This window comes from Strix uralensis, chromosome 4 (genome assembly GCF_047716275.1).
Source record: "Strix uralensis isolate ZFMK-TIS-50842 chromosome 4, bStrUra1, whole genome shotgun sequence".
Taxonomy (NCBI): Eukaryota; Metazoa; Chordata; class Aves; order Strigiformes; family Strigidae; genus Strix; species Strix uralensis.
The window spans coordinates 47691188-47754096 of record NC_133975.1 but is presented as its reverse complement, the minus strand read 5'-3'; the positions used below and the strand labels follow the sequence as shown (position 1 = coordinate 47754096).

The 62909-nt window shown below is 38.4% G+C and overlaps 1 protein-coding gene across 3 annotated transcripts; it reads left to right on the top strand.

Moving 5' to 3' along the window:
* The first annotated feature begins 2283 nt into the window (after positions 1 to 2283).
* On the top strand, positions 2284 to 55530 carry GLRB (glycine receptor beta). 3 transcript variants are annotated; one of them, XM_074866607.1, is made up of 10 exons: positions 2284 to 2347; positions 3756 to 3890; positions 14780 to 14886; positions 17414 to 17481; positions 24525 to 24754; positions 27685 to 27767; positions 30454 to 30594; positions 33983 to 34135; positions 40585 to 40877; positions 52570 to 55530. In XM_074866607.1, exons 1-10 carry the CDS (start codon positions 2316 to 2318, stop codon positions 52864 to 52866), a joined length of 1539 nt encoding a protein of 512 aa, XP_074722708.1. In that variant the 5' UTR covers positions 2284 to 2315; the 3' UTR covers positions 52867 to 55530. The 3 variants fall into 3 exon arrangements, with proteins under 3 accessions (XP_074722708.1, XP_074722707.1, XP_074722709.1); XM_074866606.1 differs by lacking the exon at positions 2284 to 2347 and adding an exon at positions 2355 to 2438; XM_074866608.1 differs by lacking the exons at positions 2284 to 2347; positions 33983 to 34135 and adding an exon at positions 2355 to 2438.
* The last annotated feature ends 7379 nt before the right edge of the window (positions 55531 to 62909 follow it).

The window sequence follows — 62909 nt, the reverse complement described above, 5'->3', positions numbered from 1 at the left end:
TTTCTTGTAATACTTGATATTATTTGTGAAGTGTAAGACACCTAAAGTTACTACACAGATATCTTACTGAAGAAGCTCCCTTTTCTTGTCTTTGTCACGCTTTTATTAGCTATAGAAAGATATTAGCTGTGTGCTCTTATTTAATGTGAACCTGAGGGGTGGATGGTATTAATTTCTATTTTATGCATTGTCCTATTGAGTTACCACAAATACTCATCTATCGTTAGGTGTTTACCTCCATAGCTGCATCAGGAAGCACTTTCAAAGGGCAGTGGATCTGCAGACAGCCGGAAGGAGGCAATTAGGTGGTTTGCGTACAAGAGGAGGTAATGAGCAGCCGGGCTCAGCAGCTGCAGGGAGCAGCATGCAGAAAGCGGGGCCTGCTGTGGCTGCGGGTGCTGACAGTCATTTGTTCCTCTGCTGCCGCTGCTACGCTGCACTGTAGATGTGTGTTCTGCTCTACTGTGTTAAGGCTTTCTCAACACAAACAGGGGACACATCTGTCCTCGTGTTTTAAGCATGTTGCTGTCTTATTTTTCATGCCCCTATCCCTCAGTATCACAACAAAAATGTAGAAAAATGGAAATGGCAATCAGTGGGTACCTGCTCTCAAACACATTTATGCCAGTCTTTCTAGAACAACTACAGCATGTTGGTTTCCGTTCCTGAGATAAAGTTTAGAAGGGTTTTCAAAAAATAAGCTTACCTTTTTTTCTTCATGGAGAGAGTGTCATGGGAAGCCTCTGGGCTTTCTTTTCAGGAAAAAGCTTCACTTTGTTTAATTTGCAAGTTCCTGTGTTTGAGCTGGAAAACTGTGTCTTGAGATACCTGTGGCCTTAAAATGACCCATAGCAGTAGATTTTTGCATCTGTATGCATGTATCTATACAGACATGCATATGTATATATGTATATGGCAGTATATGTATACCATATGGCAGCAAATTCTGAAGGGCATGGAATTATTCTCAGACTGCATCTAGAATTCAGTTAGGACAGAAATGTTGCTCAGAAGGTGGAGCTGAGAGTACTCGGCATGTGGGTGTTACAGAATCTACATGCTGCTTGTTGCCTGCCATGGATTATGCACCAGGTCATGTGCCCACTTATTTCTCATTTGTCAAAGAGGTGACTTTCTTCACTTTTTATCTGCCATTATATTATAGTCCAAACCCCAATAGAGCTTCACAAAGAAGCATGATGAGGATTACAGGACACGGCAAAAAGTGTCTATTGATGTATCAGACTTAACCATTGGATCCATTCTGAAGAATAAAAAGTATTCTTCAGGTGATGCTGCTCTTTTGTAGAATGAATCATAGAATCATAGAGCGGATTGGGTTGGAAGGGACCTTAAAGATCATCTAGTTCCAACCCCCTGGCCATGGGCAGGGACCCCTTCCACTAGACCAGGTGGATCATCATACTGCAGACTGAAGCTCTGGCAGTGTATGCTAGGAGTGATAAGAAATAAGGCTGGAAGATAAAAAAGACATGAAAACTGTCATGATTTTCAGTGACTGGGTCCCTATAAAGAATGTGAGACATATGGGAGATGATGCCTTTGAACTCTAATGGGAGGGTGGGCATTTGCTAACCTAAGACTGCTCGGCTGTATAATGATGTCTGTTCATTTCCAAAATTGAGGTCAAACAGACAAGCAAGAAGTTCAGCATGTACCTGTATTTTTATAAGCATGAGATACACGGAGCTCCAGAAAGAATTTCAGGTATGAAATTTCCATTCCATTAGGTCTCTATTTATAACTTGCAACTGGAAAACCAGCACTCTTTGTAACAAGGCCACGAGCCTATCCCCAAAACAAGCCTTCTTGCTTTTTCACAGGGAAAGTTCGACTTTTTAAATGAAGCGACAGTAACTATTGACTAAATATGTGCATATGTATATATATATATATAATCTATGCAGCACTGCACCCCGTCTTCTTCCCATCCAACTCAGCCCCTCTCCGCTAATATTCCCTTGTTCCTGCCAACTCTGTTAAGACATTTTTCGACACCGCCAGAGACCGGATGATGCTCCCCCCGCCTGCCCGCCCCCCCCCCCCCCCCCCCCCCCCGCCGCCACTTATCCGCACATCCCGCCGCCCCGTCGCTGCCCCGTCTCCAGTGGCGGGAGGGCCGAGGGGGGGGAAGCGAGGGGGGCCGCTGCCCGGTCGGAGCCTCCCGCTCCCCCCCCCCCGCCCCCCCCGGCCCTCCCGCCGCCGGCGACGCCGCTCGCCCAGTGCCCATGTGCGGGCGGGCGGCCGGGACATGCTCACTGGGCGAGCGCCGCACCGCGCCGCGGCTACCGCACATGCTCAGTGGCCGCGGAGGGCACCGTCGGAGGTAGGGGCTCGCTCCGCCATCGCGACATGGCCCGCCGCCTGGTCGCCACCGAGCCTTATCGCGATAGGGGGTGGGGGCGGAGCGTCTGGCGGTGAGCGGCGGTGCGGGCCGTGGCGGTGGCGGGGCTGCGTGTGGGTGAGGGGCCTGTGTCCCCCCTCTCGGTGGGGCGGGAAGGGGCCGCGGAGGAGCCGGGGCCCGGCCGCAGAGGCCCGTTCCCGCCGGGAGGCCCCGTCAGCACCTCGGCCAGCGCCGGTGGCGGCGGGACGCGGGGCCTGAGGGGAGCCCCACGCGGGCCCGCCTCCCGCTCTCCCCACGGTGCGCCGGCAGCGCTCGGCAGCACGGAGGCCGCTCCCTCCCCGCTGCTGGGGCCGGTGGGAGGCCTCGGGTCGGGCCGGCGAGGCGAGGAGGACCGGCGAGGGGTAGGGGGCGGCGGGGCAGCTCGGTGACCGTTCCCGCCCGGGGAGGGCTGCGGCTCCCGAAGGGGGAGGGCTGAAGCATCCCGGTGCCTCCCGGAGTTGGGGGGAGGCAGAGACAGGCAGCCACTGCTCCTTAAAAAGAATTTAAAAAATTGAATAAAATAAAAGTAGAAAATGCAGCTGGTGCTGAGGCATGTGCGAGGTTCCCGCTGGCCCAAGGAAATGCCTGGGAATTATCTGAGGGATGGGGAACAACTGGAAACTGCCTGGGGTGTCGTGCGGTGGCGACCCGGGGCAGGTGGGGCCGTCTCTGGCTGAACACAGGCTCAGCTCCTGGCCTTTGGGGTACGCGCTTCCGCCCGCAAGAAGAAGTTAAAATATTAAACAGAACACGATGTAATAAAGCTCAGTATTGAGGGCTGTGTTCAGTCATCTTTGCAAGGCCCTTTCAGTGCTGGCTCCACAGTGAGAATACTTCATGCGAGATAGTAATTTGTGTTTAAATTCTGTACATAAAATGAAATTTGCAACCCTTTCTCATAACTAGCATCTAAATGATTGCTGTCTGATCTGTGCAGGGTCATAGAGGACTTGCAATTCTTGCTAGATGACCGGTTGGTCTCATTTAACCGTATTTAATGCAGTTGATACATGACATTTTTGGTGAGGAATTCTGTTTCCAGTTTTCTGAGGATTTTGAGTTAGGCAGCCTTTTATTTCTTCATCACACAGGAGCAAATTTGCCCTTAAATCTGTTCCTAACTGTCAGTCCCTTAACTTTGGGAAGCTACTTGACTCTCAGAAAATTGTCAAAGTTGGTTCCATATCAGAGGTACACCTCAACAGATGCTGTCTCCCAAGGCAACTAAAATCAAACTTTTTTAAAAAAAAACCCCAAACATTTGTTTACTCTTTGTAGGTATGTGTTCCCATTTGCCATATCTAGCCCTACTAACGTAAACCTCTTTCTTTTCTTTTGCCTGTGATTGAAGGTTTCTCGTCAAGATGAAGTTCTTACTAGCGGTTTTCTTATTCGCCTCATTCTCCTTATGGGTTGAAGAGGTCTATTCCAAAGAGAAGTCTTCAAAGAAAGGAAAGGGGAAAAAGAAGCAGTATCTGTGTCCATCGTATGTTCCTTCTTTTATGCTTTTGTATGACGGCAATGCTGCCGTATTTTTAACAGTGGAAATTACATGTCAATTGAAGTAGAAGGTGAAGCTTCTGCTGAAACAATGTGGTTTGGGGTGGGAATGGGAGGAAGAGGATTTGACCAGCATCATAGCTAAGTTCTGTCAGTGAGTGTGTTTCTTCTGTATCAGGTCCTCTGTTTTAATGACAAGAAAAATCTAAGCCATAGTAAATTGTTTCTTTCTTTGTGGCAGATTCCAACCCAGTGCCTTGCTATTTATGGGGACACAGTAATGTAGTCCCCTAGTGCTATGCTGTCTAGCATCGTGGTGCAGGTGTACTGAGAAAAGCAAGGCGGATGCAGAACTGTTGTACTGAAATTCAGTTTCTGGTCAGCTTAGTTCTGTAAGAGACGGCTTGTCCAACACATATTCTTACTGCATGTTGAATAGAACTTAGGTCTTCAGCATCTTCCATCAATGATTTACAGTACTATGACTTTTATGGAGGTGGATTGACTGTTGCTATAAAGCATGCCCTTACGGAGTAATCTCTCTGTGAAAATACAGAAATTAAAATATGAGATTGCCCAGCTGAATAGAGAACGTATTCAGGAGACCTATGATTACTTGATGTTAAAAATACTTCCTCTTTCTAATACCTACGACATTTTAGACTGGGATCCATAGGACAATGCAAAGTTTTATTTGTGAGTGCCTTTTTTGTCATTTTCTTGGCCAGCCTTGCTCATCTTTTTAGTGTTATGGTGTAAATACCTGAGGAAAAGATTGATGGAATACAATACATTGCCAATAAGCATAGAAAAGCACTATGCCTGAAATGATAAAATTGTTTAGACAAATTTAAAACACATTTATTCTTTGACCATAAAACAAGAAGACTGGAAGATGAGACTGGCTGTTTAACATTAATAGACTTTTTCCACAGGAAAAAAAGAAGTAGAATAACCAGACAGAAGCAATGTTTGAATAACACTTTTAAAAGTTCCCACTCTTTTTAAATATTGTCACTGATGTTTTTTTGCAACCCAAAATTTGTAGAAAGTCCCTAGATACGGTGAGTGTTTTTATTCTTTTTTTTTATATCAAACCTAGAAAACGAGATGTATTTTTGGATTTGAATACATTAAGATACAAGTCTCAAATGTGATCATAACTTATCTGAATTGACCCCTACCCATTTTATCCCCTTTGAATCCTTAAGCTGAACTCTGAATGGAGCTTTTGGTCTGAGCTACCATGAGGATTTGTAGCAAGGAGAGAAATGTGATAGTTCCCAAGACAGGCGTCAGCACGGAAGTCCTCAGAAAGTGAGTTACACAGCTGGGAGCGGAATCCAGATATTCCATGGCCTTGTCAAAGCAGACAGCATTTCCCCCTGTTCTTGACTTGGTCGTAATTAGAATTCCAAACATTGATGTCATTTTATCTTGATAAGTGGCTCTATTTTTTTTGTTGTTTTTCTCTTAAGAACCTGGTACCCTGTTCTTTTTCGTACCAGTTGACATTACAACCATTAAATATGATCTCATTCATCACCAACATACTTGAAAAGCATTGAATAAATGCTGTAATTTTCAAAGTGATACTTTTATGTTCCAGCCAGTTGAAGCTTTCTGTGAAAATGCTAGCCAAATCCAGTATTTGTCTGATGTATCACATGTGCAGTGTTGCTAGCTAGAATTAACTGCCGTAGCAATATGCCCTGTTGGATTTTCTGAATGATGAACAAGTTGTCTATATCTTACTTGGCTGAAGTTCACAGCTTGAGAGATAACCACTCATAATAGCGAGGTTGCAGGACTGCTGTTTTTGTGGCTGACATCTAGGAGACCTCTTATGTGAATGAGCAATGAAAGTCACTTCTGTCTTGCAGAGAAATTATCTAATGCTCTCCTAACTCAGGCTAGTGATGGCAAACTTTCAATCATTGGCATTTTTTTAATAATCTTTACAAAACTTCTTGACTTGGTGACACCGCATTATAAAAAAGGCTGCCTACTCTTAACATTTTTTTTCCAGTGAAAGAAACCTAAGGAATCTTTCCTCAGAAACAAACCAAAAAACAATGCAGTGGAGTGGGAATTAAGTGACACCATAAGGGCTGACCAAAAATAGTCTCAAAGGAAGTGGCTGAATGAAAAATTTTCTAGTAAAGCACAAAAGAAATCTTTTAGAAGACTGCATTGTATCTTTTTTAAAGAAAATAAATAGGATCTTGAAACATGTATAAAATTGAATGGTAGAGATTCCCAATGAAAACATACATTTATAAGTTAAAATCTTAATCTACCTTTAATTTGCAGAAGTTACTGGTGCAATAAAATTTAAAGCTTAATTGCAAAAAATTATTGCCTTTTGTTTCCTTACAACAGGTGAAAAGCTAAATTTTGCCTCCCTGAGAACAAAAAAACCATACTAGTAATTACATAAGGAACAGTCTTCTCTGTACAAACTTTATAATGAAATTCAAATGTATGCAAAGAATTTTCCAGGAAAGATTTATGCTGAATCTGATGTTACTGCTTGAGTTCCTTAGTCTGATGTTAAGAAATGGATGTTTATAAGACTGATTTGGGACTTTAGCATGAATTTGCTCATATGGAAACCAAGCATACTTGAGCTTTTCCTTTTATGGCTCTCCAGAATACAAGCCTTTTGCCAAATGTGCCCCTCTGGCATGAAATTAACTACTATTAGAATAAGCTGAAAACAAGCTGATTAGAAACCCCATAAAAAGTTCATTATTGTCTCATAAACAGATACTTGCTTCCTTTAATTAGGAAAATTCTATTTTGTATCTTAGAGCAAAACCTCTCACTTGTGATTATTCATAAAGCTGTACTTCTCAGTGCATTGTGCGATAGTGGCTTGACTGGCCATCTTATTTTCATTTATTTCTGAAACTATTTTTCCAAGCTTTTTTATCGAGCGGTTTCATGAAGCTGATGCTTAATCACTTGGTTCTTGTTTTGATTTAATGCTTGCTCAGAACAGATGTAAGAGTTCACGTTTTACATTTAGATCATTTTCCTTCTTACCTCAGGCTTTCCAAATGAAACATAGAGTAATTATACTTGTGTCTGATTCCTGAATGTTTGTTGATTAACAAAGAAATTGGTGTATTAGGCTTAAAATCCTATAATAAGGAGTATTGCAGCATAAATCTCAGAATCTGGCTTCCACGGATGCATAGTGCCATAAAATACTGTTGCCTTTTGTCTCCATGGAAAATACTACAAAAAACCCAAACCAGGTCCACCTCTTCAAGAAATAGATTAAGAATTTTGTGGATTATAGTTTTCTGTTTACAAAGCATATTTTGAAATTCACTACACTGAATACAGATGATTTTGATATAGCTACAGATGTATTTAGTCGCTTAATCTCCTTGTTGATCATAGACTACCCATCAGCAGTATTACTTACTTCTTATTAACTTCTTCATAATTCCTCATAATACCGGTTTCTGGTAAACATGCTGGACACCTAGCTGTGACTTTTTCTAAGAGCACTGCTGAAAAATGTTTTTCCTTTTGTTACATCATAATAAATACTTCAGTTATTTTATGATGTGTGAGCTGGTGCTGTTATCCCCACAATCCTTAGTAGCCCAGAGGGTCTCTACTCAAAACTACTTGCAATATCTCTAAACAAATGAACTTATAAGGAGAGGGAAGTTTGCTTATGACAGTGTTACAGAAGGCATAGAGATGTAAGAGTGTCAAATAGCACCGATGGGAGGGGTGATACAGTTTGTGGGAGAAGATGGAAGGAAGTTGAAAGAAAAGCCTGAATTTGGTTGTGGAGGCAGTTACATCTCACAGTCATTCTGAAGATAAGTACCTTGCAGAGCCCAGGACTGGTTCCTATAAAAATTCTTTTGCCCCATAATAACAGCAGTTGGCCAATGGTTTAATTATTCTGTAGCATGTAAGTCTCATGGAAAGCCGTGATCCTGGACAGATAGGGCCACATTCCAGGAGGTTTGGGAATTTGTTTTCAGAGTGAATAAACATGCTGGGGAGTAACAGATAAAGCTATATAAGCAAAACCTAAGTTCTCTTGTAAAACAGTAATTAAGCATGGTAGGCTGGTTCTCATTCAGTAATTCTCCCTCTCAGTGGGCAGCGTTTACTCCATTCTGAACACTGTAGTGATGAGACACTACAACCATGTGTTAAAGTTACAGACTTTGTATTTCGTATGCAACCTCCAGACAGAAAATACGTGGATCTGCAGGTTAAATTACACTCCCTAAACCTAAGTACAAGGAAAACTAAATTCTGTTCTCAGCTCCACCAGACAGATCTTTGAAAGACAAATTATATAGAATGTATCTCCACTTATACTTTTCATTTATACCACCATACAAGATAGTTAGATTTTTCTAAGATCCATATATTGTCTCAGTACTTCTGCATTTGGAAAAAAGACTGGGACAAGGAACTGATGTGGATAAATTAATTTTGAAATGTCTGTAGTTCTGCTTACACATCTGGATGCTGAACATGTGTCATGTCAGCAGGCAATATCAGGACATGACAGGACAGCTGTTATGCATGAAGGTCACTTAGGTGGTGACTTAGGTAGGATGCAGAGATGCCCAAGCTAGGAGCAAACAAGCTAATTTTAAGAAATGGAAGCATTGCTGTGAGCTTGCTGTGAGCAGTACTAGTCAGGCTGGATGAAGTACCATACTAACCTGGTTCTACTGGTTTGGGATCTGTCTCTGTGGTGGGCAGATGAATCACCTTGCTTTTTTCAAGCTTTGGGAATAACAAGGCACTTCATAATACCATATAAAAGCTCCTTGAGGTGTCCAACCCTGGCAATGTTGAACGTGAAACCAAAGCTGAACTTAGAGGTTTCTGATAGACAAGAACTGAAGAAATGACACTAACTGAGCTATTCACACCACCCAACTTCAGGAAGGTTGTTTACATGACCACATTAGGAGACTTATGTTCTTTGGTCGACCTACAACAGGAGATGAAAGATGAATTATTTCACCCGCACAATTCAGGGCTCACAGTTCGAGGTGCCCAATCTGGGTTTCTGTTTAAAATTCTGCTATGAAGGAAACTTTCTCTTTGTTTACCACACTGGATTACCTCCAAACTTAGGTACTGAAGTTACATACCTAATTTTAGGTGTTTAGCTATCAACTGCAATTGTGAGGGCACATAAACAGTTATTCAGAGTTCTGTAGATATAATGTAATTTGAGTGATATTACTTTGCATTGGAGGCATCGTAATTATCCTCTCTTGTAATAGAGATGTCACCAGGTACAGTTTGAAAATGTAGCTATTAAGCATACTGGAGATCATAGACATCACTCAGAAGAATTATATAGAATCTCTTTAATTTCTATTTACCTGTTTTTATGCTTTGAGTTATTGCACTCAGAAAATCAAATGCCTGCAAATCAGAACACTGTTTATATCAGGAAAATAGTACTTGCAATGTATGGCGAGATACTGTTTCCCAAAACTTATTTTTATCATTCTCAGGTATATACTGCCATGTTATATGATTGTCAGTTTCCATCACATAGACTAGATAAACTGTACTAAAATCTGTTGTTTCAGCATTGTATAGGAAATTTGGTTGGAGATAACCTGAGCAGTGTGAGTTAGGATATATAATTTTATCTGTTAGACAGCAATCTAGAACTATGCAAAGGCAAATCTTGATGCTACATTATCCAAGCTATGAGCTCTAAGCAAGCACCAGCACTAGAATAAGCATGCTGCATGACTGTCTGGACTTGCAGCATAAGATGGTGTGTGAATACTTCCCTGTGACATGCTTTTTTTTTTCCTGATTGTCATGCCCTAAGTTAAAAGTATATTCATGTTCTCTTCCAAAGTGAGAAATACTTCAGCATAATGGAATCTGAAGAACTGGGATCAGGGCATAGATGAATTAAAATAACAACAAAATTTCCCCTTCCCACTTGTGTAGATTACTGTTTAAATTCCTTTCTCCAATTATACTCATGTATCACTTCCTGTGATAAAGACTCCTTGTACCTTCGGTGATCACTGAGAGACTAAATTTCATGATAACCCAAAGAGAGATATAATGTCTTGTGACACATTTGCTTAACAGAAATGTAAGGAATCTATATAAATTTTAAACAAAGTGTAATATATGCTTCTTTTTACCATGCTTATCTATACCTCTTGATTTTGGTTAATGAATTATGAAAATAATTATCTGTTGACATCAATTTAAAATGTTAACTATGTTCTTCAAAGGCAGTGATAAAATGTGTACAGCTGCAGTGGAAGAGGAGATGGACACCTTACTGCATATCCTGTGAAATACAGTATTTAGAGTCACGCTTTTATTCATCAATGATACCAGAAGTACCAGAAGACCAGAGAGTGGTCAGTCATATGCCACAGAGATGTCGGGCTGAAAAACTAACTGTACTTTGTTTTCTTTCTCGCTTTTAAGAGCACTTTGGAGAACACTTTTGAGAATACTGTTTGTTTTCTCTTTTTTTTCAGAAAGAGAGAAAACATACTTTGGTTTTGGGGTTTTTATGGGCTTTTTTGAAAATTGTTATTTAGACAAAATTCTTGTTAAGGCAATTTCTAGCTTAACTATTACTTGGTTTTAAATTCCCTTTTTAGCAACTGTGCGACTGCTGTTGCCTTACCCATTAGTATTCACCGTATCTTACTTAGAACTCATCAATTACTGTGAAGAATGCTGCTGCATTTCCATTTTCTAATGCTTTCCAGCAGCTCTGCATGCATTCAGTGCAAGTTGAAATAAATGTATTAAAATTACAACGTATGCAGCAACTGGTGGAAATCTAAGGGAAATCTTAGACTAGTTATCAGCTTTTCACAAATGTGAAAATTGTAGGCAGAATAAGAAGAAGTGGTAAGTAACTTCTCAACTGGTGTGAGTATTATATGGGAATCAGACAGCTTCTTTTAGGAAGGGAGATCTCAGCTCAAATTCTTTTTCTCTTATGTAGTCTGCACATTTGCCTATCATTAATTCATTCCAGAATGGCCAATTAATCAGGGGTGGGTGGTAGTGGCTTTAGGTAAATATCTTAGTAGCGTGAATAGTCCCAGCCTGTTTCTCCAAGCACTTAACCCTTCCCATTCACTGTTTTGTTAAGTCATTCTGCTCATCTATCACTCTGAAAGTGGCATAACCTCTTAACTCACCAAAAGCTACACATATGGTTTATTGATTTGCAGGGGAAATTTAGGCATTTTGATCAGCAAGGGTCTCTGAAGGAAATTCAGTCCTTGTGGTGAAGTTTAGTTGCATGAGTGCTATTCAATGATGGCAATTCAATGACAGCATGCTGTAAAAGACCGCAGTGAAAATATAACTGATACTCAGCAGAACTTTTTTTCCAGTAGCTATTACAACCACTTCATTCAAATTAAAAAATAGCAATTACTGACTCTCTGTGCTTCTTTTGCCAACTCAAAACAGACAGTGCTGTTGTATTTTACTTGGTTCTTATATAAATGAGGATAAATGTGTGTGCATCACACTTGTATAAGTTCAAAACACTACCCAACAACTCGTGGAAGATGTGATATCCTTTACCAGAAAGCAGTGCTGCCACCCATTCTTCATCCCATTACTGTCTTCTCAGTGGAGTAAATCTTCTTTGCCTAGTTCATGGATGACCTTTGAACAAGCCTCAACAGATACTTGTATTAACATACTTTAGTGCAACTCAGATCTCAGAAACTACCTCATTATTCCTCTCACTTGACGAGACAAATAAACCTGTCAGCTCTATTAGGCTTTCTTTTGCTGTTTGATGCTCACTCATTTGGTTTCTCAGACTTCTTTCCTCTTTTTTTTCATTGCATTTTATGAGCATCTGTATTTAATTTATGTGTCCATGTTATCCCGTGTGGCTCAGATTACTGTCATCACTATTTAATGAACTTCTTTGTATAATCCAGAAAATAAAAAAAAAAATAGGATTTAAGTTTGTTCATTAGTTGCTGTTTGGTTTGGTTTTGATATTTCATTAATACTGGGCATATATGATTTAGAAAGAAATCCTATTGCTTGCATTAAGAAGACCCTCCTTTTATAAATACAATTGCTGTAGGCATCTAATGTAGATGTTTTAGATGTTAAGATGAGCAACTTGTAAGGAAACAATGCCATGAACATTTTTGTTTCAGATACAATACAGTGTACAGTTTGCCTGCCTTTTTAATAGTTAAATGAACATTCTTTTCTGTCTTGTTCCTGCTACAAAATGGAAAATAATCTTAACATTGTGTTTTCCTATTGTCCAATTAGTAGTAACTGCAAGAAAACCCATACAAAGCTGATTTCTGCAACAACCTGTTCATTGGTAAAGGTAATCACTGAAAACTGAACACAAATGTCAAAATTACAGGAATAGAATAGAATAGAATAGAATAGAATAGAATAGAATAGAATAGAATAGAATAGAATAGAATAGAATATGTTATGATACGATACAATACAATAGTTCAGTTGGACCTTCAGTGATCATCTAGTCCAACTGCCTGACCAATTCAGGAAATAAATGAGTTCTTTTGAATAATGATCCAATCAAAGTCAACTATAAAAACCTATAAACACAACCCTGGGAGAATTGTTTGAAGGTGATTTTATCAATTATTCAAAGGGATTATGGGTTTTTTTTTAGTTATTTATACCTATTGCTATTTAATCACTCTAATATTAAATTAGCAGAGGTTTATTGTACACAGAATAAGGACATGCTAATGGAAGTTAACATATCTTACTAAAACTAAAAAATTCCTTGTTTTTTTAGTGGACCATTTATCTCTGGATAAGTTCTCGTAGAACAAGTAGTTCACCTATGTGGTCATTAAAAGTCACAGAGGTTTTAGTGCATTTGCAAGAGATGGGTGGTGAATTATATACTGAAGCCACTTAATGCTGCTCCACAGGTTATTTTTGTCCTGTATGTTATAGTTTAAGCTATACTCATGGATACACACTTTTTGGTACCTACATCTTTGGGTAGCCTTCAGAATTCCTACTAATCTTGCTAATGACTGGCAAATTGTCTGAAATTTCAAGGAGTTGAGTGGTTATTTGCTGTCATAGCTGAGTTTAGACATACTTTTCTCCCTCATGTATAATGTCAAGCAAATAGTTAAACAGATATGCAGCTTTAGGTTTCAGAAATATCCTAAATACAACAGGGAAAACAGAAATCTGATTATTTTGCTTCTGAAGTATAAAATGCTCAAAGGGTATCAAGGAGACTATGATAGAATAAAATGCAGTTATGTTATCATAAATGGTTGACATGTTTTTTAATCATTGGGAACTCCTTCATAGTTTTATTTATAAACCTTTTAGCTGTAAAATGTTAACTGAGGAGATTAAATCTCATTGTGAAGGCATAGTAAATGCTGCCAAGTCAGCAGATCTTGTTCAGTTGATCCTGTTGTTTCCCTTAGGGTTTGAGTTAAAAGAGTTGATTTTAAAGGTGGGGTTATTCATAAAACTCTGCAAGGGCTAGGGTCTGGTCTCATCTCCAGTTTTCAATCAAACAGTGATATCATGCAATGGTGACATTAATTAATTAGTTTTCCAGTAGTCAATAAGGAATATGCTGAACAGGAGATACTATGACTGGACATCTTAAAATCAGGAGGTCTGATACATTCATACAACCCTTTTTGTTAAAACTGGCCAAGTCTTTTGGAGAGTTAATATTTTCCTCAGTAAATGTTTGAATAATGCAGAAGTCCCAGAGGACATGAAGGAAACTGAAGGATGAGAAGAAAACTAGCAGTGAACTGAGATGTTATAAAGAATAACCCATAGATCTGTCAAGCTGACATTGATATGGGAAAGAATAATGAAAAATAGAAATTAAACTGGGTAAAGGAGGCAACAGCAGCTGATACTGATTATGGAAAACATTTAGAGGTAATAGTGTTGATGCATATGACTTGTGCCTATGTAGGGTGTTTGTCTTATTTTTACATGGCATCTTGGTTACTAAATTATAATGACAGAAAGTCAGCAGTCATCATAAAATGGATGGAAAAGTGATTACAAGACAGGATTCAAAATTGGAAAACATCACTGAGCAGGTCCTACAGACAATATACAAATTCATTTACATGACATTATCAGCCTTCTAGGTGCTTAATGTACATGAGGTGAGGACTGATGCACACTTATTGCTTTTTATTACACTCAATTTCATGTTACTCTTGTAGCTACATTTACCTTTCACAGGTTCTTTTTTAGCGATGGTTTTAATTTAACACTCAGCACAATAACAGCAAGGTAAATGGAGATGTTTAAATTCCTCCTACAAAACCAGAGGAGAGTCCAAGGCCTCGTTTTCTGTGACAAAGCTTTTATTAGCACTTGACAATGAGATTATGCAATGGCTCCAGCTCTCGGTGGAATAGCTGGTGCTGGCATGCAAGAGCAGGAGACTGCCAAAAGCCTCTGCATGGTTTGGCACCTGCCAAGTGGCTGTCAGTTTACTTATGTTCCAAATCTGACAGTCACTAAAAATAGTTCAGGTGGCTGCTTTCTACTGATGAAGAAATCATTTCCCTCTGGATATTTATGTTAGGATGGAAGGGAACAATTAGTGAATTGCAGTTTACTCCCAGGATTACAGTTAAGAGTATATAGGAGAGCTTTCGCGTTTGTTATGGGTTCTTGAAAAATACTGAAACATCACAAGGAAAGGAAGAGTGTGGAATCTGAAAATACTGAACATATTTTGCTCGTGAAATGTCATTTATGGAATGACTTTAAAATTGCTTAAGTTTAAGCACACAGTTTTTTCTGCCTTAATGATAACTAATGCACTTTTTTTTTTTACAGCCAGCAATCAGCTGAAGACCTTGCAAGAGTGCCTGTTAATTCTACCAGCAATATCTTGAATAGGTTATTGCTCAGTTATGATCCCAGGATAAGGCCTAATTTCAAAGGTTTGTCAGATATTTCAGCCTTTCTTTTAATCTTTGAAATTTAACTTCTGCTCTTTTCACACATAGAAATGTATATAGAGATAATATTCACAACCTAAATTTATTTTGGTGTTTTTTAAATGGAAATTTCCCTAGATAGTGTGAAACTGCGGAAGATATTTACCCTTTGAGCTGAAAAGAAATATGGTAGGATTTCATTATCTTAATAGTATGTGATACTTTATTATTATTATTATTATTTTATAAAATATTTTTAAAAGTAGAATTAGATTTTATAGAATTTTAAAAATGTCTTTTTATCCCTACTTTTTAGTTAGACTTCAGTAGTATCTCCGCTTTACAGTATTTTAAAGCATCAAAATTCTCTATAGACATCCTTTAAGATGACTTTATAAAATTTGGGATCAGCAGTATCACTATTTGGAAACCATGCAGTTGTTAAATCCTTTAAAGATATGTTAGTAATACAGTTTACACACCAGGATTTCAAATAGGTAATGAATTTAAACACCTTCTCTGACTTTAAAATGTCTCTCTGGTAGTCAGATGCTGTAGGAATCTTCCATGTAGGCAAATGTGATTTCCTTACATATGCAGAAAACCTCTAGTAACTTATACAGCTGTAAAAGACACTTACCAAGATTATTTCCCTGCTGGAAAAAGACATAGACAATGTTATTACATTACAGACACTGGTGCAGTTTACATAAATCTGTTCTTTCATTTTAAAACTTACATTTAATTATATCTACATTAAGGGATATTTTAATATGCATATCAATAGTATGAGAAATTTAGAAATTATATTTATTGTGCTTTTGAAGAGACCATTTTCAGATGTTCTGTTTTACTAAGTTTTATAAATGTACTAAGATCAGTTCTCAGCAAGTGTCCTGCTTCTTTCTTATTCTCTGTAGAATCACAGTTATATGTTTTCAGCACTGAGCTTTGTCACAAAGAATAAACATCCAGCCTCTGCTGTACCTCTTCTTCAGCGTAATCAGCTTGTAATCACTAAGCTTGTTGCAGATTTCTTTATATTTTTGATAACCCTGCTAGCAGTCTGGTAAGAATCAAGATGGAAGAAAAAGGGAGGACATGTAATGTTAGCTCACAGGGAGGCGAAAGAAAAAGAACATATTCTGACAAGTGGTTTGCTCGTGTTAAAATGTTCCTCACACATGAGTGATTTTCTTGGATGGCACTTCCTATTCAAATCTGGAAGAGATCTGGGTACTAGTAGTGTGGTGGGTGCTCTATCACATGCATCAGACATTAAATAGAGTATTATGCTTATTGCATAACCAGAACCATCACACTTAACTGGTCTAATTTAAAATAAAAATAAAACCCTACAAACTGGTTTAACTAAAAAAGTGAAATTTTATCTTAGTGATTTTCTGGTGAACCAAGAGAATGAGTTTGAATTTATGTCTTAAATGTACACTGAAATATTTTTTGCAGACAAGCAAACTATTAGATGAGGCATTTGCTTACTCTGTCAAAATAGTCTTCATATATTCTTACATCTCCTTTGTTGCTGAAAATAGAAAGAAACCCACTGAGTTAAGTAGTTGTAACAGTGTAAATGAGATCAGATACATGCATCTAGTGTACATACTGACACTCTCAACACAGAGGTGCTAAATAAAACTCGTGGACCATAATTAGTTCTCACAACTGTCAGGCCACTTCTCCATGCTTCGTGATAACTCTCTGTAAACACCAGATTAAATGACTGCCAATCAGTTCCCGCAGGGTGACAGAGGGCAGATGTAGCAGCTGTCATACCATCCCTCTTCAACTACAGGAATCCTGGCTGTGGAAAAGAGCAAAAATTCCAGGCCATCTTAATATCTTCACAGCTGTTGGCTTCTAGAAATTTTTCTTGGCAAATTGGTAACCACTGTGAAATGGAGCAGCTTTCCAACTCTCCTGCACCAAGGCTAGATAACTGAAAGCTGCACGTAACAATTTTTATCTGCCTGTATTCATATTTTACAGTTATGTACTTGACCTGCACAAAGAAGTATCCTCCTACAGTAAAGTAAATGTCTCCTCGTAAATCATAGTCAGGTAATTTGGGATGATAGATCATCATTATAACCTTGACAGTTAAAAGTGTCCACTGCTGGAAGTGTGAATTGCCTCTATCCATTACACTGTGTGCAAAAGTAATACTGTATTGTGCATTCTGTGATAACAGAAAATCATGGAATTTGGAAATTATTCAGATTTATGATCTGTGAAATGCTTGAAGCTTAGCACTCTGGACTAAGGATTTTTTTTTTCTGTTTTCTTATCACTAGGTTGAAAAAAGTTTTTGTGATTTCTATTGGCTTTCAGTGGAAATAAATTAAACCACAGCTTTTGAGAACTTTGTATATACTAACTGGAAAAGATAAAGTCGTATGACCCTATAAAAAAAAAATCACATTTTGATACCAATATAAGGATCTTTAAATGAAGGATAACGTACCTTTACTGGATTGTGCAGTTCACTGGAAATCTTTTTTTTTTTTTAAAGGAATTCCAGTTGATGTTGCAGTCAACATCTTCATTAACAGCTTTGGGTCAATTCAAGAGACAACTATGGTAAGACTGAGATGGAATTAATATATAGCACACATGGAGATTTTCTTATTCAATTTCAGACTGAGGATTACGAACTATAAAGTAGACATTATTGTTATGATTGTAGACACTGAGAATTGAGTTAATGGGGTTAGTGATAGACTGACTGTGCTTTATGCCATAAACCTATTAACCTATTTCACTCTATATTTGTCCATAGATTGTTATAGCTTTCAGAATCTGATGTACATGAGAGGAAATCCATGGTTTCTAAGATGTAAGAAATACAATTATTTCCATAAGTTATTAAGTTCAGGGGAAGAACACATTTGATAGTATGAATTAAGTAATCTTCCTGTGAGCTAATATGTAGGTTTCTTGGTGGATTACTAAAGAAAATACTAGGGCTGTATATGAGAGAAAAAAACCATACATGCATAAGGCTGAGGCATACAGGTTCTCTATTTTATGTAGATCTGAGGATAGCAGTAAATCGTGGAGGAGAAGTAAAGGAGTAGACCATCAATGACCATATTCTCAGTCATGTTTATTTACTGTGTGAGAGAGATAAACTGAGGAGTGAAGTTTTTAAAATGTGTTTCCAGTTAAATCAGAAAATTTCAACATGTCAATAACAGCACCAAATAATCCTCATTACAATTTTGACTTTTTTTGTTTCCTTAGCAAATAAAATCTATTTCAAAATAAGAAGTCATTTCAGCAAATCCCTTTCCACTATTTTGGGACTTGAAGATATTTTTTGCAATGGTATTTCCAATAAATACAGTCAAAAATATTGCCAAAAATTTCATTTTATTGTTGAAGATGTTCTGACCAATCTGGTTTTTCTTTTGTGTAAAAAGGATGGGTGTACACCAAGTCTTGCCAGTATAGGGAAAGCCACAGCAAGGATATGCACTCAGAGAGGGAGTTCTGAGCATCCCATTTAGAAATAATTGGTGATCTGCTACATGGAAAACATTGAGGCAGTTCTCAAAGTCAGGCTGCTTTTTTTAATGCTGTGTCTAAGGCAGCATTATTGCTCATAATGAAGAATAAACCATAATATGGCTAATAAATAATAAACCACCTTCTGTTGTCGGTGGAAGTACCCACCTAAAATTCAGAACCAGCTTACACAATACCCTAATGACATTTCAGTAGGATTGCAGAGCCGCTTAAAGTTAAACATGTGTGATGACTGAAATGGCTTTTGAACAGCTCGGCCAGAAATTTCTGTGTCTTTAACTAGGAGTGAATAAAGATTTAGATTTGATGGCAAATGATAGTAAGCCAACTAATGGCATTAGTGGGAAGTGATATTAAAACAAAGAATGTAAATATGCTGAAGATACGCTGAGATTTATTTCTGAAAACAAAAAGGGGACTGAAATTTAAAAAGGGGCAGGGAGGAAGAGCAGGAAAGAGGGAGTGAGATAAGTGTCCAAGATGGCAGGTATATTAGACCAGATGGCCCTTTCAAGTTTCTGATATTTATTGCATGCTTTAAAATGTGACTTTTACAGAGGTTTTTTTACAGTTCACCCAGATCCAAATAGTAACAAAACATGAATGTAAGGGGTGTGCTTCCTTCCCCCAAATTAAGTATGCTCTCTACAACAATGTGTGTATGCCTGTCTGTGAATTCCTGATATGGTCACTATCAAAGTTACTAGGATGTTCTGTAAGATAAGTCATTCTCTTCTCTGTATTTCAGAAATTCAGATACCATTCTTACTTTATTTTATGCTTTTATTTAGATTTCTACATCTAGTCAATCACCATGATAGCTAAGCATGTTTATGTGAAGTTTGAATTACTTCGTGTTTGCCTTAATGTATCACAGGAAGCACTGACAAAAGAAATGATCAATGTGTTCTTCCATATATCACTCGGGAAACTCTTCCTGCTGTAGTGAACACTGGGACCTGAGGACATCCAGAAACCACTGCTCTCTTGGGGACAGGCTGGTACTTGCCTTCAGATGGTCTGGGTAGTGAACCAAATGGTAGAAGCAAGTCCCTTAGACTAGGAAAAAGTTTGTACACCCAGAATCACAAGGAGAGTGTTTCCTGGAGCTGAGACACCAAGTTTGTGAAGATTCGGAGGGCCCTCTTGCATTCAGAAGGGAGAGACATTTTCAGGCAGTAAGAGAACTGCTGAAAAGGGTTCTTCAGTGTTGGAGAAGAGAGTGGCTGTCTGCATCTCTACTGTCTCAGGCATTGGTGTGAATATTGATTTCTTGGTTGTCTAAAGATACCAGAAGCTACTAAACTGATTGGATTGATATCATTACTGATACCAAAATCTTTGAAATAATATATTTCTAAGTGTTTCAGTTGATGCAGTGTCATGATGATTCTTGGCTCTGTAGCCACTTCTGGCTGTAATAGCTGAATTCGTAGGTTTTTGCAAAATTTATGTGGATGTAAAGCGTCCTGTTTTAGGCATGCTAAAGGGACGATTCCTTCTTTTGAGTGATGGAAGGGTGGGGAAAAATAACCATGGGTACCAGGTGATTGGAACTGAGGTGGTGATAGAAGCCCCAACAAACAAATGTGTAGAGCGCCAGTGAGAAAAGGGCATTTGGCATGCTGATCTCCTTTTGTTCAGCAGGATGTTAAAAGAGATGCAGAAGAAAATATCTTCAACAAGATGCACCCTCTGAAATAGCCAACTCTGGGCTTAATGTCTGGAACTTTTAACAGGCTCCCACAGTGTCCCTTGCCTTGACATGAGGGAGATGAGGGGAGACCTCATCGCCTTCTACAACTACCTGAAAGGAGGTTGCAGAAAGCTGGGGATGAGCCTCTTTAATCAAGTAATAAGTGACAGGACAAGAGGTAACGGCCTCAAGTTGCGCCAGGGAAGGTTTAGACTAGATATTAGGAAGCATTTCTTTACAGAACGAGTAGTTAGGCATTGGAATGGGCTGCCCAGGGAGGTGGTGGAGTCCCCATCCCTGGTGGTGTTCAAGAGGCGGGTTGACATAGCACCTGGGGATATGGTGTAGTAGGGATCTGTCAGTGCTAGGTTAACGGTTGGACTAGATGATCTTCAAGGTCCCTTCCAACCTAGATGATTCTGTGATTCTGTGACATTATGGTGTCTGGTTCTGATGGTTCCTCACATATTTCAGGAATCCCACAAAATTATTTTCAATTATTTTTCGCTTGCTGTCCTTCTGGTCCTATGATGACTGCATTCTTAGCTATGCAGGTGGCTCATCCTCAACAAAAAACCAGGTGAAGTCTACCCATTGAGGTAGACATCACTTGGTTTAAGAGGGAAGGGAATTTTGTTATAGGAAAGCATCAACAGATTTGAAGTAATATTGGTTTGAAGCAAGATAGGACCCATAGTGTGGATCCTATGCCCAGAAACCTTTATTGCTTTAATCAAGCCCTTGTGAAGAAACTGAAGGGCAAATGTCCGCTCTGTGTCTAGAAAGGATAGTGTTCATCTTGTGTTGTTGAATGCTCAAGAGAATTGTGACATTTTCACATACATATCAAACAAGTTACCTGGAAAAACTAAACAAAAAATGAGTTAACTACTGAGAGAATAATAATTTGAACATAGAGAAGAGCTTATCCAGAGCTGCTACCTTCCAGGAAGTTCCATTTATCTTTAATCCTGTAACTTGTTTCCTTCTAGCTCATTAGACTACTTGTCTAGGATCCCCATGTGAACTCTGCTTCTGATTTTGCAGATACTTTTTTAGACTGCAGATTTGTGGGATAGCATGGTGATTATTTTACATTTAGAAACTGTTACAGTCTGGATGACCAGTTAAGGATCACTAGGGATTGATTCTTTCTGGTATAAATACCCATAGGGCTATAATATTTTAGCTGTGCTGTTGATCTGACTCACTGTCTACAGAATCTATATTCAAGATTTGTAGTGGCAGCGTAACCTTTCTTCACTGACTCCTATGGTAAAACACCACTTCCTTCTACTTTAAAACCTTGAAAAAAAGGTCTTTTTAATACATATATAAAGGAAAACTAATTTTCCTTAATCTTAATAATTCCATTTTCTGCTTTATTAAAAGACAGTGCTATTATGCTTCTTTTCTTTCCATGAGTGCAGTTCCTGCAGAAAAAGCCTTTCATGGTCTTCTATGTGCTCCAGTTTTCAGAGTGAGATGTATTGGCTATGCCTGGTTTCTGGCCTGAGTTTTTCTGGCCACATGCCCACTGTTTAGTGGTTTGCATTTGAAATATGTCCTAGAATACCTCCTCTTTTAAACTCCCTGAAAACAACTTGCCTTCTGTTGGAGTTTCATGGGGAAACAAAGCCCTGTAGAATACTTCCGTGGTTCTTTTTACTTGCAAGGTCCTCCTAGCTTCAAAGCTGATGAACCACCCTCTGCCCCTTTTAATTTCTTTTTAGTTTCTTTTTAATTGCTATTTGACTCACCTTCTGCAATATTCAAAGAACATCTGTAAAATTCTCCAGCCCCTGTTGAACCTAATTGAAGTGCACATACTGAATCTTAAAATTCATTGCCCAAACTTGACTGGTTGTAGACTTCTTTCAAAATAGATTTATACCAGATCATAGTCTATACTGCTGCCAGGTGCTCTAATAGTTCATATTCTTCTAAGGAGCCCTTCTGCACATCATTATCTGGCTAGCCACCATTTTGTATCCTGACATCTCTTTGCTTCCTTCTACGTTTTCTGTATTGCCTCAAGTACGTGGTGGCCTTCCTCTTCAAGTACCCCCTGACAAAAGTTTCTAGATATTTGGGTAGGTCTGAACCTACCTATTTTAGATTAATGAGCTTTTTCTTCCATTGACTTAAATAGGAACACATTTAAAATGTCACAACATACCACTGTTTGGTATATTTAAACTAATTTGTAATAGAGCAAGGAAGGAAATAAAATAACATCCACCTGATCTTACTTCCAATTCTTATTTTGCCAGTGCATTCTGCTTTTCAGTGATGTAAACATCTTCTTCTGACTGGGTAAGCTGAAGGCAAGTGTTGGACACTTATCATTTGCCTATGGCTTGGAGAAGGCATCGTATTTTTGTTAAAATTTGGGTAATGCACTAGTTTATGGGGAAATTAATTTTGGTGTAATGAGTAGTGTAATGCTTGTGGGCGTGAACGATATACAGTATTTATCTCATATGGTTTAAAGTAATTGTTTTTACGAGACAAGAAGTGCATATGGAATGGGAACTTCAGCAAGAAGCAAGTAAAGTAAAAATTCAATTATATACATATAATTGAAAAGATGCTTTCTGACTGTTGTGGCACACAAACCCAGCACACTGAGATAATGAGCTGAATTTCTTCCTGCTCTAAAGCTTCTCTATGAGAATCTTCCAGAACAAAGCCACTTCATATTAGCTATTAATTTATACTTTGACAAGATAATATAGGTCTTTGTATAAATAAGAGTCAGACTACATATATTTTTTCAAAACCAGACTGCCAACAAGTAACATATCTCTCAGAACTATGCATATTAATAAATACTGCCTCAGTTCTTTCTACTTAGTTTTGAGGCTTTGCTTTTCCTTACAATGCTGTAATGGTCTGACAGGTGGACTGGACATGGGAAAGTGGGCACCTTATTCTAATTAACAGGGTAATTCAACAGGGTAAATTATTCTGCATGAGTTCTTAGCCAGGTGAACTCCTTCCTGTTGGAGTTAGCATGACTGTCTTAACATGGCACTTGCTTTGGACTGTAATTGTGTACACTGTAGTAAGTACAACAGAAGAGAACTCAAATTGTGTCAACACAACAAAACACAACAAAATGTGTAAGAGAGCATTAACATGTAAGATAAAAAACTTTATAAAATTATTTTGTTGTGCAGAATACATTGACAAACCAAAAATACCTTGAGAACCTTCACTCACAGATTTCTAGCATTTTGTTATAATTGTAAAGAAGTAGCAATGTTTTCACTGCTTCAAAAGACACAGCCCTTATCTCAAGATGCTTTGTACCTAATAGACAATTACGGAAAACAACACACCATAGAAGACAACTAGGAAGACTGGAGATAGAAGTTATTTTACATATGGAATTTTGGTTTATTTGTGGTTTTAAAAATTTATTTCAACAATACCTTTATTCTTTTTCTGTATGTGATCTGCCTAGCTTACATATACATAAAAAAGAGGCACTGGCTTAAATGTAGTTGTAAAAAGCAAAAAGACTTAGAGGTAAGACTGAAAAATTATAACTGACATACTGGGTCAGATTTTTCCTTTGGATGCACACAGCTTTCACTAAGGACAGAATGCCTGTGGGTATCATTTTGCCCTGAGACACATGCTCCAGTTCCTGAAGGCAAAATGAGGTTCTCATTGAGCATGGCTCTACTACTGTCCATCCTTGAGCAAGAGTCCTGCTGAATCCAGAAGGAAGTTTCCTCTGTGTAAAGCCTTGATTTTGTCTGTTTGAGACCTGTTCTGTTTCTGCTTTCATACATGCTACCACAATACTTGTGTTACAAGCTGGTATCAGTTGTCCTCAGTTACCAAAATAGTCCCAAATCACTGTTACAAGGTCTGAGGCTGTGTTCTGGTTGTGTGATGTAAAATCTATTATCTACCTGGTCTGTTTTCTGCATTTATAGTGTGATATTTTGCCATCAGTGTGCCACTTAACCAAATGGAGAATAAGCTGGATATCCTGATAGAAGTGATATCGTGCCTGCTGCCTGCAGCAATTTAGTGTAGTCAAGCTATGGCCTCCCTCTGCCCTGCTGTATGCTCTTCTCTATCCCTAGGTAACAGGGGGCTACTATTGAGGGGATGAAAAAATTATACTGGGGGGGCAATTTGGTCCTTTTTTCAAAGAAGTTAACTATATTCAAAACATGAGTGAGACATAATCTAGCTATTTGTAGTAAAGTCTATTAAACTTAACACTTATTAACATTTGAATAGTGATTACTATCTTTGTGATTGAAAAATCAGGGCATAAATTGTTTCTCTCCTCAGAGTCTGATAGAATGGTTTTCCTTCTCCATGGGTTTTTGACTAGACTTTTGCTAGTCTGATATGTATGTATTCTTCCCATCAGGATTATAGAGTCAACATCTTTCTAAGACAGAAGTGGAATGACCCCAGACTCAAACTGCCCAATGATTGGAGAGGTTCAGATACGCTGACAGTGGACCCAACTATGTTTAAATGTCTTTGGAAGCCGGACTTATTCTTTGCAAATGAAAAAAATGCTAACTTCCATGATGTCACACAAGAAAATATTCTTCTTTTTATATTTCGGGATGGAGATGTCCTAGTCAGCATGAGGTATTGTATCGATATATTTTTACTCTTTCTTTTAATGACCTGATATGAGATGCGTATGTTGTGTTAGTAAGATAATACAGTTTATGATTAAGATTCAAATTTATATGACAGTTTGTAAACAATACTATAATAAACTAAATGTATGTAAAGAAATCAAATTAAGGTGTTTTAAAGCATGTCACTTGATAGCACAGCAGGTACTAGAAATGTGAAGTGTATGTATGTTTGCATGTCATGTTAAGTTAACACATCAAGTAAACCAGTATTATTTGGAACAAAATTTAAACCCTTTTGATAATTGCATAGATTCCTGGAAGCGTAATGAAATGGATAAGATATTTGACTTAAAGCCTTCAGAAAAACAATATAATTTGCACACCACTTGAATTTCTACATCAACTAAAGAAAATTATGATTACTTACTAATGATATAGGGAAAGGCAGAAATTACAAAATTTGTCAATATAAATGTTTTGTAAAAGTACTGGGACATAGTCCTGATGAAGTTCTGTGCCTTACTAGATACAATTTTTTCAGAAGACCCAAAAATATTGTTTCATTTCATTGCAAGTAACACATACTTTTTTGTGGTTTGACTTGGTTTATCAAAGTTATACATCATGTCATAAAAATAATCATCCACAGAAAATAGCAAATTGGTTGATCAAAAAGGATCTCATAGTGAATTACAGATCTGAAGAGTTTATAGACACAATGATTTGTAGAGATTAGACTCAATTGCCTAACAGTGAGTGAATTTTCTTTTGGTGTGAACTGGAACATATTGCCCTGACGATAGAGGAAAAAAAGGTTACCCAAATATACTGCAACTTTACCAAGAGGTAACCACTTCTGAAATTATGGTCACATAAACTATTTCTTCCTGGAGTAGAAGTGGCTAGAAAAAAGAAAGAAAATGGGAGAATCTGGATTCTTTTTTGCCCATTCCAAATCAGGATGAGAAAACTCAATCTCAAGAAGTTTGCTGACAATGATCAGAAAAGAAAATATATTGGGCAATCAAAACATTTCATTTGGCTCACTCTAAAGGTTCTGGTTCTGATTTCAGTTGTTTCCGTAGCAGGTTTTGAAGTCTGTAGAAATTAATATTTCAAAATAGAAAATCACTTTCAGCTATAAAAGAAACTTCAGATTTGAAATAGCAAATGTTAAATGAAACATTGAAACTTTTTTCAAATATTTTTCCAGGTTGCAGCTATTCATAAATGAGCTTATTTCAATCAGTAGGTTAGGTTAGGAAATAGTGAATATTGAGTGAATACTAATCGAAGTGTTTCTGATGGAAAAATTATTCTCTGAAAACTTCCAAATATCAAAACCAAATTCAGTAAAGTTTGAAATTAATGTCATCTTCTAAAAATATTCTGTTGATTTTAATAACACACTATGTTCATAAATTATATGTATGCAGGTAAGGTGAATTTTTTAAGGCACTATGATTTGGTGACATGCTACTAAGATTTTCATTTTTTAAAATACGTAATTGCTATGCCTTGTATTTTTAGTTTATGGAGATATTATCACATATGAATGAATCTCCAGTTATCAAAATACATGAATGACAAAATATGTGCGAGAGAAAGCTCTTGCCTGCATAAATAGTTAAGAATTAGGAAACTGAATGTATGAATACAGTTAGTGCTCACATGAGGGGAAGTAAGCAGTAGAGTACCACAGAAAAATTTCTTCTGGGTCCTGTGATGTTCAACATAAATCATCTGGAAAACTGTGAACTGGCAGGTGCTTTTGATGATGCCAAAATATTCAGGATAGTAAAGCTAAGAGACAACAGTGAGAATAGAATTACAAATTAATCTAATGACTAGGCAACAAAGTATGAGATGAAATTCAATGTAAATAACTGGAAACTATGCATGTGGGAAAAAATATTTTAACTTTACATAAAAACCGATTGGTTTTGAGGTGGTTACTACCAGCTAGGAAAATGACCTTTGGATAATAATGGCTACTTCTCTGAAAATATCAGCTAATATCTCAGTACTCGTTGAGAAAGTGAATTGAATTCTAAGAAGTATTAGGCATTGAGGAGAACATCATGCCACTGTATAAATTCATGCTATACTTGCATCTTGAATACAAGGTGCAGTTCTGATCTTCCCACTGCAAGAAGGGAGACAAGGATGGCCAGAGGTATGTAACAGCACCTTGTATAAAGAACAACCAAACAAGGCAGAACTTTTCACACTGGAAGAAACAAGATCATTGAGTTTGTGACATGGGGGTCTCTAAATCATGAATGGCACAGAGAATGGACAGACGTTGATTTTTCACCTGCTTTTCCAGTAAGAGAACTATGAGACAGGCTCAGGATAGATAAAAGGAGATGATTAGAGCGTGTGCTCTAGAGAGCTATGGCATTCCTTGCTGAAGAATGATGTGCATGATTACACGGATTCCAGAGAGCCACTGGAAATGAAGCACCTTCTTGAAGGGAAAAAAATCTGTCAAGGTCCCTTAAATACTGAAGCATCACTTCTAGTTTAGGAAGTCCTTGAGGTGCAAGTCTTGTGAGGCTGCTGGATATCTGGCGACATCTCATTTTCTGATTGCTGTAGTCTCATATTCTTCTTCAGAAGTTGGCCATTGGCCACTGCTGAAGACAGAACTCTGTTCTCTATGGACCTTTGGTCTGGTTATTCTTATGATTTATATGTATTTTGTCATGTATTAGTAGGTCTGTAATTTGTGAACTACTATATGTTTAAAACTCTCCATAAAGTTTTATACTTGGACTACTAGAGATAGGTCAATTTCAAACTGCTATTTCTTGTAACTTTCATTAAATTTTTCTGCTATTTTAGAAGCTGAAAATCAAATATCTGTGATTTTTTTTTCTGATTGCCATCTACTGCTTACATGGCAGCTCACACTGTTTTCTGTATTTTCAGATTGTCTATTACTCTGTCATGCCCTTTGGACTTGACCTTGTTTCCTATGGATACACAGCGCTGCAAGATGCAATTGGAAAGCTGTATGTAAATCAGTCTGTGCATAAAAACAGTTGCCTTCTAGGCATGTGTAAAAATCAAACAAAAAATTATCAATTCTGTATTGTTCATGTCAACATTTTTAATAAGTCTTGAAATTAATATTCACTGGTTCCTACCAACATACATTTCCCTGTCAAAAATGTTTCTTATGGTTATGGCACCATGCACTATGTTTTTAGCTTTTGCCATTAAACATAATGACAACTGATGAGTTTTATAAAAACATTTGCAATGAACTTAGTAAAAAGGAAACACATATAATTTGGAAAAAAGAATCCATGGTTTGACCAGGTATTTTTTAACTTCCATAACCCGTGCTGCTTTGTAGGTTGTTGGGGTCCAATTTATCCCCTTGCATTGATGATGCATAGTATTATTTGAAACTCTTTTGATAGGGTACCAGAGGAAAAGTATTTGATGTGAATACATTAAGAGCATTTAGTATGAAACCTTTAGAAAGTGGTTTCATATGTGTAGTGGAGATAGTCAGGCATCTCTTCCTTATCAGCCCTTCCCTGGTCTCTAGGTGATTTGATCTTACGAACAGGCAGACAGATCTCATCTCTGAAGGGCTTCATGCCATGCTGGAAGGTGCAGCCAAAATGTTTCTGAAACCCATCTTCTTTCCTGTGCCCCAAGTACAAGGGTGCCTATGCAAGTACAGCTTTTTCCCAATACTTCAATCCCTGGTGCTCCCATTTGCATGGTAATTCTGTTTTCCTGAGTAAGGACAAGTGTGAAACAGAGAGAAGGAAGGTGGCTTGCTCCAGTCTATTCCTGTTATAATACAAAAACTTTCTTCAGTTGTTACTCCACCAGGTATGGTGCAGAAGGTGAGGTTAGGGAAGGGAAGACAAAAGCAAAGGAAGAGCCAGGTTAATCAAAGCTGAGTAGGGCATTCCAGTGGGGACAGGGGTAATAATAATAATGATATCAGAGCTTTACAATTTAGTTTTTGATTGCCAGCATTTACCTTCAGAATTGTAGTATGTCCACAGTAGTTTTGCCGGTTGCTAATATGTATGTACATTAGCTGAAGTAAACTCATGATAAACCCAAATCAGTTTGGGGTTAAACTGGAATTAGACAGTAATATTAGTGGAAGTTTGCTCAAGCTTTCTCACTCTGGGTTGCTTTGCAAGCATTGCAAGGTATAGTTATTCAAGGAAGAACTAGTCATAAAAAAATTCTCAATAACTTTATTTAATAAACAACCTTATTGTCTTTCTGCATGCCAAGTTGCTATATTCAAATTCAGGAGGAATTTGCTTCTTTGGAAAGACAGTGTGCACTAAACTTTCTTCTACCTTTTAACTGAGTTGTCAAAAGTAAGAATGGTACCCATGACCTCCTGCCTGTCCCTCTGGTTCCAACAGTGGGCTTGCTTTCCCTGTTAGCTGTTGGCAGTTTTATTCTACTTAATTTATTTTCAAATTAATATTTTGCTTCTAGTTGCTAGATTTCCAAAACAAAAAAGGCCACCAGTTTTTACTAAGCCGTTCTCATATCTGGAGTTATAATTCCCAGTTCTACACATACCCTATAGACAAAATTTTCACTGTCCAGTAATTGTTATCATAAAGGATCTTGGCATTTTTGTGATTCACTGTATGTTGTAAGGGGGTGAGACTGATTTTATGAATGAAGCATTATAAAAACTAATTTTTTTTATGTTATCTTCCATCATGAAGCTTTGAGACACTATGATTTTTATTAAGTTGTTGTGAATCTTAGAGAAGTTAGCTTGTGAACAGTTTACGTTTTTTAATCACAGCTGTTTTGCAAAAATTAAAAAAAAAATCTAATGACTCCAGAAAAAGAATGGTTCTTTAAACATTTTTCAGGGTCTTTGAATTGCAAAATGCTGCATTCCAACTTCATCTTTTTATGTTTCCCCATCTCTGTTCCCATTTAACACACATTATCTCTGTTTGGATTAAGTTAATCCTTAATAAACAGAAGGTAGCAGAAAAATGGCATGTAAAATCATTATGTTTATGCATATTTAATCAATATTGCTTTATGCTTGAATATTGTGCTCCTAATTTTCACTGCCTCTCACTCGGTGGTGTTGTTTATATCATGATTTAGACCCTCAGATGTATGCTGAAGTCTGTCCATACTCAGCACTGAGTTGATTTCAGTAAGACTACATAGCTACTTAAATTCCTGGTCAAGTATTTCCTGAATGGCAAGACTTTCATGAATCAGGGCCTTTAATCTGAACAACTAAGCAGAAAGGTTGTTTTAAACAAAAAACAAGATTCATCACAGTAATTGAGTTGTTAAGTTCTTTTGAAGTTACTAGGACTTAGTGCTGTTAAAGTTCAGTATATTTTTCATGCTTTGCTGGAATATGAATGAATATGGAGGCTTCAAAGCTATGGAGAACAAATCTTTGCTGTCTTTGTTTAAACAGTAAGCACTGTAACAAACACCTCTTAATCAGTGTAATATTGCTGATAATGTAATGTTCCACTCACCAAGTCCTAATTTAGGTCTACATAAAAATTTGGTTGTGGACGGTTTCATTTTTGTATTTAATTATTTGAACAGGAAATAAAATGGAAGAGTGAAAGAAAAGCGATACATATATGCTAGGTTTTTTTGCAGTTTACTCTGTTTGAGATGGTTCTTTAAACAACTATTATTATTTTGTTCTTGTAGTTGGTTACACAACTGATGACTTACGGTTTATCTGGCAGTCTGGAGATCCTGTACAACTAGAGAAAATTGCTCTGCCTCAGTTTGATATTAAAAAGGAGGATATCGAATATGGTAACTGTACCAAGTATTATAAAGGCACAGGTAGGTAATATAAGTGATTTCCATGGTAAAAAACCCTTAAGCTTCCTTCAATTAAGTTATGGTATCGAGTTCATACTTAATGGCTAATATTCCAGTTCATGTCTTACATTTCATGGGATAAAATAGATTACTTTTAACTAACAAGTAATTCATATAATAGTAACTATCATATATGATTACTGCAAACTAATTCAAATGTAGAAACATCTAGGTTGAAGGTGGGATTAAATGTTTGTCTTGGTTTTGCTTGCATGTCTTTTGATCTTACTATCACCATTTTGTTTCTATAGTCCTAATACCTGTTTATGCTTGTAAATGTCTAACTTTTCTGAAGGGGTGTTCACACAGAATTATGCCAGTTGTAGCAAAATAGGATAATTTTGGTTTTCTAGTTTGACTTTTGTTCCAGAAGTGGATAGTATTAGAGTGTAACTTCAAATACTTTGCCCTACAGGTTTTTCCTTCCTTTAAGTGTTCTGGAAAGTCTGTCATTATAGAAAGCTGCTTATAATCCTCATCCCTGTATTTATTTAATCTTATGATTATTTTCTCAGTGTGGACAAATTTATCCAATGGTTTCTGTAGTCTGGCTTCTAATGATTTATCTTTTCTACCTTGATTGATTCCTGCCTATAATTATATCCAAACTACTTACATACTGTGACAACTGCAAGGCTTTGTACAACAACAGAAGTCAGAAGGGTGTGTTTTAGTCGGTGCTCTTGCATCAGATGAATAAATCTCTCATTAAAACTCAGTGAGGATGGCTGTGGTGCTTCAGCTTCTGAGGATCCTCTGCAAGTTTCTCATTCACTATTCAGCTGAAGTCAAGGGTCTGTTACTTGCAGTTGCTCCTGAGCTAGATCCCAAGTCTGAAGACATCACAGGTAACCTTAGCAGATCTCAAAGTTAAGGAATTTAACTTGAAAAGGTAATTAAAATTGAAATGGAGTTTGTTTTTTAACTGAAAAATGAGCAAGTTCTTAGCCTAACTATGTAATTCAGCATCTCAGATGATTTACCATTTGTAAATAATACAAAATTAGCTGTCCTCAGAAAACTTCTGCATTTGCGAAAGCACAGCCAACAACTGGCAGTGATTGCATTCAAATCTAAGTTGGGATATGATAGAAGCTTACTTAGCAGTGAGAAAAATATTTTATTCTTAATTAAACCATGAATTTACTGAAAAAAATAGGCTATAATAGTGAAAAATTAAAGGGATGGATCTTGCAGCTCCCAAATAAAATTCATACCAATAGGAAAATTCAAAAACTTACATTCTGATTTGGTGAAAAAGGAATTACTTAGTCAAGATAGCTATCTTGTTATTGAAGTTACCATGATCATTTTGAGTTTTGTCCTTAATCTAAAAAATCTTTAGATTTTTTTAGATTAGGTACTTTTAGGAACCTTAAAGAAAAATCTAAGGGTTGTACACTTTACCATTAAACAGGACAGAAAATTAGTAGTGTTCTTTCAACTTTCAGCACCTTGTGACCACAAGCTGAAATGGCATTGTGCAAAGTGCTCAGTAAAACTGTCATATTTTGTGTGTGTGTATGTGATTTGAACATTAAAGAAAGAACATGAGAGAACCATCAGAGTGGGTGGAGCGACAACATGAAATTTTTAAAAGTTTTCACAATTTGCTTATTGCAAATCCTTTTTGTTTAAAAATTAAGAACATCCATGTTAATTGCATAATCAAGACTGGAATTAATACTTCATTAATGCATATGGAATATTTTAGTACTCTGAAGTATTTTTTTCAGTAATCAGTAGTTGTTTGATTTACTTTAAATTCTTATGTTGCAGATTTTGGACACATAGTTAAAAGTAATTTAGTTAAGGATTTTGTCAGGTAATCAAGAGGCAGTGTTGCATGTAGAAGCAAATTTTCAAAATTATGGTTTATGTAGGAGATTCTTGACAGTTGCAAAGAAGTTAATCTTTACTGCCTATTTATATCAACTGACCTTTTATCACACCTACCTAAGTAGAATGCTGGTCAACAAATTTGGGGTGACTTTTTGTGACAATAAATTGAATATTTAAATTTGAAAATTGCCCATTCTTTGTTTATCAATATGTATAACAGATCTAAATAGGCACCTCACGACCTGAATAGTGAGGGCAATAAATACTATTATCTACCTGATGATAGATGATACAAAGGCTTACAGAATGCATTTCTGGCATAAAGCAAACAAATAATGATTTTGAAGGTCATCCGTCATTTGAAAATAAAACCTGAAAGTATATGGAAACTATTCAGAAATTATAGAGGGAAAATTTGTCAGACAACACATCACTGAAGGGGGTAGAATGAACTATAAAATGCATTATAGTGTCTTCCACACAAGGAATTTTTTCCTTAATGGTATATTGTTTTGTTGTTTTGGTTGTTGTATGCCCAAACAGCAATTTTAAGATGACTTACAGCACTTAATTGATAAAATGTAGAAGATAAACAGATATATTTTTGACAGATTCTGTCTTCTAAATCTGCTTTGCACCAACTTTATTTATAGATATTGACTGATCTGAATTTTGAAATTGTTGTAATATAACATAGGAATGCCTTTTCCTTGTGATATAATAGTTTATGAAGTTGTTTTTACAATGCTATTGTGTTAATATTAACATAAAAATGCCAGTTCTGCCGAGCGAAAATATGAACAGAAGTTGTTTTTTGATTATCGGACTTCCTGATCCATCTGTTATCTCCAGCAAAACCTCTAGTATCTGCAGCTTTATTTCTTATTGAATTCATCTTAACAGATATCTTCTGAAATGTTTATTTGCTTTAGAACCTAATTTTAGATTTGAGGCAGCATTCCTTGTTTTCAAAATTTCAGTGTTTTTAGAGTCTTTTTTAAAATGTCTGTACCGATTTTAGAAGTCACCTATACCAGCTTTCAGTACTTGGGGAATCTCTGCTTTGCGTCACATTCAGATCATCTCTTTCCATTCTAAACTTTCTACACTAATGTTTCCTAATTCCATCTTTTGCACAAATTAATGCTAAGTAGGATTTTCAGATGAGCTTAAGCTAGTAATATTGCTAGACCCCATTGGTTTTATCTGGACTGCATCTTGAAACTAGCATCAAGATGAGAATCACTTTAACTGCCTGTTACTGATGTGCTGTGAAAAGACGAAGGGTGCCTTTTAGAGCACAGAGAGCACCACATACCTGCCCACACTTGGCGGTTATATAGATCTGTGTTTTGAACATCTTTTTTCAAATTGAGCTCTTTGCTTTCATAAAGAAAATCAAATAATTGAACTTTTGCTCTTAAGTAGAAAGAGTCCTGGAAGATACAGATTGGAAGAGGTTGACCTGCAAAGCACATTAAACATTAATGCATTTATTTCTTTAAAGGTTATTACACTTGTGTAGAAGTAATCTTCACTTTAAGAAGACAAGTTGGATTTTACATGATGGGTGTTTATGCTCCTACACTGCTAATTGTTGTTCTATCCTGGCTGTCATTTTGGATCAATCCTGATGCAAGTGCTGCAAGAGTCCCACTGGGTAACCTGCGTTTACACATACCGTCACAGTCCACTTTAATGCCATTGAGCCATTCTCAGTTGCTTTGACAACATGACACTGGACACTGAAAGCAACTTCACTTCCATTATCCACTCATCATTTTCACTGAAATGTCCTCATTCCTAGTCCTGTAAAATCCACCTCCACATTAAGACTTTGCTTGATAATGGTTCCAGCGTTTGTGTGATAAGCACAGTCTCTGCTCCTCTCAACCCAGACAAATCTGGTCTTAGCCACGTATGGGTGATGCTGCAGACACTGTGGCAATATGCAGTTCATAGGAATTTGAACATTTGAAATCAGTAAGAAAACAGGATGATGAGTAAGGCTCTACATAGCTACCTCTTGGACCAGTTTTCCTGAAGATTAATAGAAATAGAGTGATGTCTGGAAGAGAATTATCATCCTTGTTACCTGATTGGCTTTATTTCATTAGAGAGTCTGTTCATAAGAGTACTTCAGGCTCATGCTTTCATGCTGCTCAGCACTACGCAGTAGGCAGGCCCTTCTTTATTTTGAAATAGTAGGAGCTGGAATTAATCAAAACAATATTATCTTGACTAATTGGATTGTACATGGGACTCCAGCTCTGAGGTGGCCAAACCTGCTGACCCCAAGAGCTCAATGAAATGCAGAGCCAACTTCTTGCATCCTGACATTTCTCCTATTTGTATTCCCTTCCCCATGCCATGCCGTCTCCTTCCCCATGCTCTGGCCTCCCTGTGCTCCCCTTTTCCCTGGCACTCCCACCTCCACAAGTCCATACTTTCCAAATCTTCTCCATGTCCCAGGAGATTCAGTGCACCTGTTTTCAAGACGTCATGGGTGCAGTTGCAGAATCTCTCCAGCCACCTGCCTTCCTCAGAAACCTCTCACCCACACTTGAACCTCCACACCCTCACAGGATGTGACTCCTCTGCAGCTTCACGTGCATGAACGTGTGTTGATAAGCACTGGAGACCTTTGGAGTCAGGACCTGCCACATCACCTTACCAGTCTGTGTCTGATCCGCAGAGTCTTGCAGCAGTGGGTAGCTGAAATCCCTGTGTTAAGAGCCAGCTGGAGCAGGAGCGGTGCTGAGTTTTGTTAAGTGGAAAAGCATCCACATAACCCCTGTCCCGAGCCTTGTTGCTCCCATCTTAAGTCATCTACCATGCCTCTTCCTTCTCCAGTGATATGACAGGCAAAATAAACTAAGAGCTGCAAAAACCCCAAAATTGAAGAAGGATGTGAAGGTCCTTGAATGCATCCAGAGGAGGGCAATGAAGCAGGTGAAAGAGCTAGAAGGCATGTCCTGTGGGGAGCGGCTAAGGACTTTGGGCTTGTCTAGTTTGGAGAAGAGGAGGCTGAGAGGTGGCCTCATTACTCTCTGCAGCTTCCTGAGGAGGGGAAGTGGAGAGGGAGGTGCTGAGCTCTTCTCCCTGGTATCCAGTAACAGGACGTGTGGAAATGGTTCTGCATCAGAGGAGGTTTAGACTGGACATTAGGAAGCAGTTCTTTACTGAGAGGGTGGTCAAACACTGGAACAGGCTTCCTAGAGAGGTGGTTGATGCCCCAAGCCTGTCAGTGTTTAAGAAGCATTTGGACAATGCCCTTAACAACATGTTTAACTTTTGGTCAGCCCTGAATTTGTCAGGCACTTGGACTAGATGATCATTGTAGATCCCTTCCATCTGGAATACTCAGTTCTATTCTAAAATCTGGAGAACCATGACTGGAATGCTACTTTTGTCTTGTGTGTCTTGCTCAAGCTGAATGTATCAAAACCACAATTTCATTTTATTTATTGTATCTTTTTTCTAGGGGTCTATTTCAGAATACAAATCAGCTTTTTTTCTTTTGACCTTTAAAACTATTCATAGTTACTTGGGGAGGAGTCACAATCTGTATTAGTTTGATAGCAAGTAACAAATATAATGTCTTATGTTGAGAAGTAGAAAGGATGCATTCCATAATGCAAAACATAAGATTTTTTTAAGAAAGAAAAGTGTGGGGACAATGTAGTATGCATTAAACTAAAAAGATAGAAACAAGAGCTGAAAATATTTTTCACATAGTGAGCTCCAGTACAATCAAAACCTGAGCTGTATTTCCAGTTTTATGATCCTGCACTTCAAACAACCAACCAGACAAGCATATTAATTATATATTAGATTTATGAGTCATAGTGCTGATATACATAACATGGTTGTCTTTGTGACTAAACGTGCATGCTTATTTATTATTTCTTTAATTTATTATGTGTTTATTGGCTCCTAATATATATATGCATTTTCAAAGATACTAACCATTGGCCTGGTTATGGGACTTTTCCTGAATCCTCAGAGAAGCAAAAAAATCTCTAAATCTGACCATTGCAAGTTGTTAACACTGTCACTGGGGTAAGATTTATGTTTCTCTAGTTTGTGGGAGGGCAACAAACTAACACTTCTAGCTACAACCTTGAAGATAGTTGGCCTTGAAATCTAACAAGATTAACGTTTGTGTGTCAAGTGAATGATATCTAAACCCAAGAAAGTGTTACCAATGGCCACTACACTCTCAGTGGCTAGACACAGATCCCATCAGATGAGAAGCTACTTCAGATTTACTTACGGATATCTTAATGCAGTCATCCCTAGAGTTAAGCATAGTGGGCTACTTCTCCCCATGGCAAGGCATCACAGAAGTTTCCAGGTGATTTAGGAGTACAAGACACTTTGTGAGCCAGTAAGCAGAATGTTTTTGTAGACTGATTAATATTCTGGGAAAAGGATGTATGTTTGAAGAAAAAGCCTGTGTCCATGTAGGAACTAAATAAATTGCAAGCCCTATTTATACCTGTATCATTTTGCCCAACTAGATCATCTGGTGGTAGGGAATTCCACAAAAGACTGGTATCTGGTATCTGGGCAGTCATGGCTAAGCGACATAAGAGCTGATAACACTGAATGCTTCTGTCTAATTAGATGCTAGTGTTTCACCTTTTAATGAGCCCAACAGAGGACTCTCCAGTTCTTTACAAGTGGAAAGCATGCCAGCATCCATTTAAAAAATGCCTTTCTTTTCTTCACTGCCATGTGGTCCCCAAAGGGAGTAAGATCTTTCCTGAAGCTGTAGGGATCTGAGGGATGTTGGACTTCTGTCCACCCACACCTGCCTGACAGCGTGGAACGTTAGTCCAGAGTGGCAGACAGGGGTACAACTGGGTAACTAAAAGCTTGGAGTAGTGAGCAATGATATATTCCCCACATACACAGGACAGCTAGGTCTGCAGACAGGCATGCTCCCTCTGTGACTCCTGTCCTCAGATCTGTCTTAGTTTTAGTCATTTCATTTTATAAAATTGTAACAAATTTAGGGTCTCAAAGGAAAGGCATAAAGATATATGTTAAAACTGTAGCATGAAGAAGGATTGGCAAGATTACGTCTTTTAGTTCATGAAGTTTAATGAGAGAAGAGAATGTATTAGAGATACCAAATTATAAGGAAAGCAAGACAGAATATTACCTTTTTCAATAACATTAGTGAGATGAAGCCAGACATTTTTAAAGCAGTAATATAAACCAGAAAATACTATTTTATACAGCACATAATTAACCTGTGGAATTCATTGCCAGGAGATAGTGCTGAGGCCAGTAATTTTGATGGATTCAAAAAAGGGAGTTTTATTTATCTGGCAGCATGTGCTGAAGTGCTTTGCTGGACTGGCACTTTCAGATATTATCCACATGTAACCTTAGGTAGTATTTTTAAAATAGTATCTCAGTACAATCATGCTTTAGGCTGGGACCTAACTAACCTTACTGATAAACTAAACTGTGCCATCAAGAGGGTTGCCACACTAGGGGCAAAAATGCAGAAGTATTTCCTAGAAAGGCCAAGTTTCCCTTTACTTTGCAAGTGTGGAGGAATGAACTCGGTCCCTTCTCTTTGGTGCTCCCCGAGAAGAAAAGGGGAATTTGTTTGTTTCCTTTTCTTTTTTTTTTTTTTTTTTTTTAGTAAGTAGTCTTGCAGTTTATTTGTTCATTGTCCTCACTCAGGTTTGAGCCTTGAGCTTTGGACTGTTTTAGATAGGTACCTAGTGCAGCTGCTGCCAGAGGTGCCATTTAGAACTCTGGCACGAGGGTCTCCAAGGCCATACCATCTCTGATCTGACAGCAAATGGTTGCTTAATAGAATATTTCTGTGCTTCTATCTCACTTTACTGTTACCTTGAAAACCTAGAAGTTTCTCAGACTCTGAGAATGAACTTTTTATCTGAGGAATGCAGACTAATGGAAATTAGTGGCAGTTCACCATGACCTCAATTGCTCTACTGAACAACTTGATGAAAGTTCCACTAAAATCTTTTCAGCTAGTAGAATTTGTAAATTAGTTTTTGTAAAATTAAATCCAAGGCTGTAAGATCTAGTATTTTGAGCTCTACAGAGTGGTTGTACAAATGTTTTCAGCACCAGGCATGATAATAATACTCACATATTAAGATAGTAAACTCTTTTAAAGTTAGTAGGAAAAAAATTGCAATATCCAAGATGCTGAGCCAGTCGATATCATTGGCTAATTTGGTTATTCAGGGTAAGGGTAGAGGCTGCCTTTCAGAAGTCTAGCATAGACATGCATGGTACTTGATACAGTACACTGAATGAACAGCAAGCTGGGCATAGACAGAGGTGTTCTATAAATGTTAAGAGGCAGTATGGCCTTGTTTGTACTTGTTATTGCAGTTCCTTATGATCCATAGTTAGTGTTCAGCTCCAGACAGCTGGTGTTGGTCAGTGAGAATAACTTTTTTAAAAGAGGGGCTATTTTATGCTCACTTTCTATCTGTATGGGAATGTTTGTACTTGAATGCTTCAGACACAATAGATGGAAAATAAGACAGAATGGACACTGAGGATTGTCTGTTCAGTATTTGACATGTCATTCTGATCTAAGATAGCACATCTGGCCATTCTGTATTATCCCAATGGACAAAAAAATCCAGCTTTGCAATGATATGTTGTTATTACACATTTCTAAATAAAGCATCATAAAATTTTGTATTTTAATATCATATGACTGTAATAATTTCTTTATACTTTTTCTTCAGTGTTTTAGCAGCTAGTAGATTGCCCATTTGAGATTAATACCAAATAAAGTATCATATCAATCTTATTAAAATGCAAATGGTAACAGTAGCAAATGATGTGTTATTTGTGATCAGCTAGAACTGAATACTTTCATAGGCCAATACAGATACTTCCAGTTTTATTAACATTTTAACATCCTCGATTACTTAAAATGGATCCAAAGAAAATGATCTCTCTATGAATTACAAAATTTTTCATGCATATGTGACCAATATAAGAAACGTAGTTGAGACTGAGTAACAACTTTTGGCCAACATTGTCTATAGACATAAATTAGGTTTCATAAAGCTGCCCACTCATAACTAAAGATTTTTATCATTAGCATTCACAAAATCAAAATGGGACATTCTGAACTGGGAAGCTGAACTAAGTTTTCCCCACGTGACAGCCATTTCTAAAGTTAGCTTTTTCCAAATGTAGCTGTTCATGCTACTATTTCCGTTTCATAGGAGCCTGTGGGAAATCTTTCTTTGAGATCAGGCTTGTATTTTGTCTCTTGTGATGTGAGTCCTGTGTTGATGGTGACATTTGGAAGCCTTGTGCAGAGAAATTCTTGTCAAAACCCAGTTTGACAATGAGTGTGACCTTTCAACAGCCTTTGCAGATGTGAGGTTTTTTTTCATGATAAGGACTTCCTGAAATGCCCTTTATCTAGAAAGCTTCCTCTAGATCCTGGAAGCTCAAATAGGGAATGATCGTAGACCCGCAGTCACCTCAGTCTTTTCATCTTCACAATGAATTGGGAACACAGACTTTTTAATGTGCTGGTACAGCTTTGCTCTTCAGCAAAAACTTCCCTTTTACCTAAGGTTTGCACATCATACTTGAGGACAGGTCATTCAGATAATTGCTACTGCTGTAGCACAGTTCGGATTGCTGGGACAACAATAGCCTAATTTAAAGGATTTGGACTCTTTTGGTTTAAGTATCATATATTTCTCTTCCATCTTCCCAGACTTAGATGCACATTGTAAGATAAGTCTTTGGAAAGCCCGTTTCCCAGCTGCGTGATGTGTGGTGGGTCAGGAAAGCCACAGCAACTAGTTTAGCTTCACTTATTTGTTTCTGTTTATAAAATGAAGGTACTCATTATTAATAAGTCATCATTAACTGCAATATCCTACCTAAGTATTCAGTTTACCTTGTTCATTAACTGAAGGCATGTGCGCTTTGTATACCTGCTGCACCAACCACATTGTGAAGTCTCATTCACTGTTACAAAACATCATTCAGTATTGTCTGTTTCAGAGGAAGAGCACAGCCAGTGTCAATAAGGGTAAGTTTTCTTTAATCAGCATTTTGTTTTTCTTTTCATAGGTATTTTCTCAGTGCTCAGCTTGGCATCTGAATGTACCACTCTTGCTGCTGAACTTCCCAAAGTGTCTTACGTGAAGGCCTTAGATGTCTGGCTGATTGTTTGCCTTCTCTTTGGGTTTGCATCCCTGGTGGAGTATGCGGTGGTTCAGGTAATGCTAAACAATCCAAAGAGAATTGAAGCCGAAAAAGCAAAGATTGCCAGGGCAGAGCAAGCAGAAGGGAAGGGTGGAAATGCTGCCAAGAAGAACACTGTGAATGGCACAGGAACTCCTGTCCACATCAGCACTTTACAGGTAGGAGCTGCGAAGCTGTGTACGCAAAATCAGCATTATCCTCCGTTAACACAATTCAAGGAATATACTGTTGTAATAGTTTTGGATAGTGCTTAATCTTAGAAGTGGCCAAGACATTCAAAACATGCTGGTAATTAATGGCTTGCAATCTGACCAATTGTTCCCTAGTGATTTGGGGTCAGATGTACTAAATGAAAAATTTGTCCTTTAATATCCTAGTACCATGGTTGCTGCTGAGCTTCAGGTAAATAAAATAGCAAGCAGCTTTACAGTTGCTATTTTTCTCATAATAAATAGGAGCTGTCAAACTGTAACTATTCAGAGGACAGGACTCTCCGTCAGTATTTGCTGAGACCGTACTCAAATAACACCCGTCTCGTTGCTTTCTCTGGGATGGCCACAGCTGCACTGCATTGCATGTCAAGCATCTCTGAAGCCAGTGATCCAGAAGTCTTGGCATTTGTAAACAAAAGACAGGTCTGTTTGTCTGTCAAACAGTTCCTGCATTTCTTGTGTTGCCAGATAGAGTTTATGGGTAAATCAGTCAGATGTCATTATATGGATAAAGATGAGATGTACGTCTCTGCTCAGGCCAAAGTTTTCAATCATGTTGCTAAATTTCTGGTGTTGTAAAACTGCCCATTTGTGCTCCAAGAGTTATCAGATGACCCAGGCCAACTGCCCTCAGTCCTGAGTGGTATTTAATTGACATTTATTCTACAGAAGAAAATATGTTGTGCTACTATAGGTGGAATATGAATTAGGCTTATAGTTTTCAATGACTCAGCTATTTTGATGGATAAAATAAAGCCATTAGGCCAGATCCAAGTGATAATACTGGTAGCGTACAATGTGACTTTAATGTTTCTCTAAGGAGAGAGTAGTTTATGCCAGCATGGTGAAACCCCTGTCCTAGTATGAGACTGGCATTGCCCCATAACTACTTACCTCCAGTCCAGAGGAGCTGCAAATATCACAGAGCGGTGCACTTAACTACCGTAATTCTCATCTGGTAGAGGAGTCTCCTGGGAACTGCTTTGGCAGGCAACCAGGCTCAGCTTAGAGCAACCCCATGACTGCTTTGACTTGTGCCACAAGTAATTCCCCAAGCCCAGGCAACGTGAGTAGAAAGAAAGATGGCTCTGCTACAGTTTTGCTTTCCCTGAACTGAATGTGATAGTTTTGGTTTCAGCAATTTGCAGGTCCCAAATTCAGCTATTTCTTGTGACAAAATAATTGCAACAGTTCAGCAGAGCAGCATAAAATCTATTTATGCCTATTTCAAGTACTTAACAAGTGTAAGTGTTCAGCTTGATCAATGACAAGATTAACAAAAAACTATTTTTTCAGTAGTGTGAACAAAACAAAATTGCTAAATTGCTGACATTCCTCAGTGTGTACACCCTTTAAGGTGCTTGCTATTGTTATAGCCATAACGAGAATAAAATGATAACTTTTATCACCTATGCTATCCTTTCATCTTTTAATAATTTTTTTCAAGAAGGCAAGTTTAGGTGTACAGTGCATTTTAAGACTTAGGGGAAGGGCAGTCATTATGCACAAAAATCAAGCAACATTCCCCATGAATGGAGTCTAGCAGTACGCTGAATTTTTTTAGGATTCAGACATCAGTCTGCCCTCCAAGATCTTGCAGTGTTTCCCCTCTATGATCTTGCAATGTCAGCTCCAGCATCTCATGTTTGACCTGCACTTTTCAGGGTCTTCCCAATTTGTTATCAGAGACCTTTAACTTTCCGATATCTATAACCTCTTCAACAATAATCTGTGTTGGATTTATATGGAGTCCTGGGCATGCATAGCTTCTGATGATCTTTATACAGAGAGTTACAAAACATTTGTTTACCGAGACATATTGGAAATATGTATTCATTGCTATAAAAGCTGGACATGTGGCAGAGTGGTCTCCTCCCCTCATGGCTAGTGATCCAGCTTGTAGCCAGGCACCTGCTTGAAATATAGCCCACCTGAGGAAGGATGATTTCTGGGAAGATCACCAGGCTGAGATAGAAAAAAAGTTCCAGAGAAATGAATCATTTGACATCAGGATGTGGTAGGAGAGTGATGCTAGATTTTATATATTTGAATGCTATAAATCTGCCTAGCTGAAAACTCCCTCTCTGAACCAGCTACCACGTAGGAGTACTTTGAAAGTTCTCAGCCCTGGAGAAACCTGTACTAAACTCCTAAATTAGAACCGGTCTAAATCTTTCGGTAGCTCTGACTCCTAATCCAAAACTAGGCCTGCCCCACAAAATTTGGATTGCTCCCATACAGATCTAGTAATGATCAGGTAGAGAATGCATTTGTCATATGGCAAATATGTGAGGGAGGCAAACATTAAAGAAACAGGTAATGGAAAAAAACTGTATGTTGAAAGGCATAAAGAATATGAAACAAAAAGAGGCCAGAGTGCTATCCCAGAACTGCAGGAGCTGTTTCTCATCAGGGTCATGTAGAATTGTGTGTGAGGAGAGAGCAAATACAGTGCTAAATGTCTGGAAAGACTTAGGTGAACCAATGTATAGCTTTAGGAGAAAAAGACAGCTTACAACTGTACCCCTGAAATAACTGTGCCTCCCATAGAAATGTTTGAGGATGTTCTCTTTCTGCATAGGAGATGATACTAAGGCAAAAGTGACTGCGGGTGTAGCTGGAAATCTCACCATAGCTATGCTTGAAAGAGTGGATAGACCAGATGGGACTCAAAGGTAAAGCCAACAGGAAAGACCTGGAAGCAGAGAACTCCAAGTGGTGAAAAACAAGAGAACATGAATAATTGCATTTATAAGTGTTTCTCCAGACTAAATGAAGCATTTATTATGAGACATTAACTGAATGGTGCTGATACATATCTGTAAATTATTAGAGGGGAATCAAGTTTTAAAAGAGAAATTACTTTATTTCACTTTAAAATGCTCTCAATCCTGATGCCAGGACAGTTTTTGCTAGTGTTCCCTGAACAGCAAGTTGCACTCTTGCTGCCTCTTGCATCCATGCAGTGTTGCAGTAGTGATGTCTCTGCAGGAGGTTTGAGGAAGGGGCCGGTATGAAAGGTACAGGGGTGTTGCTGGGTTGGGAAAGTCCCAGGCATGGGAAGGATCAGGAGAAGTGCAGGGAAGCAAGTGGAGTTGTCAGGCATCCATGCTTCCAGCCCTCATGGAACAACTTAGTTTCATGTGCTTGCTCCATTTGTGAATGATAAAAAGGGCGTCTGGTCTGGAGACTTGGCATGTTTGATATTAGTAAGAAACAAACCATAATAAAAACATGTGATTATACTTAAAAATACAAGCAGCTATTGTTCCTTTTTTTATGACAGTAAATTGGATAAAGGGATAAACTTTTCAGTATATCCTAAACATTAAAAGCTTGATGCCATTCATAATAGAAGGTGAGGAAAAGAGATCCCCTGTAACAGAACCTGTAAGGGCCCGCCTGGAAGTTTTCAGCAGAAAGCACTTTTGGCACTGTGTCAGTGATCATGACTGATAGTCACCAACAGTGACAGTGAAGATGGCAGGATGAAAACAATGCTCAGAATTTGCCAGTCACCCAAAGGTGGAGAAAGACTTCCATGGATGCATAGCTACTTCTCCTCTCCACTGAATCCTGGGTACTGGCTGATGTAAAAGCTGTATGTTGCCAGCATATGCCAAACCCTCAAGTCCATGCTTTATGACTCATTCCTCCTCCAACAAAAACCCTTGAAATGTCAGTGCCATTTTAAGCCCAGAAGTTTATCGATACGACTGTCTGATTAAAGCCAAGTGGTCCATCTGGCAGAATCACCCTGAATCTGTAAAAAAAATAAGAGAAAATTCAACATAAGCACTTCTGATGTGTTTTTCTAGGTGTGGCAATGGCTATGCATTTACAGGCAAGAAGCCATGAAAAAGTACAGTTTGGCTTCCTTAGCTCATAGCGGCTGCAAGTAGATGCTGTTCTAAGTGGAGGAGAAAATTATGCAACCTGGTGGTAACTGCTGGCACTGGCTTTTTATTGGGAATCCTCAAGTAGGAGTTTGCATGTGTTTCCTAGCAATGCAGCATCATACAGTGAGAAAAGCAAGTAAAAAGGGAAATGTTTTGAAGATGAATCAGTTTCTTTTTGCTTTCACTGGTGGCATGATTACAGGGAGAGATTGCACTGTTAGCTATAACAACACCCCTCAATTTGAAAAGTCAGATTTTCATCAAGCCCATTTATAGAAGCTGTCCCCCACAGATAATGTGCTCATGACTGGAGAGAACATTTGCTAAAAGAATGGCTCTGGCGGATGATGAATAATGCTATGCAAGTGGTGGTAATAGCTCTAAACCCAGTTATTTTTTAGAAGAAGTAGTGCTGTTTCTTGCCTTATCTTGTCAGAGTCACATCTAGGCTCTGAAACCTGATATGGCTTATGTCCATCTCTACTATTTTATAATATACCTGACCACTGGTGGTGTGACCTGTGGTGACCTGATCTTCCCATGTTGTCTTTTCCCCTCGAGTGACACTCCAAACTCAGATTTTTCTTGTAGAACCACCAGAAACCCAGTTTACATTTTATCTTGTAAACAAAACCACAGTCTGCAGTCTATTTTAATAGCTCATGACAGCATTTCAGGTACAGAGTAGGTACTTTCTGCTCTAGTGACTCCCATATCCGTCCTTGGAGATAATTCAGAACATGACTGTAAAAAGGCCCCGAGCAATCTGCTTTGAGCAGGGGGTTGGACTAGATGATCTCCAGAGGTCCCCGCCAACCTCAGCTATGCTGTGATTCTGTGATATTTTATGTGTAAATATTTTTTGTGCTGTACTTTACAAGGAATATTTGGAATGTGATAGCAAATTCCTGCTGAGCTGTACCAGAAAATATACTCAGTCTGAATACACACTAATGCTAAACAATCATTACTTTATTGATGATCTATGTCTATCATTATGGCAAGAGCAAGAGAATAGCACAAAACAAGTGCAAGAAAGATTAATGACAGAGTTTGTTTTAAGACTCCTCCTTCATCTTGTGTGGAAGACTCTTACACAACTGGCAGCACTAGTGACAGACCTGCATGCCAAAAAGAGGTTGGGTGCAACAGAAGAGATGATTTTATGGCAGAGAAGACATGCTGTGTAGGGCAGAGAATGCTGCATTATAGTAGGGAGGCATTTCAGTCTGAGGGACACATGCTGAGCTTGAGAGGCTGCCAGTGCTATAGCACGTTTGAAGCTTTGCTAGAAATTACAGACAATGCACTTCTGCTCTCAAAAATTCTTGAATCCAAAATGATGGCATTTTATATTACACTTCATCCTGGTGGATAAAGAGGACTTGATCACAGGATGAACAGTCAGTTGAAAAGGATCTTTATTCTATTTGCACAAAACAGATTTGGTCAAGTCCTGGTATTTTTGGTGCTGTGAAAGGATAAGATTCACAAATTTGAAAACTATTTTTTCTCATCTGAGTGGAAGAGTTTAAACAAAAAAGTATGAATGGTGCTGGTGAGCTATCTAACAATGTTCAAAGCAGCAACAGACCAGAAGGGAAGCTATACTAATTTAACAAATCCCAACAAACAGCACAATTGAAAACAAACTCCACAAAGACTGAAAACTAACTCAGCTTCAAGCATTTCTCTTTTCTTCTCACTGACAAATGGAAAAGTTGATAGCAATTAATATACATTGAAATCTAGAAAATAGGTGTAGGTAATAGGTGTAGGTAAAAAAAGGGATATATGGTTAGCATAACTGAGGGCAATAAGAGGTTACTTTGCATGTATAGGAAGAAATTACAGGCCTGTCAGCTTGACTTTGGTACCCGGGAAGCAGATGGAGCAGCTCATTCTGAGTACCATCATACAACACGTGTGGAATACCAGATGATCAGGCCCAGTCAGCATGGATTTATGAAAGGCAGGCCCTGCTTGACAAACCTGATCTCCTTCTATGACAGGGCGACCTGCTTATTGGATGAGGGAAAGGCTGTGGATGTTGTCTACCTTGACTTTCGTAAGGGCTTTGACACCGTTTCCCACAGCATTCTCTTGGTGAAACTGGCTGCTTGTGGCTTGGATGGGCACACGCTTTGCTGGGTAAAAAACTGTCTGGATGGCCGGTCCCAAAGAGTTGTGGTGAACAGAGTTAAATCCAGTTGGCGGCCAGTCACGAGTGGTGTCCCCCAGGGCTCGGTTTTGGGGCCACTCCTGTTTAACATCTTTATTGATGATCTAGACGAGGGGATCGAGTGCACCCTCAGTAAGTTTGCAGATGACACCAAGTTGGGTGGGAGTGTTGATCTGCTCGAGGGTAGGGAGGCTCTGCAGAGAGATCTGGACAGGCTGGAGCGATGGGCTAAGGCCAACTGTATGAGTTTCAATAAGGCCAAATGCCGGGTGCTGCACTTGGGCCACAACAACCCCCAGCAGCGCTACAGGCTTGGGGAGGAGTGGCTGGAGAGCTGCCAGTCAGAGAGGGACGTGGGGGTGTTGACTGACAGCTGGCTGAACATGAGCCAGCAGTGTGCCCAGGTGGCCAAGAAGGCCAATGGCATCCTGGCTTGTATCAGAAATAGCGTGGCCAGCAGGGACAGGGAAGTGATCTTACCCCTGTACTCGGCACTGGTGAGGCCGCACCTCAATTGCTGTGTTCAGTTTTGGGCCCCTCACTACAAAAAGGACATTGAATTACTCGAGTATGTCCCGAGAAGGACAACAAAGCTGGTGAAAGGTCTGGAGCACATGTCGTACGAGGAGCGGCTGAGGGAACTGGGGTTGTTTAGTCTGGAGAAGAGGAGGCTGAGGGGAGACCTCATCGTCCTCTACAACTCCCTGAAAGGAGGTTGCAGAGAACTGGGGATGAGTCTCTTTAACCAAGTAATAAGTGACAGGACAAGAGGGAATGGCCTCAAGTTGCGCCAGGGAAGGTTTAGACTGGATATTAAGAAGCATTTCTTTACAGAATGGGTTGTTAGGCGTTGGAATGGGCTGCCCAGGGCAATGGTGGAATTCCCCATCCCTGGAGTTGTTTTAGAGTCAGGTTGACACAGCGCTGAGGGATATGGTGTAGTTGGGAACTGTCAGTGTTAGGTTGATGGTTGGACTAGATGATCTTCAAGGTCTTTTCCAACCTTGATGATTCTGTGATTCTATGAATACAAAAACCAATAACAAGAGTATTGGTGCAATACTAGATAGAGGTGCTGTAAGTATCAAGAATTAGCAGAAGAGGCAAAAGTGTTCAACAAATATTCTGGTCTGTGTTTGGGGAAAAGCCAGATATATTCCATCAGATGGTGAACTAGCTTTCATTGACAGTAGTTAATGAGGATGTTAAACAGTAGCTATTAAAGTTAGACATTTTACAGTTGAGATTTCAGCTTCAGTTGCATCTAGGACTTTTTAAAGAGCTGGTCCATGAGTGCTGTGGAACATTAATGTTGATTTTTTAAATAAATTCTTTAAAACTGATAGCGTTCCAAAAGACAGCAAGAAGCTAACTTTGTGCCAGTACTTTTAAAGGCTAAGTGGCATAAGATGAATGATTATAAGCCTGACATCAATCAGTGGAAAATATTGCATAGCTAACAGGGGTCTGACTAATAATTATTATTCATAAGTAATAATTATCATTAGTATTATTCATAATTCAGCCCCATGTTAGCTAATAAATTTAAATGGGTCAGTGAAATTAAAGCTGATCTGTGTGTTTATTGATTTAATCAAACGGAATATAATTTTTTAAAAGATTATCAATTAGGTTGACGGGGTAATGATGTGGAGGGAAGAAATTTTTAAGAACATTTGACTTGGCTTCATGTGTCAGCCTGGTTACATCATTTGAATTATGCAAAATCAAGGTTAGATTTGTTACCATCTGTAAGTACCAGCAGTTAATCAGACTAACTATAGTCATGCCTTGTGACTGGAAAATTGAAGCCAAGTAAATGCAGGTTAGAAATAAGGTACATACGTTTGTGGGGAACAAGGTCATGGAAAAAGTTCTCCATCCTGGATGTTTTTAAAGGAGAATCTAGTGTAACTAGTTTGTGCAGTAGATGTGGAGAGTGATGAGAAGCACCAGAAGCAGCAGAGGCAGCGACGGGAAGTTAGTTCCCCCTCCCTGCCAGTCTGCACGCACAGGCAGCACTTCTTCTTTCTTCTCTTTCCCCATTTTCTTACCACATTATTCCCCTAAGTCTGCAGGCAAAGGCTTTCTGAGCAGGGTATGGCCCTGCTGCAGTGGCACGTGTGTGGCAGCTCTGGAGCAGTGGCAGCAGCAAGTGCTGAGTTTGGCAGTGAGCATCGGTCAGCCTGAATTTTGTAAAAGGTGAGAAAGGATCATTGCAAGGGGCCTTCTGGCTTCTAGGAGTCATTTTTAGTTTTTTCTGAGCTGTTCATCAAAAGGCAGGTGTCCTCTCCAACATACCAAACCTAGACAAGGTGGCCCAGTCTTGGGAGAAACAGAAGCTAGGTCTGTGTTTTGGGCCAAGCCCCGAGAGCCATGTTGCCTTCCTGTGCCCTCCTCAGCCCCCCAACCTCCATGATGTGGATGAGAAGCAGCTGTCTGGTTCCATCGGGAGTGAGGGGAGGCCCTGCACTATTCCAGCAGCCTTCCCTTCCCAAACAGCTGCTCCCCATACCCTGCAGGGGAAAAGCCATAGGTCTAGTGGAAACATCCTGCGGTCTAGGTCTGGCCCACGGGTCATGATGCTGGGGCAGGATAAGACAAGTGATATCAAATATTTTCCAGGACCAAGTTCTGTGTCAGGACAAAGTCAAAAGGATGTAACTTTTAACAATGTTTTACTTTCTTTACAAGTCTTCAGTGTAGTACTCTAAACTCAAGTCCTGTGGTATCATTTTCCACAGAAATGGTTCCTGTAGCCTTTGGTAAGTGTCAGGAATATTGTTATGCTTCTAGTGCAAACCAAGACAGGATGAATAAAAAGCAGATAAACTACTTTTAATATCTCATTTTGTTTAAGGAAAGCTGTAGGTCAACTGAAGTGAATTTAGATTAAAACAACAGAAATATTAGGGAGTTGATATGAGAAGAAATTTAAAAATATGTCTAGACAGCAATTGAACATAGAAAATAGAAGCACGTTGGATTTGTAAACCCAGGGAAATGAAAGAAATTATTTTTAAAAGTAACATATATTTATTAAAGAAAAAATTGGGCCAGGTTGTTCTTACAAGGAATGTGTCACCCTGATAAATCAGTACTCCAGCTGACACTAAGCTAAGCAGAGCTCTGTGTGAACATGCTGCAAACAGTCTTCTGCTTACAAGGCAGAGGTGACCTAGAAGCCATTCCCTCAGTTCTCTGTCCTGCGAGTGAAGGAAAACCGACTTCTTGCGGCCTTTAGGGGAGCACTCTCTAGATACTGCAGTTGGAACAGAAATATTCTGTATTGTAAATGAGAGGACTTAGGCTACAATTAGTGACACTGAGTTTTACAGTATATTGCTGGTGGTATGAGGAATGGACTATGAGTTTGCAAGTCCAAAAGGAGGCTTATAATTTCATACATGATTCTATTTCTCATAATGGCCTTACTAAATCTTCCTAGTTTCGACCATGGAAAAAATGTCATATTCCTGTGACTCTTCAGTTGACATGCACCCCAGTCCTGCAAGTTACCCTTTCATTGCACAAGGGTCTGCTTTATATCTTTATTACCCATATTGCTGGGTATGATCTGATTGAAAGAAACCTCTTGGATCACTGACAGACAGCCCCCATGCCAGCCAAGGTCACATAACTGTGTTCATATATGTCTCAGTCACCACCTTACTAGACAGTTTGCCCCTGCTACTCCAATATTGAACACTGTCCCAAGCTGTCAGCTCTTTGATGACTGGGAAACAGTTGCAGGAAATTTGTATATATAGTTTTGCCTTACCATCATGGAACACCTATCTTGTTTTTTGCTTTTTATAACCTGTAATCTTGATTTTGTTGTGTAACCTGCACCTCAGTTTTAGTGCATTGATTTCAAAATTTACTGTTTTCCTGAGAAAAGTAAGTCTGGCAAATCTGAGGAGGTATATCCACTCCTCGCTGAGGGAATAGTGCCGTGCTTCTCTTCCACCTTGCGTCAGAATCAACGTTGTCAATAATGGGAGGAAAAGTCCCTATCGAAGTTTAGGTCACTTCCTGACTGTCTCAGTTCTTTTCATCCAGGATACCTTGTCAGTTTTCATAGAGAACCTAGCAATATTCTCCAGAATATTTTTCATTCATCCATAAGTCTGGTACTGTATTTCACTATCATTATTTTAGTTACAAAATGTGATAATACAAATATCCTGAACTATCACCCTAAGACTGCAGAAAACCAAAGGTGGAGCGAACTAAGGGTAAAGGAGGAGAGATAGGCTACTGAGAAGGAGGGACAGGCAGCTTTTGGAAGAACCAAGTTTTAATGGATCAGTGGCTCCAGGAAGCCCTAGTGAAACTTATGTTAATGTCAGTTGCCCATGTGTATAACCTGATTTGTGAACCAGCATTTTTTCCAACTAACACTCAGGTTCTGTATGTGAAAAAATGGCATTATTAATAATTCAGTTAGGTTTCATAATCTGTATTCTTTTTTCTTCTTCCTTTTTTTTTTCTTTTTTTTTTCTGCTTTACTGTATAGTCCAATTGAAATGAAACTTTGGGAGAGATTTACCCAAGTCATAAAACACAGTGTCTTCCAAGTAGTCTCCAAATCCCTTCAAGCTCCCTGAACAGTGTGGGGGTGGTCCTCCTAGAGATTTGTTGTACCCAAAATATAAACTTTATAAAATCCAAGGAAGGGAATATAGGAACCTGATTGGTTGGTTGGTTGGTTGGTTGGTTGGATTTTTCCCCAAAACACTTCAGTTTTGAAGAGCACCAAATAATTTTTTCTTTTAAATGTTCATTGTCTGTGCTAGTATGATTTTCTGGTCCGTAAAAGAGAGTGATTCACCTGGGGTTACCCCATAGCACAGTAGTACTTGATCCCCAGGAGCACTGATGGAGCTGTAGGAATGACAGGTATTCAGCTGCTGGATTTAGATTTCCCAGTTACACAGTTCTCTAGTGCACAGATGGGAAGTGCTGAGAACGGTGTTGCATCTTTGTTACCTATCTTTAGAGAGACACCAAGGAATGCAGGTACAAAGAAGGTGCATTCTCACCATGAAAGGTGGTCACCAGAGGATGAGATTATAAGATCTTGATCTGGCTACTACGTAGAACCAGGATAGACTTTAATTGTTGCATCAAACAGTGAATTTTAGGGTTAATTCTGACTATAGCTTCCAGGCCTCAGAAAAATATAAGTATTGAATAGTATCTGTCCTGCAGTTCATCAGCACAGAACCGATTTCCAAAAATACTCTCTATAGAAATATTCTCCCCCCTTCTATCTTAAAATGAAGGAGTCTAACTATAGCACGTTGCACAGCATGAGGCATCTTGTGCATGAAAAATTACACAATTATGAATGTTTGGATTAGTTTATATGATTGACTGATCATCCTTAAGTACTTTGTAATGGAACCATTCAGCAAATTACGCTGATGTAATGTATGCTTATCAACAAGTAATTTCCTATATGTTTGTTTGCGGTGTTCTCTAGCAGCTGCATTAAGTTTGTTAATGAAATATGGCGAGTAGATCATGATTCCCCTCACTCTTTATTTCATAGGTTGGTGAGACCAGATGCAAAAAAGTTTGCACTTCGAAATCTGATCTGAGATCCAATGATTTCAGCATTGTTGGAAGCTTGCCAAGGGATTTTGAATTATCGAATTATGACTGTTATGGGAAGCCCATTGAAGTCAACAATGGGCTCGGGAAATCTCAAGCCAAGAACAACAAGAAGCCTCCTCCTCCCAAGCCTGTCATTCCATCAGCAGCAAAGAGAATCGATCTTTATGCAAGAGCACTGTTCCCTTTTTGCTTCTTGTTCTTCAATGTCATATACTGGTCCATATATTTATGATAAATATTTTATTTATTTTTTCATATGTATAAAATATATCCCATTTCATTGCCCCTTCCCAGTCATGAAGGCCACTGTGTGAAATTATTTGCATTTGCAAAGCAATATGTTGCATTTCGATGCCACGTGATTGTACTGAACATATGGCATCTGAAATCTGAATGAACGCATGACACTGCAATGTCTGTGCTCTGACCAACGTTGTATATAAATGTACAGCATACATCCTGCTTTAGGAATATATATGAAGGACAATGCATACTACATTATAAAGCTGAATAACGCTCTTCAGTTATTAGTAACATACAGAGATTTAAAGTGTTTCTGACGATGAAACTGATGTGCACGTTGAGTATTATTAAAATCAGTATTCTAGTATATGTAGTATTTAACAGCTTTTCTGCTGACTTCCAGAGGAATAAAAAAAAAAAACACCATTCTTGTGTAATTTTAGAAGGCACTGTTGAAGAAAAAGCTAAGATGTAATTCATATTATTTAGACTTTGTTAGTGAAGGCAGCATTGAATAAGCTGATCTTGTCTATGTGGAAAAATAAAGATCAGAGAATTACCAATTTTGTAAAATCACCTCATTTAGAAAAAAGTGCAACAATTGTATCCATCAAGCAGGCACACTGAAGTGTGAGAATATGCTGACAATAAAACATTGGGCCAAATTTTGATTGTTGTTTCCTTAGGCACAAACTAGATACAATATGTCAAAAACAAACAGGCCACTTTCTAGACTAAATGTATCAGGAGGTTTGGAGAAACATCACAAGATGCAGTTCAGTATCAGGTTATGTTATACTTTTTTACATTCTCTCTCCTCTGACTCATCTTCTGTACTGTCTGGCCAGCCTGCAGTCACAATTTTGTTGTTGTTGCATCGGATGCATCTTACTCGATTTCTTTTGTTTGTCCCCTTGAAAGCTTTCAGTTTAAAAAAAATCAGTTGTTATCAAGATGAAATCCCATTTTTACCACGTTATACTTTTTTTTGTTTGCCTGTTGTAGCACAGATGACCAAAACTAACACCTAGCCACCAGTAGAAGTGAAGACGTGTCCAAAGGTCTAAGAGGCTGAGACTCTTAAATATATCATGAGCTTCATGCCTCTGTGTTAATTAATGGCTGCCCTCACCAACTCATTGATTTGGCTGCAGCTTTTTGGAGAATAAGGTCCTATGTGAGAAACAGTTCTGATAGGAGACTGCTCTCCATTTTCTAGAGGAAACCCTGTGACATGGAGACTACCTAAACATGATCTTGTTGGGGTGCGTAGGGCAGGACCTGCGGTCTCCTGTGGGTGCCAGGGTACATCCCTTTTTAAGGGCAAGTCATGGGGTGAACACAGCTGAAAGAAAGCTGCTGGTATATAGGTGTCCGAGTAGCATGTGTTCCCTGGAAACATGTAAGCACTGGGTTTCAGCCCTTAAGAGCATGCCATAGAGAAACCTGTCTCTGCTTGTAAAGCTGGGGCACCACAGTTAGTTAAAATATGAAAATAAGACAGTTCTCACTAACTTGGCAATTCATAAAAGGAAATACAGATTATTCGCTCCTCACAGGCTAGGAAGGAACTGAATTAAACATGTGAAACCTTCCATAGCATGGAAGCAGACACAGTCCAACTTGTGCTACATTTCTAGCTCATCCAGGATGTGTTGAGACAGTGACGCCACAAGAGAACTGTTGGATCACTTGAGTATTGCCCACCACATGAATGTTGTCCACATGTGGCAAGCCTGCACAACCAGAAGGTCAAAAGTGGGAATATAAAATGGTTGAATCATGCCACACTGGCTTCACTGGGCATCTGGTGGATCTGCACATGCCCAGTGTCTTTTAACCATTGCCACTTTGTGACCAACAGCCTGATTGCAATGATTCATGTTTGGGTTGAAGAGATCTGCTCTTTAGAATATGGTCACACACTTTCCACCAGCTTCCTGCCCACTTTCTCGTGGAGATTTCAGGGAGCCACCTTACCAGGTGGCCACAGTTTGTCCTTTGGATTTCTTTCTGATCTGAGGAAATGGAAGGGAATTCCCAGATGTTACTGAGCCATGTTGAACTGGGGGCAGAGGGAAATCATATCTTTAAGGTCTAGTTCAAAGTTTCAATATTTCTGTCTGTTGAAGGTATTTGCAGAATTGTCAGAGGCCCTAAGAAGCAATAAGTCAAAGAGAGGAAGGAAAGGAGGGGTAATTTTTATATGTACAATCAGAGTGCTACACAGATGTTATTTATTCTCATACTTGTATTTTTTCTTACAGTACTGGAAGGCAAGAAAATAATTACCCTGTGTTGGAAATTATATGAATTTTGGAAGACAATTTTCTTGTTAGAACTCTTATTAAATGATTTATCTGTAATTAATGTCCACATTCTATCTGTATAATCTCAATTATAGATTTTATTGTTAAATTAATCTTTGTTCCTTCTTGCTTTCCTGCTTACTTGACAGCTTTTGTGTTTTATCATAAAACATTTAATCAATAATACACTGTAATTGCTTCCAACTCACACAAAAGGAAGCAAAAGGAATGTGTACTGTTAAGATAAAGGCTTTTTGTTCATTACAGCACAAAAACTAAGGACAGAAGCAAACTTTAATAGCAAATTTGAAAAAAAAAAATTTAAAATAAACCAGTATCATCTATTAAGTATTAATTTTCTTTTTACTTACACTAGATAATATTGCAATATTTGTATTACCTTGGAATATATTAACTTGTCCTACTGAGCAGTAATAATTGATTTATCTTATTTTTCTTCTTTCCACTAAAGGTCATCGAGAGTTTTGCATACCATATCACATTATGGTCCTCCAGCACCCTCTAGTTGTAAAATTCTGCCTGTTGACTGATTTCCAGAATGAGGTGCAAATATAAAACTGTATAGGCAGTATAGGATGTTTCTTGATAGTGATAATATGAAATTAAAAAATATTAATAAATTAAAAATTAATGGACATAAAATCAATGGACAGCTATAGAATCTTGTCATGCAGTAAAAATTTAAAATTGTAGAAATTAAGACATTCAGATAGTAGCAAAGGTGAGGCTCATGAAGTACACATTAGTAACTAAATTAACTGATCATGATGTCTGAACAAATGCCATGACCACGAAATCTGTTTCTGTGGGAGAGACCATCTGTGTTTCAGCTGACATTTACTTTAAGTTCTCCTGTTTACTGGTAGAGTTACAAATTTTTGTTCTACCCTTAATATAAACCTCTGTATTTTCTTGGCTTTTAAGCATTGAGGAGTAGTATCCAAACAGTTCATTCCTTTCTTTCATAGTGTTATGGCCCTGTAGATATCTTTCTATTTCAGGATTTTAGAACACATTCAAACACTGCATCAGGAATTTCCCTGGAGATAAATTAATTAACTTAACTGCATCCACAAATTTAAGCTATACAATAAGTAAGGATGTGACTTGAAAAGTGTATCAGTTGCTGTGCATTAATTCCCTGTTAGGATGTGTGAAATGGAGTAATGCACACCTTGCTTTCTTGTGCTGGTTCGACTCATGTTTGACACCCAGTTTTAGGAGCAGCTCTGTAGTAGGTTTTGGCACCTTCTCTTTTTTTTGAGTCTCACATTAATTCTAGCTGAGATGGTGTATATGAGCAGTCTGTCTTTTGAGTGAGGAAAGGAGTTTATTTCAGTAAGTGCAGTATACAGAAGATTGACCACTTGGAAACATTGCCAAGCAGGTTTCATTCTTCAAAGTCTTCAAATTAATTTGGACTTGGTAACAGGAAATGTGTGGGTAAAGGGAGAGCATCTTCAGTGCCCTATTAACCATTAAAGAGAAAGTAGTAACACTGCCTTTTGGGGTAGTTTCAATGAACATGACCACAGAGATTGATCTGGCTGTATAATCATTTTGAAGGAAATGCACTTACAAGTAATCTTTATTTGAAAATATTTCATTCTGAAGAGAGACAATAACTTACTTAAGCAGGCTGTCATAGCTGTTAAGGTAATCTATTAAGAGACATTATAATGCAGTTGAGACCATTGGTCTCTTCTTCAATTAAAGCAGCTTACATTATGGTTATTGAATGACTGAGGATATTTATAGAACAGGTAACAATAAATTATTTATTTCCAAGGGAATGCAACCTGGATATATGCAATGTCATGTGGTTTTTCAGGCTATAGAGATAACTTAGTGCTGAAATGAGTACAAATGCAGTGTGTAGCAGACAAGGGAATGATAGGACACTGTTACTTGATGCTTTGGTATACTAATTCTGGGATTAGAGAAGATAATGTGGAAAGACAAAGAAATTCAGATAGATTGAATAATAGTTTTGTTCGTGTCTACAGTTTATTTTAATTATGTCTAACAATTTAATTGCTCTGTGTAGTAATAATATAACAGTCCCCCTCTTTTTATATAAATATAAAGAATTATTTAAAAAAAAGGAAATTTAAGATCATCTGTGGTGCCAGAAAGATACAGAAACTAGTTCTTTTCATATGAAGCTGTACACTTAAATAAAAATGGAATATACAGAAAACAAAATACAGTTTTAAAGACATAAAATTCTCATTGTTGTGGTTTTGTCTATACCATTGTATCAAATCAGTCACAAACGATCTGGGCTCCCTGCAGCACTCCCTTGCATTTTGACTTACTGTGGAATGTCACCCACCCATCTACCTCCCAGTACCTGTCCTCATTCCATCAGTGGTAACAGTATCAGCGTACATTTAAAAGAAAAACAGACTACATGGCTATTTTGAAATCGTTCTGAAAACCCTTCATTGCTATGAACATGTCTATACTGCAGTCACTAAAATGTCTGCAGCTAATGCAGGCTTATCCAAATTAGCTTAAACTAGCTGACTCGGGGATGGCTGGCAACGTAGCCATGGTAACGGCGAGCTCCGGCTGGGAAGCCTACCTGCTGGCGTAGGAAATGAAAAAAATATACTTTGGTGTTAACCCCCACAAAGCTTTATGCTGCCTTGGCTATTACGCTCAAACAGTTGGTTTAAAGTTAGCTCATGTGGGTGTTTTTCAGGCCGTGCCTGCAAAATGTAGATGTAGGCTCTATGACGCATTGTGTGCTAGAACTGAATTATTTCTTCCCACTGGTGATGTGAAAGATGCCACTGTAAAATATTCTCTCTATGGGTCTTGATGACATACAGGCTTTCTGCCATAATTAATTTTGTGTACTGACAAGCGTATTCACCAGTAGTGCCAAAAATGAAACTCGTTTTCCTGAACCAATGCACGTGTGAAAGAATGAGTTGGATTCGCCCACCTGAGCATGAATGAGGTTGCCTCCTGAATCTATGTCATAAGACTATCCCTTTTACACATTAAAAGAGCCATTCTGTTTAAAGTCCCTAACTCTAATAGTGGGTGTTAGATTGTGACCTTTCAAATGAATAATGAGACTAAAGAAACTAGTGAGACTAATGAGACTAAGGTTATAAAAGTCTTTTTTGGTTTCCAGGTTGTTCATGGATGCCAGCCCTGGTTTTGAGAAGCACTGATTGCTTTTCAGCATGGTGTTTCTCAACACGTCAGTGCCTATCAAGGTTCTAGAGAAGAGCATTAACTGACTCCCTCCAAACACGGAAAGTATTTGAAGGGCCTTCAAGATCGTTAGTCAACTCTTCCTTGGAGTATTGAGGTAAATCTAAAGTCCGTCTAGCACCATTAGCTATCATACAGATACAGCAGCTACATTAGGCACATGTCTTTTACTACAAGAAAATTAACAGTCTTTCCCCTTATTGCCTGAGAGTACGGTTTACAGTGAAGGAAACCAACCAGTAAGACAATGTGGGTTACGAAGAGCTTCTATCCCACCAGACAGTTCTTTAAACCACAGAATGTGCTTTGAAAGGAGGAAGTATGGGGACTATGGAGCAGTGGCCAAAAAGGCCAATGGTATCCTGGCTTGTATCAGAAATAGCGTGGCCAGCAGGGACAGGGAAGTGATCTTATCCCTGTACTCGGCACTGGTGAGGCCGCACCTCAATTGCTGTGTTCAGTTTTGGGCCCCTCACTACAAAAAGGACATTGAATTACTCGAGCGTGTCCAGAGAAGGGCAACGAAGTTGGTGAAGGGTCTGGACCACATGTCATACGAGGAGTGGCTGAGGGAAGTGGGGTTGTTTACTCTGGAGAAGAGGAGGCTGAGGGGAGACCTCATCGTCCTCTACAACTCCCTGAAAGGAGGTTGCAGAGAGCTGGGGATGAGCCTCTTTAACCAAGTAACAAGCGATAGGACAAGAGGGAATGGACTCAAGTTGCACCAGGGAAGCTTTAGACTGGATATTAGGAAGTATTTCTTTACAGAACGGGTTGTTAGGCGTTGGAATGGGCTGCCCAGGGCAGTGGTGGAGTCCCCATCCCTGGAAGTGTTTAAGAGTCGGGTTGACACAGCACTTAGGGATACGGTGTGATTGGGAACTGTCAGTGTTAGGTTAATGGTTGGACTAGATGATCTTCAAGGTCTTTTCCAACCTAGATGATTCTGTGATTCTGTGATTCTGTGAAAGCATAATGGCTTGGATAACCATTTTCCACCTGATGAGTTCTTAAGGCTATGGCAGTGGATAGCGCAGGATTTTTCATATATATCCATGTATGTCTGTTTCTTTCTATGACTATGCAGATTGGGAGTCATTTTTCATTTGAGAAAGCAAACTCAAGAGGTTTTGGGGCCCAAGAAACACTCACTGAGTATAGCAGGTCAAGCTGTTGTACCATTGTCCCCTGCAAAAACCTTTCAACTCAGAGGAATCCTTCTCTAGCACCATAAATTGCAAGAAAAATCCCTGCTGAAACTGCGACTGCTGCTGAGAGGAAAAGCTGTGTGTAGGCAGGCCCTGTGTTTCCACCTTCTTTTGCTGTAGCATACATCATGATAATCAATAGCACTGTTTAGCTTTTCCATTCTACAAAGCAGTCCTTTTATCAAGACTGAGTTATTTCCTCAGCAATACACTTCAGCTAGCCTACCTTTCATCTCTGTACAGTCATAGCAAAGATCATGCATGTGACTCTGACAGAGTTCATGAAGGCAAGCCAGTGCTGATATTCAAGAACAGATGAATGGTAATATATGAGAAGACCCAGGACTCCCTTGATTCTCAAATTTTAACACACCTATGTTATCCCCTTTCAGTTATGTCCCTATAACTCAGAATATTGTGTTATTTGCATAGCATCTTACTGCACGCTTTATATTTTTGAGTTAAGCGTATTGAATCATTAATTTCTTGTCAAAAAAAAAAAAAAGGTAGTCCATGTGAAATTTTTTAAAATATTGATTTCCTCTACTAACCTTAAAACTTGTATTTGACCCAGAGGCTAGGGAAATACATTTCTCAGTGTTTAATAAGCCTTACATTGTCATAACAGATTTATCAGTGTCTCAGGCAGGCTTGTTCTTTCAGATTAATTTGTTTGTTTCTTTGACTCCCAAAGGCCAGCTCATTGGAAAACATTAATTTGAAGACTGACTATTTCAAAGGCATAATACTGACAGGAACTGACTGTAAAGACTGATGTTTTTGACGAATACCACTCCGGCATCAGTTTCTGCTTTTGAGAAAGCCTATCTTGCTACCTGCTCCTGCTTCTGACAAATCCTGTTTAGCCTCAGCCTACTACAGGATGTAAAATCTTTGTAAGCTTTTTTAAATCTGTCTGATTGTGTCAGCTTCTGAGGCAGCTCTGCGTCCATTCCCCTTCTGGATGTGCTTCAGGTTCAGGCTATTACAGAAACAACCTTCTTTTTTCAAGCAAATACAAATGATACACAACATCCATTGTGAGCTATAATCTGCTTTGTGGAATTAAACTTTAGTCTTTATTTATTAATTCTTCATATTTTCTAATTGGCTGTTTCCTCAACATGAAAACTTCTTAAATAAATAAATTTCTTAAATGAATAAACAAAAGTGCATAACAGCAGGAAAGGTTTGTGTTGACCCTGCTTGTTTTCTCTGGACTTAAACTTCTTCACTTGCTGTGGTCTTAAAGCCAATAAGGCTTTGGAGGATCTATGGCTGCTTAAGTCATTATGGCTGCTCCACAAAAGCATTGACAAAGACCCCCCTCTCCGCACAGAACCTTCCCTGTATGTCTGCATTCAATGCAAACTAGCCAAAGGAGAACACAGCTAGGTTTCCCAAACCCTGTGCCTTTGCAATAACTTGTTCATCGCATTCTCCACTTGATGAGTTTTCTTGCAACAGAGAGGCACTTTACTTAGAAAAATAACAATGATGCCATAGTAATATTCCCAGACACAGCAGTTTCATGGGAGTATTTTACACCACTGCTGTAGAATACTGAATATTATGAATTTCACCATGGGAGATTTTAAACAGAAAATGCGTATCCAAGTTGGCAGCACTTTATTATCTGTTACCCATAAGCATGGCTTTATTACTTTATATATCATATACTTCCATATTGTTCCCATTTCAGGAACTTTAAAATGGGAATTTTTCTAACTATATGAGTTATTGAAGTATGTTGTGGTTTACCCTATTTTTTTCCACAGGAATATAAGAAAGAGATAGTGTATTTTACATTACAGTGCTCTTGCAGCAAGTTTACTAGTCTCTGTGAAGAAAGTCTTGATGAAATTAAATAGGTGGAAAAAATTTCATGGAGTGTGCAAATGAAACAGCCAGGAATAAATCCATTTATGCAAGACTCACGCTGAGACTCTGATGAGCTTTGACAATTGGAATAAATTATTTTGGCTGAGAGGAGATTCCAGCCTTAAAAGACAGGACAACATTGAATCTTCCAACAGTTTTCATTTCTCAGATGAAAAGAAAACTCTAGCTTTATAGAAAAGACTGGGTAGTCTTGTCCATACTGACCTCATATCTGTGCCTGACCAGCATGATCTCCTGTAACATGATTTTTCTGCCAGTTCATTCTGCAAGAACTCAATTGATTAAATTATTTCTTCTCTGACCAAGCTGTTAGCTGACTGGCGCATGGTGCATGACTGAAGGCATGACTCTGTATTGAGCGTAAGACTGAACATTGTACGTAAGTGATGGTCAGTAGCTAAACAGTGTCCACTAACTAAAGAGAGCCAGGTGTCCCTTCCCCAGATGTCCTGTGCGAGTTTGGCAGACTATTTCCTCTTTTTTCTTACATTCCTCTGCATCTATGAAAGGTGATAACAAGTCTGCTTTCCATTGTGCTAAGGGCCTTCTGTTTAGATTGGATGTGGCTGGGACAAGAAATAATCTGTTGCTATATGTTGTACACTGCCTTAAGGCACTACTGTAATGCAGATAAACAACAATAAAAATTATTTCAGTCATTATTAATATATACAGTATACAGTAGTGATAGCTGTATTTGTCTTCTCCTGGTCTTAACATTTCTGGAAGTAGTCTGGATCTGATTTCAAGTGCCTGATATTCCCCCTCATTTACATTGGCATTACACTGTAGTTCTTTCTGATTTATTCTCTGAGGAGGATCAAATCCACTGCATATATACATTCTTCCATTTAATATTACTCCTTTCTGATATCTATAAAAGGATTCTTAAAATAACCTCATAGTTTCTTCCTCGTATCCAAATTCTGCAGAAGAATCTGCAGAATAACAAAGGAAGAAGTTGTATCTTTTAAAATGGTACATTTATTCATTTATAATTTAACATATATATGCATAAATATCTATATTTAATATAATAACATTCTTAGGACTAAGCCTTCATGTAAACAGCTTGTCAGGATTTAATAACTTAACAGTATTTTCCCCTTCCATTATTATGATTTTGTTTGTGAAGTATTTTCAAAGTACATCCATATGACACTGTGTATTTTTTCAGTTCCCTGTAAAATAAATCATCCCCTGCCATGGCACAGAGTGAGCTATGTGGGCCATGGGATGTTAAAACATATACTGGAGTAGCTCCTTCAATTGCAAGTTCATAACAAGTGTTGTGACATATAATGTAATCAATAAGTACTCTTTTTTTAAAGAAAAACTCTAGTTGGTATTCATTATTTTAC

What these genes read in the sequence shown, in the direction of transcription:
- GLRB (XM_074866606.1), top strand. Translation starts at nt 2,374, where the DNA reads ATGGCCCGCCGCCTGGTCGCCACCGAGCCTTATCGCGATAGGGGGTGG. An exon ending in AAGCAGTATCTGTGTCCATC is followed by an intron (nt 3,891 to 14,779) that starts GTATGTTCCTTC and finishes TTTTTTTTACAG; the next exon opens with CCAGCAATCAGCTGAAGACC. An exon ending in CAATTCAAGAGACAACTATG is followed by an intron (nt 17,482 to 24,524) that starts GTAAGACTGAGA and finishes TCTTCCCATCAG; the next exon opens with GATTATAGAGTCAACATCTT.